At 42.6% G+C, this 72,089-nt stretch overlaps 1 protein-coding gene, 1 long non-coding RNA gene and 1 pseudogene across 10 annotated transcripts; 2 read left to right on the forward strand and 1 right to left on the reverse strand.

Moving 5' to 3' along the window:
- Positions 1 to 3,359: 3,359 nt before the first annotated feature.
- On the reverse strand, positions 3,360 to 33,477 carry CYSLTR2 (cysteinyl leukotriene receptor 2). Of its 9 annotated transcripts, none has more exons than XR_572462.2 (5): positions 32,254 to 33,477; positions 21,140 to 21,203; positions 20,455 to 20,582; positions 20,097 to 20,242; positions 17,535 to 18,376 (listed from the first exon to the last, which is right to left on the reverse strand). XR_572462.2 is itself a non-coding variant. In XM_008706861.2 (2 exons), exon 2 carries the CDS (start codon positions 7,124 to 7,126, stop codon positions 6,089 to 6,091), a length of 1,038 nt encoding a protein of 345 aa, XP_008705083.1. In that variant the 5' UTR covers position 7,127; positions 32,254 to 33,477; the 3' UTR covers positions 3,360 to 6,088. The 9 variants fall into 9 exon arrangements, 2 of the variants coding, with proteins under 2 accessions (XP_008705083.1, XP_008705084.1); XR_572465.2 differs by having other exon boundaries at positions 20,455 to 20,542; positions 21,140 to 21,211; XR_572464.2 differs by having other exon boundaries at positions 20,455 to 20,563; positions 21,140 to 21,211.
- Positions 21,198 to 25,320, forward strand: LOC121100908. Its single transcript, XR_005832687.1, has 2 exons — positions 21,198 to 21,360; positions 24,972 to 25,320. It is a non-coding gene; the product is annotated as an uncharacterized LOC121100908 (long non-coding RNA).
- A 2,644-nt stretch (positions 33,478 to 36,121) lies between the features above and the next one.
- On the forward strand, positions 36,122 to 36,603 carry LOC103677607 (annotated as a pseudogene).
- The last annotated feature ends 35,486 nt before the right edge of the window (positions 36,604 to 72,089 follow it).

Genomic DNA, 72,089 nt, shown 5'->3' on the forward strand with positions numbered 1-72,089 from the left:
AAGAGTTGAGTATTACATAGAATTGTTGATCACGAACACATTCCTAAGTATATCATCCAGTCAAGTTTTTACATGTGTGCACTGAAAACATCTATGAGAGTATTCGTAGAAGCATTGCTTCTAATAGACAAAATCTGACAATAATCTCTCTCCATTAACAGAAGTATGGATAATTAAATGTTATGCTCGTACCAGCAGCAGTATCATGATTGAACCTCAAAAAGATAAAGCTGAATGGAAAAAAAAATAGATACCATATGATTCCATTTCTAGAAAGTGCAAAAACATGCAAAACTAAATTCAGTTGACCCTTGAACAATATGAGTATCAGGAGTGCTGACCTCTTGCACAGCTGAAAATCCACGTATAATTTTGACTACCTCAAAACTTACCTAATAGCCTACTCTTGACCAGAAGTCTTACTGATGAAATATAAACAGTGTGTAATATATATGTTGTATGTTATATATGTATTACATATAGTATTCTCACAATAAAGTAAGTGAGAAAATCTTATTAAGAAAATCATAAGGAACAGAAAATACATTTACAGTATTGTACTGTATTTATAGAAAAAAATCCACATATAAGTGGACCCACAGGGTTCAAACCTGTGTTATGGAAGGGTTGCTTGGAGATACATTTATATGGTAAAGGAATTATTAACACAAAATTCCGGATAATGGTCACCTCCAGGATCAGGGGTGTAGTGGTACTAATAAGATTTTATTTCTGGGGCGCCTGGCTGGCTCAGTTGGCAGAGCACGTGACTCTTGATCTCGGGGTTGTGAGTTCGAGCCCCACATTGGGTATAGAGATTACTTTAAAAAAAAATCTTAAAAAAAAAAAGATTCTAATTCTTAGGCTAAGACTAAGAACAGAGGCAACGTTTTTTTTTTTTTTTAAAAGATTTTATTTATTTATTTGACAGAGATAGAGACAGCCAGCGAGAGAGAGAACACAAGCAGGGGGAGTGGGAGACGAAGAAGCAGGCTCATAGCAGAAGAGCCCGATGTGGAGCCCGATGTGGGGCTCGATCCCACAACACCAGGATCACGCCCTGAGTCGAAGGCAGAGGCTTAACCGCTGTGCCACCCAGGCGCCCCAGAGGCAACGGTTTTATTCTTCCTTAGTTCAAACATTTTTGTTTGTATGAAAGATCTTGTGAATAAAGAAAGGGTCATGCTTTGTTTTAAGAAAATTAATTTACATCAGACTTGAAGCACCCATCCCACAAGGTTAATAGGAAATTCCTTCTTGGCCGTTTGAAGGGTTCTCCAGTCTGAGAGTTCCACACCAGTTTGTTTTTCCCTAACCTGAGGGTTATGCAAAGGTCCTGATGCTCTACATGCGCCAACACATCAGGGAGGCCCCTCGGGCCCAGGCTCTAGTAGCTTCCTTCCATGTCCCATAGGCCCTGCTCTGTCTGCCCCATGCTTGGCATGCAAGATCTTTGGGAACAAGGGAGCAGGAGAAGGGCCAGGGGTCCCCGGGCTTAGAATTTAGCTTCCTCAGCATATCATGCAGCTAACCCTTCTGAGACCTTTCCAACTCCTCACATAGATTAGCCTCCATTCCCAGCTGCGTGTCTTTGAACGCTCTGTGGATTCTTATGTCAGTGCCATACTCTTTGCTTATTAGAGTTGTCAAATCACACCAACTTTTTAACAAGTTCTCTATTGTTAAAATTCTCCTTGTGGCTTTTATTAGCCTTGAGCAGCTGCCCCTATCTACTTGGGGACAAAATGTCTCAGAGGAAGGATCTCCCATCACCATATCCTCTGGATTATCCCCTCCCCACCTCACCCCCATTCTCCCCTGAGGGGGTCTCTATTTTCAAGCCCTTTTCCAGGAAGAAAAATGAATGATCTTTAGAAAACCTTCTCCCTTGTCAATCTCCCCTCCTAAACCTGTTTTTGGCCAGTTTGACATCATTTTGCAGAATAGATTGTAAGTCATCTTAATTAAATCCAACACAGAGAATCGGTCATTCAAAATAGTTACAAAACTTAATGGCATTTGCTTCTTAGGTCTGCACTGAAAAAGCAGGGTTGCAGTATCATAATTCCTCTAAAGCTGACACAACAGACATCCTTTCTCCCGGCTGAACAATTTGCGTACTTGCCGGACGGGCTAGCTAATCTCTCCAAAAGGAACTGTATCTAAAACTTCGGGACACTCTTGGCTTTCAGTTTGGTAAATAAAGAGTTCCATTTTGTTTTCTTCCTCAAGGACAACATTCTTTACCAGATGAGATGCTTCACCCTGACTGGAGAAAGGGAAAATCTTGGGAAAAGAAAAAGTAAGTCATTAAGTGTGCGTTCTCTCTCTCTCTCTCTCTCTCTCTCTCTCTCTCACATACACACACACTGAGCACCATAGATCTAAAGACACAGTAACTCACAACCCCTCCATTACTGCTGACCCCAAGGACGTTGGTTGCTCTCAGGTATCCCAACTTTATTGGGGCTACTTTACCTTTGGAGAGTTGCTGAGATTTCTAATCACCCTTTGAAAATCCTTATGACTTTACAATATGAACTCGTATTTTAGCTTTCATGCTTCTTCTAACACATCACGCCGTCACCCTCCTGAGCCGCTGGGGCTGCTGCGCGGGTACCAGCCACACTGGGCTTGGATGCCTGGCTGGCTGGTAGTTCTTTTCCACCTCACCTGCAGTGCAGGATACGTGGCCTCTGCAAGTTCCATTTCACCCTTCTCGCAGCTGAGATTTCAGTGGGTTTAACCCTCCTGCGGGTGTAGACTCTGACCATCCTTGCTCCATCAGAGAGATCCCTTCCTTAGTCTAGTTTAGGAGCCAGGGTGTCATCTGAGTAGTTCTGATCAAAAGGAAGCCTGAGGACTTTGGTTAAATGCTTGGAGCAGGAGATGCCCTGTTTCTTCTCCCGGATATAGTAAGGAAGTAGGTAGCCTCAGGCTGCTCGCAGTCAGCTTGTCCCCCTGAGAGGATTTAGCCAGCAGACTAAGCCAATACCTGGGGAAGAAGGCTCCCAGAAGCCTCTGCTAAATAGTGCCTGAAGTCTAACTTCTCTCTGGATGTTAAGTTATGTGAGATAGTGATTGTTTAAGCCACTTGAAGTTGGGTTTTCTGCTGCTTGTGATTAAAAAATATCCTGATATACTAAATCATCTCTGATCCCAGCAAGTGACTCCGATCATCCCAAGAGGGGTCTCCCCTCCCATGACAGGGCCAGGTGGGCCTCCCTCAGAGGTCCAAATCCAAGTCTAGGCATTCCCTGCTTTCCTTTCTCCTGTCAATGTTCAGTGCCCATTTCTGGTGACCTTTCTTTTCTGTCTCATTTCTTAAACAAACAAACAAACAAAACCCACAGAATTAATTTGACTTTTAAAGTTTAATTTCAACTTAATTTTTATTTCCACAATACATATTTACAAGTTAGATGGCTAAAAATTCTTAAAAGGAAAAGAGAAATCTCCACCCTATTGTCCCACCCCAAACTCTCCCGAGGCCATCCCTGTCCATCCTTCCCACTCTTTCTTCTGGACTGTAGTTCCTATTGCTAAATAACATTTTTCTACAGCTTTGATCGTTCTCTAGCTTTAGTTGTTATGCATTTTCTGTGATGGAAGATGGAGACCTGGACTTCTTACACCCCTCCCCCACATACATTTCCTCTCATTTCTTAAAAAAGTTCTATCACAATATTTTGTTATTTACATTATTCTCTGTGTAAACATTATTCACAGCCAAGCCATGTAGTGTACTGAGATTATATTTCTGTTTTGTTTTTTTTTTAAAGATTTTATTTATTTATTCGACAGAGATAGAGATAGCCAGCGAGAGAGGGAACACAAGCAGGGGGAGTGGGAGAGGAAGAAGCAGGCTCATAGCGGAAGAGCCTGATGTGGGGCTCGATCCCATGACGCCGGGATCACGCCCTGAGCCGAAGGCAGACGCTTAACCGCTGTGCCACCCAGGCGCCCCTATATTTCTGTTCTTAAGCAACTGTTTCTTTCTGCTAGCATTCAATGATCACAGTGTCTTTTCCCTTGCTTATTTTGCTATGTATTTTCTCTGGTTCATCCCAAGTTCTTCAAGAAAAATATAAATCCCTCCAATGTGTGCAAATCAATTAGTTTCTTGTTTTTCTGCTACCACCACCATCTCATGTTGTTCACCTTTCTCCTGTGTTGGATTCCTTGTTTCCTAGATGCCATGTTTTCCTCTATCTTGGCTTAATCATGTATTTTGGAAGAGCACATCCTCAGTGGGTTTCTGATAAAAAGTGCAAGGGTGATAAAAGTGTTGAGACCTTTCATACCGAAAATGTCTCTATCTACCCTCTCATTTATTTGTAGGTGTTTTTCATGTTTGGGCCTTGACCCGTGCCCCCCCTCCCTGCCCCCAACGTGTAGTGGTCATTGACTGTTCATAATTGAGAGTGAGGATCTAACAGGTTGACTAGATGCTCTCTGAATGGAAGGGATTAGTTGCAGTGTGGGCTTCCCTGTCAGGTAGGTAATAGGGTAGGTGCTGGCTTCTGTGTTGGGAAATCCTCAACAGTCTGTATCTATTAGTCTTTTTCTTGGGTTGGATAGTTTCCCCACAGGGGAATCCTGCAGGTTCCTGTTTTGACAGGATATGAGTCTGTCAGCTTTCTGACGGTGAGTAAGGGAAGAGCCCTACGGTTCTTGTTTACTATGAAGACATTCCCTTTCTCGCTAGCTTGAGATCACCACCTCCCTCCCACACTCCACTCTGCCTGAGGTCAGTAACTCCCAAAGAGAAAATCTTGTGAGAATGAGGAGGACTAGGTGCCTGGTGGGGAAAGGGAAATTTTATTCAGACTTTCAACCAATCTTCCTGGAGGTTTGTAGGGAGAGTGGTGGCTACCCTACTCCACGGCTATTTTTTAAACTTTGACAAGCTTTGTGAACTTGAATAAGCTTCTTAATTTCTCTGAGCTTCAGTTTCTTCATTTGTAAAGTAGAAACACAGGCTTTGGTGAGAGAGTTAAATGGGGTTACTGAATGTGAAGTGTCTGGCACAGTCTGCCCCGCACAGAGAGGGCATCCCATCGTTGATGGTACAGTGGTCTGGGAGGTAGCAGTTGGTAGTCTCCCTAGCTTTGTTTCAGTGGACAGAAAGAACCCCTTTCCACTATCCAGTTTTCTATACTCCCTCAAAAGGAAAACGACCTTATTCATGTTTTGCCAAAATACTAATAGAATTTCAGGGGTACAACAACCTTTGCAACTTATCCTCTACCCCACCCTCTCTCTCAGTGCCCAAACAAACACTTACAGCAACCACCTCTCTTCTGGCTTCCATCTTGATGGATTAATGTGCAAGACTGAGGACTGCAGTGAAGTCAGTCCAAATCCAAATCCCAAGAGTAAAATCGACCTCCTCTTCTCAGCTCTTTCACACATAATCCCTCCACCCCTAGGCAATGGCCCAGTTCCTCCTCCTCCTCTTCCTATCCTTTCTGGCCCCCTGGCAAGAGAGAGGCAAAGAGAACCTTCTTGCCTTCAGTGTGCTAGAGCCTCTCTCCCCACGCAAAATGAAATTTCTCCTTTTCCCTACTTTTCACCAGCTCTTTCTTGCCCCAGTCCTTCTCTCCCTTTCTCTCTCACTGCTCCTGTTTGGGACCTTGACTCTGCTTCATTAAAGGGCAGCCTTCTTCACAGTCTTTTCAGTGAATTCTTAGGATGCTTTTCTTATCTGCTCTGGAACCTCCTTTAGCTTTGTTAACCGGCTATATCTTAGGGGATTGAAGATGGAAGAGGAGCTGGAGAAGCTGGGGAGCTTGAGGTTATTTTAAAGTTAATTTAGAATGTCTGGTGGGACCAAGATCTGCTGCAGAGTCTGATGAAAAGAAGCACACAATGTGCTAAGCTGACATCTTAGGTTGCAAGACCAGTAGCGATTTGGCCTGCTACATTTCTCATCTAGACTCAACCACTGCAAACACACCTAATAAAATGTTTGAAGTAGAACGTGATCGACCTTTGATGGAAATGGTGTAAATACACAGTCATCTGAGACTATGTGTGAATGAAGGTCAGCACAACCATACAAGACCAGGCCTCACCTACTGACCCCTTAAACCTGTGTTTCCTTTTTCAACCACGTGCAGACAGGAATGCTGCACTTTGTCTCCTGTAGGTGATCTTTTCTGAGTGTAGACCTTAGTTTTTCCTTAAAATTTTCCCCAGCAAAGTAGTAGAGCAAAGGATTGAGGCAGCTATTGGCTCCTGCCAAGGCCAGCGTGATGACCACAGCTTTATGCAGCTTCTCTTCGCATATCTCCACTTTCCACACAAGCAGGTGGAGGGTCCTCAGTATGTGATAGGGCAGGAAACACAGGAGGAAGATGATCAAGGCAATGATGATGGTGATAAGTGCCTTCTTGTGAGAAACCCGCAGACCCAATTCTGGGACCTCCACCTTTAACAGAGCTCGAATGATCAGCAGGTAACAAATGCTGAGCATGCAGAACGGCAGCAGGAAGCCTATCACCAAGGCGACGTAGTTCATGGTCTGCAGTTTAACAATTTTGTTGATATTCAGCTCCAAGCACAATACGGCACTGCCCTTCCGCTCAGAGCCATTGTTCAGAAGCACTACTGCGGCAGCCATGATAAGGATCCATATGATCCCACACAGAGTCCAGGCACTCCGGATGCTGGCGACGTGGAGGAGCCGGAAGGGGTGAACAGTTGCCAGGAAACGCACGATGCTCAGCACAGTCAGGAAATAAATGCTGCTGTACATGTTGACATACAGAGAATAAGACATAATCCTGCAGGCCAGGTCCCCAAATATCCAATTGGAGCCTCTGAGGTAATAGTCAGCTCTGAAGGGTAGTGTACTTGTGAATAAGAAATCTGAAATGGCCAGGTTTAGCATGAAAACATTCACAGATGTGGACTTCTTATAAGACTGCAGGAAAACATATATGGAAAAGCCATTTCCCAAGGTTCCCCAGACAAATATTATCAGGTACACAGTGGGGTAAAAGTCCTTTTTGAAGTTTTCAATTGTACAGTTCCCGTTGCTGTTGTTACTGCTGAAGGTGCCATTGGGTTCCATTTCTGGCATGGAGGTGGATGGAGGCAAGGACATAAGTTTTCTCTCCATGCTGGATTAAAAAGGAACAGACACAAAACATTACTTCTTGCTCATTACTTACATCTCTCCAGATTTTAACAAAATGGAGAAATACTTGCTTTCCTTTGCTACCTGAGTAAAAAAAAATCAGAAAAGTCTTTACTGTATGTTCCATTACAGTTCATGATAAATTTCTAGAATGCAAAATGAACGTTAATTTATTTGGTTGAAGCTGAAGCCTCAAACTTGGGAGACCTTTGGCCCAGTGCTTATGTTAATACTGCAGTTTATATCTACCAGAGAGCAGATGTCTCATCTCAGAATGCATGGAAGACAAAAGGAATTGACACAACATTTTCAAGTGCTGAAACAGAAGTCTAACAACCCAGAGTTCTATATCCAGCAAAAATACCCTTCGAATATGAAGGAGAAGTCAAGACATTCTCAGATGATGGAAAACTAAGAGAATTTGTTGCCAGCAGACCTACCCTAAATGAATGGCTAAAAGAAGTCCTCCGCACAGAAAAGAATCAATAAAAGAAGGAACCTAGGAACATCAAAAAAGAACATGAAAAGCAAAAATATAGGTAAGTACCATAGGATTTTCTTCTCTTTTTGAGTCTAAGTTATGTTTGATGATTGAAACAAAAACTCTAACATTGCCTGATGTGATATAGGGGAATTTTTAAAAATAGTTATATTGTAAATGGAGGAGGTTAAAGGGACACAAAGGAGGTAAAGTTTCCACGCTTCCCTTGAGTTGGTAAAACACTGATGCCAATAGACTGTGGTAAGTGATGTATGTGTAATGTAACACCTGGAGCAGCCATTAAAAAGCTATACAAATAGATATGCTCAAAAACACCAGAGATAAATCAAAATGGAATTCTGAAAAGTGTTCAAATAACCAACAGGAAGATAGGAAAAAGAAAATAGATAATGCAAACAGAAAAATATAATAAAATGGCAGACTTATCCTTAGCAAATCAATAATTACATTAAATATAACTAGTTTAAATATACTAATTAAAATACAGATTGGCAGACCGGAATATATAGATATAGATATATAGATAAAATATGCTGTATATAATATATGCTGTATATATTATATATATTATATGCTGTATATAAGAAATTCATTTCAAATAACAGTATTGGCAGGTTGAAAGTAAGAGGATGAAAAACATATACGTCATGCAAACCTTAATGAAAGGAAATCAGGGATGGCTCTTAATATCAGATGAAGTAAACTTCAGAACAGAGAAAATCTGAGAGAGGGACATTATATAATGAATAAATAGTTAATCTGCCAAAAAAACCACACCAGTTCTGAATGTGTATGCACCAAACAACAGCGTTGCAAACCATGTGAAGGAAAAACTGATAGATTTGAAAGGAGAAATACATAAGTCCACAGTTATAGTTGGTAATTTCAAAACCCTGTCTCAATAACTGAGAGAGCAAATAGACAAAAACTCAGCAAGAATATGGAAAACCTCAAATACAACGTCAACCAACAGGAACCAATCGAAATTTATAAACTACTCTATTCAACAAAAGCAGAAGACACACTCTTTTCAAGTGCCCACAGAACATATACTCAAATAAACCACATCCTGGGCCATAAGACAAACCTCAACAGATTTAAAAGAACTGAAATCATACAGAGTGTGCTCTCTAACTACTGTGGAATCAAACTAGAAATCAACAGCAGAAATACAGAAAATCCCCAAGTGCTTGGAAACTAAACAACATGCTTCTAAACATTCCATGGGTCAAAGAGGACGTCTCAAGGGAAACCAAATAATATATTGAACTGAATAAAAATGAAAATGCATCCTATCAAAATTTGTGGGGTATAGCAAAAACAGTGCTGAGAGGAAACCGTATAATACTAAATGCATATACACTACCAAAGAAAAAGTTTTAAGTCAGTCATCTAAGCTACCATCTCAAGAAGCTAAAAAAAAGCCCTTGAAAAGTGAAATAAACTCGGGGAACGTAGATGGCTCGGTTGGTTAGGTGTCTGAATCTTGATCTCAGCTCAGGTCTTGATCTCAGGGTCATGAGTTCAAGCCCTGCGCTGGGCTCCAAGCTGAGCATGGAGCCTACTTTAAGGGAAAAAAAAAAAAAATGAAATAAACCCAAAGCAAGCAAAAGAAGGGAAATAAAAAGGTAAAAGCAGAAATCAAGGAAATTAAAAACAGAAAAAAAATAGAGAAAAATAGTGAAAGAAAGAACTGGTTCTCTGAAAAGATCAATACAATTGACAAACCTACAGCAAGACAGACAAAAGTAAAAATAGAGCAGACACAAATTGCCATTATCAGGAATGAAACAGGAGTTATAATTATAGACACGCAGACATCAGTAGTATAAGGGAATACTATGAACACCTCTACGCACATAAATTTGATAACTTAAGTGAAATGGACTAATTCCTTAAAAAAAAAACCTACCCCAACTCACTAAATACAAAATGATAATTAGAACTACCGAGATAATTACAATTTAAAACTCTAAAAAGGAATCTCCAAGTCCAGGGGGTATCACTGGAGAATTCCACCAAATTCTGCCATATTTAAATAAGAATTAACACCAATTCCGTACAATCTCTTCCAGAAAATAGGAGAGGAGGATACACATCCCAATTTATTTTATGAAGCTAGTATTATCTTGATATTAAAACTAGACATAGTATAAAACAAAGGACTACAAACCAATATTCCTTATGAATATGGACACAAAATCTCTTAGCAAAATATTAGCAAATAAAATTTAGCAATATTACAAAAAGAATTATGCACCACAACTAAGTAGAGTTTATTTCATGCATTCAAGTCTGGTTCAATATTCAATATAGTTCATGTAAAAATTGTCTTTTTTTAGTGTTAATGTCATATTCATGTAAAGCAAGTTCCCCTTCCTTTTTTTTCTTCCTTCAATTCCTCTTTCTCTTTCTCCCTCTCTTAGGAAATGAATGATTACCTGATCAAAAGAGTCCTTCACTTTTTATGTGCATATTCTAGGAATGTTTGGTCTAAACAGGCAAAATGTCTGAAATAAAGGAAGACAAAGTTATTAAGATGTATTTCATTTTCTGGACAGTAAAAGTGTATTTGCATATAGCTTTTATTATTACAATTGCAAGAAAAAAAAAGAAAGGGCATTATTTTCAAGTTAAAAGAAGATATCCATTTTGGCATATTTCAGAGTCTTTTTAAAAAATTAATTTAGTATATGATAACTAGTGTCAGCACAATATTTTGATCTGAACAAGGCCAGGGTTAAATTTCCTTTGATTAAACGGAATTTCCTGCATGGGATTTATGAATTAAGCAATATTCCACTATTTCCATAACTTGTTTAAAATTTAAAATTATATGCATAAAATTGTATTTAACTAAAAAGAGTGATAACAATGAATCCTTTTTAAAGAATTAATTTTATGACATTCTTTGAGACAAATCATAAGAATTTAATGTTTCAGCCAAAACTATAATTTCCTGAAACTTAACTAACTTGAAGACCTTAGACAAATAGTTAATAAATAATCTTTGGATGCCTAAACAATTTCTAAATAAGAAATAGATACAAAACAGTGGTTATTCAATATAATGAATTGAACTAATATACATTTTAATTTATTTTTTACAAGGGTAATAGATGAACAAAATGTGTAAATGCCTTTGAATTATACTTTTTAATTATATTATACTTCAAAACTGTTTAAATTGTATGACAAATGCTAGTAGACAGAAAAATATCTAAATTAGTCTTTATTTTCTCTCCTCTAATTGTTCTTATGCTTGATGAAAAGGAAGGTTGATTACTTTGGTCAAGGTGATAATTAATATAAATAATTAATACGGAGAAATACAAATACGTATACAAGATAATGAATATGATTTTCTGTTTGTTTATTAAGAAAACTGAAATAGTTTATTCAGGGTAAATTTGATACACACATTGTTTTATTTAATAGATTTAATTTTAAAGCTATAGTTTAATATTTTAAATTCATTACTTATTAGTGTATTTATACATTTGTGAATACCTAAATGCATACATATGAGGGCATATTAATAAATCCTTTACTGTAGCTTGTTTAACATGAATAATGTACAAAAAGAGTAAAATTAGAATTAGAATCTTTTTAACATAAAATAATTAGGTTATTTTATACTCAGTAGTAAAGATTTCTTTTTGTCAATAAAATATTCTGTTAAATTTCAGTGCTTCTGACACACTTTCAAATCATTTTTTAAAAGATTCCTTACTTTCAAAATGCTGGGGATGGGTAGTAAGGAGGGCACGTATTGCACGGTGCACTGGGTGTTATACGCAAGTAATGACTCATGGAACTTAAAAAATAAATAAATTAAATAAAAAACAAAACAAAACAAAGTTTCTAGAAAGTGTTTTAACAATGTTTCCTATAATTATTTCTTAACTCTAGGTACTTATGAGTTATATCTTCTCTCTTTAAGCAACTACTCCTGATTCTTTCTTTCCCAAATTCAAGCCCCCAAATTTAGGATAAAACCATTAATTTGTCTTTTGCGCCCAAACCATCTTGGGGTTTTACTACAATGGTCAAGGGGTTTACAAGCTTTGTTCTTTCATCCTATGAAAGGAAGGAAAACTGGGAATAATTAGATTTCTAAAAATCCTTTGAATTTTAATTAATCTAAAACTATTACACTGTTTTGGTTTGTCAAACAAGTAATAAAAAAGCTGTAAGTTACCCCTAAAAAGTTGATTATACTTAGGTAAAATATGCTAATATAAATATCTTTCAGTGATTACATACTTTCTAAGTTAAAAGAAGCATGTTTGTGTTTAAATGCAAAGATTACTATAAGTGAGTGTAAAAAGACTTTTTCCCAGGGTTCTAGATTCACAAACCTTTTCTCCTTTTTGGTCATGACAAATCTGAACAAGCACTAGATTTTCTGACTGGGTTACATGGGAATCATCAGAGATCAACTTTTGATTTGTCTTTCATTAGACCTAGTAGCCACTGTGTAACCATCTTGTTTAAGGGCTAGAGCAGCTCCAACAAGGCTTCTAGAAGCTTTAAGTCAACTTTGTCAATTTAGTTCTGTGGTCTCCACTAAACTTAATAGTCTCCCTGTTGGAGGCACCTGGCTGGCTCAGTAGGCAGGGCGTGGGACTCTTGATCTCTGGGTCCTGAGTTCAAGCCCCATGTTGGGTGTAGGGATTACTTTAAAAAAGTAGTTTTCCAGGGGCACCTGGGTAGCGCAGTCGTTAAGCGTCTGCCTTTGGCTCAGGGCATGATCCTGGCGTTCCGGGATCGAGTCCCACATTGGGCTCCTCTGCTGGGAGCCTGCTTCTTCCTCTCCCACTCCCCCTGCTGTGTTCCCTCTCTCGCTGGCTGTCTCTCTGTCACATAAATAAATAAAATCTTAAAAAAAAAAAAGTAGTTTCCCTGTTGTACAGACTTTCCTTTGATAGAAATGACTTGGGACTTTTCAGCCAATCACATAACCTCCTACACAATTTTTACCCTTGAAATATAAGGTTTACCTTGAAATAAAATAAATTCAGATGACTAAGTTAATTGCCTTTACCCAAACTTGCTGACAAAAGGATAAAAGAACAAATATTTATACTGATATACAGAATATGATTTTGGATTCATCCTTGAATTCAAAATGCTTTAGAAATAGAGATTTCCTGACACTACAAGACTCCTATAAACAATGAATCAAAGAACCTTGAGATGCTTTGCTATTACCCAAAGAGACAGTCATAATAAAAGTAGAGTTTAGCAAGGCTGCTTCATGATATTACCTACAACAGCAGAGATAAACTGGCGATGGTATTAAACCAACACCGACAGGGTAACCTGAAGGCTATCGCTAAGGATGCTCCCATGCATGCCCAATCTGCCATCAACACAATTCTAGCAAGTCTGTAAAGGTAGAACATGGACAACCACAGTCCCAAGGCTCCTTTTGAACATCTCCAGAAGGTCTATGGATGTGCTCTGAGTATTGTTTATTCTCAGAATGTGTTGGGGCTTTTCTTTACTACAGAGCTCTGGCTGTATGGTAGGGAAAAAATTGCTTAATTTGGGAATCCCAACTTGTCTTTTCTGTAAGAGACACACATTTCACTGACAGAGTCATCAAAGAACAGTAAAGCTTTAACTTTTACTTAGAAACCTCACTGTCCTTATCCATAAACAACAGGGAGAGTAACAAGAACTAATGGAATTCTAACACCCTCCAACTTCTAATGATTGAAGTATTTCCATTGGCCTTGATTGCAGGCAATGAGATCAATCCCCCCAAAACCCACAAATTACCTCCTCCTGAGTACATAACAAACTGCCTTATGCATTTGGGAATTACTTCCAATCCTTCATCCTATTTTATTGTGATCTACTATGATGATTACAGGAAAGTTGCATTTCCAAAATATTCCCAAAGCAGTCTCTGTGTGATCTGAAACATAGATATTTGGTCTTCTGGAAAAGACATCAGAGAAAAACTTCTCTTGAACCTAGATGGAGAGGACCCTATTGCTATCTTTAACAACTGACACTGCATTAACACTCCAATATTTTAATTTTTAGACTCATGTCTCCCAACTAAAAAGACACACAGAACTTCCCCCCAAACACTGGAAGTCCATTCCTTTGAAAGACCTCAAACTGAAGATTTTTAGAAATCCTCCAGAAGCTGTTGATTTACAGGAGGACAGATCATTGACTACAGAAGCAGACAGCTTTCACACAAGACAGACAAAATTAATTTTCTGATTCTTTAGGACCCTTTTCTTTCCCTTTACTACTCATTTCATTGATCATTGTATTTTTACCCTATTAACTAATATGATTTCCTTTATCTTCATCCTGTGACCCATTTCAGTCTTTGCCACATAAGAGAAAACAAAATTCTCTGGTTTTTCTTTTCTTTTTTTCTATTCTTTTTTTTTTTTTTAAGTAGGTTTCACACCCAGCATGGAGCCCAATGTGGGGTTTGAACTCACAACCCTGAGACCAAGATCTGAGCTCATGGGTCAGACACTTAACTGAGCCACCCAGACACCCCTCTGGGATGTTTTTTCTTAGAACATAGCTACTGTTCTGAATTTAACGGATTACTGACAAAATTTAATAACTAAAACCAAGCAAACAAAAAACAAATAAAAAAACACTTCAAGATGTAAATTTTCTTCTCTATATCCCTTCTGAGAGTTAAGTTTCCCTCACATAATTAACCCCAATTTCAGTCTTATAAAAATTGTGTATTGACCCCATATCAACAAAATGCTTCTGCTGAGGTCTTTACAACCCTATCAGCAAAACCTAACCCTTTGGGAGTGCGAATGAAGATTGGATCTAACCCGGATAGAAATCACTACTTTATTTTCTTCAGCAACCTTCCAGCCTGCTTTGCAGGACCTGTTTGACTCCATTGAAGGAATCTGTCCACCTCAAATCCTCTCCACCACAGATGCTCAAATAAAGAAAAAGACTCATTCCTATTGTGATAAATGATTCTTAAATTCCCAGTTACTACTCGTCTACTTCTTATGTGGACGTCGGGCTGACACTCACCTGCCACACACTGACTTACCCTGTGTTTTCAAGATCATTGTTAGAGGATGTCAGATGTTTAAAATTACCACCCTTCCATGAATCATGTTTTCTTAAAAAGAATACACAGACATCTGACCGAGGCAGGCACAGGTTAATTGAGAGAAGTCTCTCTCAGGAGAGATAATAGACTGCCTGGTGTGTATACCATGCAAGCTACAACTACCAGAGTTGGAATAATGTGACTGGAAAGAATCACTCATAACTTATCTCTGACCCTGGCAAGAGTCTTATTTATTTAAAGTGTACAACTTCTGCTCTGGAAGCTGGCAGAGACTCGCTCCTTGATCAAACTCTAGCCAGGCTCCTCTGAGCCCTCTTCTTGATAGGCTTCCAACTTGGTCCATAAAGGCTTGAATAAAGGACTAACCGTTTTTTGCTTTTTTTTTTTTTTCCAGTGTCAACATTTTTTTAAATTACAAAAATGACGGTAGGTTGTAAATGCTGTTTTGTAATCTGTAAACTATTTTCCTATAAACAAAATGTCATGATCATTTTCCCATTCAATAGATTTTCTACTACAACATAAAAAAAATATTTGCTTATGTAAACGGGAAGGATATAACATGACTCTAAGCCAGAGAATTTGCCTCATGCCCAAACACATACAAATTAGTGGTAGGTGGAGGAGAAAACATTTGTGAAGGGAATTTTAGCCTATTTTAGCTAATAGGCTATTTTAGCACATAGTTATGTGGTTAGGTTTTAGCCTAACCATATAAATATGCAACAACTGTTCACACAGTTTATGAGGGCTTCTCAACCTGTGTTTGCCACACTTTCTTTTTTAAAAAAAACATTTTTTATTTAAATTCAGTTAATCAACATATAATGTATTGTTGGTTTCAGGGGTACAGGCCTGTGATTCATCAGTCTTAAACTCGGTGCTCATTACATCACATGCCTTCCTTAATGAAGGACTAACAGCTTTTTTTAACAGTTCAAGGCAACATCTCTAGGATGACCATAACGTCCCCCTCTTGTAGAGCCTGAAAACACTCAAGGCTATCAAAAGAACCTACTGTTTGTTCCAGCCAACACCTGAAGATAGGGCTCCTGTCTCCCAGCCTCTGTGGGAGGGTAGGATCCTAAGCTTCAAAAGTGTCGGTTAGCAAACCCAGATGCATTTCACATGGGCCAACCTCCCCTTCCCATTTTTTGTAATTGTTTACTTCCCTAACTCTGCTGAGCATCTGTTTATCCCTTCTCTATTCCTTCATTCTTCCTTAAAAACATCCACTCACCTCTGTAAAAAATGAAATTGAGTTCAGTTCATGTCGGATTCTTTTCTCCACTGCAACAGTATATTACCAATTAAAATCTGTCCTTCCTTTAACTAGCATCTGGCTTTGTTTATCTTTGACAAAGCCCAGGTTTAAATGTAAATTTGTTGGGCAGAGTTGTCATAGATAATAACATAGTCCTTAATTTCTCCTTAACTAGCCAAAGAGAATTTTCTGCTAGAGTAAACACTTACTACTGCACCTGTATAAATATTACATAACAGCCTGTGGCTTGAGGTATGGGTGGAGGGAAGCTTCCTGGGTGTCTAGAAAAGAACAGGAGGATTTCAGGGGACCTGTCTTCATTATCAGAATATGATAGTATGGATCTCTGTTTTTCAGAATCTGTTATACAAACTAATAACCCTTTTTGTTCCTGCAAAGTCCTGCTTCCTTGAATCTTACCCCAAATTATCTAATGCAAGCGTAAATCCTATTATAATTCCTAACATCCTCTTTCTGAGATGCTCCAGTTCCCCTTCATGTGCACTCCCCCTTCACACAAGTCAATAGTCCCAACTTCGTTCATCTACAGGTATGTTCCCAGTGGTCTTTGACTAAAAGACACTGACTCTGAGAATACACATAATGATCTAAAGAATAAAAAAGGTATGGTAAAATATTAGTTAAATTAACCTACCCAAAGAGATGGCTTGTAAATATATATATATATATTTTAAAAGATTTTATTTATTTATTTGACAGAGATAGACAGCCAGCGAGAGAGGGAACACAAGCAGGGGGAGTGGGAGAGGAAGAAGCAGGCTCATAGTGGAGGAGCCTGATGTGGGGCTCGATCCCAGAACGCCGGGATCACGCCCTGAGCTGAAGGCAGATGCTTAACCGTTGTGCCACCCAGGCGCCCCGTAAATATATTTCTGATGCAGCAAGGATGTTTTTCAATTCTCCTTCAGACACTTATGTGAACGTGTAACTCAGAAAACATGGTTGACATGTAAATGATGTCAAAAAAAGAAAAGCGTTTTTCTTTAATTCAGCACTTCCCAAAGTATCTTCCACAGAATATGAATTCCATAAGATGCTTTGTGAAAGACAAGCCTCCCACGATTAAATCAGCTTGAGAACTACTGTAAGCTCTAGTATTCCTCTCTTGGAGAGTCATAATGCACGTTAAAGTCTCTATGAGTGTCCTGCAGGAAGACAGAAAAAAAAAAAGCCTGATTTACACACAGTATCCCTCCCTTTTTTTGATCCTGAAAACTTTTGTGCATTAACACATTCTAATACCCCATAGAACTAATGTTCTACACAATCCTACTTGGGAAATGCTGATGTTATTATATAATTTTTCTGGAACAAGATTTTGGATAGATGAGAAAGAGAACCCCCGCCTAATGGACCAGTTCAACGAGCAAGTGTTCAAGTGTTTGGGAGTCAGGGAGTTCTAAGCACGTACTTTTGGGTAAATTAGCATTTCTGAGCATCCATTACTTCATTTGCAAAATGGTGATTGTATTCATTTCCTAGGGCTGCCTTAACAAAGTACCACAAACCCAGAGCCTTAAACAACAGAAATTTATTCCCTTGCAGTCTGAAATCCAGGCGTCAGTAGGGCCATGCTCCATTAGAAGCCTTTAGGGAAGAAGTCTCCCTTGCCTTTTCTAGCTTCTAGTGGTTACCAGCAACCTTTGGCATTCCTTGGCTTGTGGATGCATCACTCCAAGCTTTTAACTGTCCCATGGTATTTTCTTCTGTGTCTTCACATCATCTTCCAACTATGCATTCTGTGTTTCTGTCTTCTCCTCTTACAAGAACACAGGTCATTTGATTAAGGGTCCATCTTAATCCACTATGACCTTATCTTAACTAAATCTATCTACAAAGATCCTATTTCCAAATAAGGTCACATTCAGAGGTACCTGGGATTAGGACGTAGACATATCTTTTGGGGGGACATAATTCAAACCACTACAAGGATATATATAACATCGATTTCATGGGGTTGTTATAAGCATTAAATGAGATAGATAGATAGATAGATAGAGCACTTCACATAGTACTTGGTAGTGGGTAAATGCCCCCTAGCTTCTCCACCCTCAGGAATGTATGTAGGAATAACCTCTGAGCTCGCTTCAACATCTGTCATCCCATTGACCAGGAGGTTGATGACCTCAGTTCTCATGTTCATATGAAGTATAAAAAGTAGACTCTTCTTCTTCATGTTTGCTAGGAAGGCATACTGTACAGAAATACTGATAACTCTTGGATTATTCTGACATGTTTAATGAAAGTCTCTCAAAACCACTCCACTTCTTTGCTTTCAGTCTGTTTCTACCAGGCAACCTTCTAATAATCCATCCGCTTCATCGGGCCCCTCTGGAAGGGTGGACTTCGAATCGTGAACTGGAAGATTACAATAAAGGGAATGTAGAACCCCCCATTATAAATGTTCAAACCAGAATAACCAGAATTCTGGGTTAAAAATTATTTCCCTGTGACTTTGACTTGTGTAGATTGATTTCTTTAGGCCTAGGAGTAGACTGACAAGATGAGAGTTCTCATATGCAGAATTGTGGGCCACCTCTTAGGGCCTTTGTTGTGATGACATGAATAATGGCTCTCTGCTTTTGATCTCTCTCAACAGCAAGTCTGAGTTTCCTTGCTTGGGTTATAGGGAGAATGCATGGAATCCAGCAGGTACAACCACAGACAAGAGGTCATCAGAAAAGATGGTAAGAGGTGTTCCACCAGGAAGTTGAGGGCTGTGGGGGAACCAAAACCAGACTTCAGCAGCCGGGATTCCTTGAGCAACTGGGGACCAAGGCAGAACTCATTAGGAAGTTCGTCTGTAAGCTGCAAGACCATTTAGAGCCAGGCCACAGTGCAAGGAGAGGGTCAGTACAGGCAGGCCCTGAATCCTGGAGGCCCTGAGTTCTAGAGGTCCTGAGTCCTGACGTCCTTGATTCCTGGAGGCCCTGGGTTTTGGAGGCCCTGAATCTGGAGGCCTGAATCCTGGAGGCCCTGAATCCTGGAGTCCCTGAGTCCTAGAGGCCCTGAGTTCTAGAGGCCCTGGGTTTTGGGAGGCCCTGGGTCTTGGAGAGCCCAAGGGCTTGGGCACAGAGACTCAGGCCAGGGATGCCAAGATAGGGGTCCATTTTCCCTAATGAGGAGGAGACCAAAGCTCAGGAAAAAGAGAGATGCCCAACTTTAGAGTCAAGGCACAAAGTCAGGATCAGATCAGCCTCCAGGGTAACTGAGTTCCAGAGCTGCTTCTATACCTCTGCCTGAGATTGGGATTGGTTCTGGGCCCTGGAGGGGACTGGAGGAGGGTGGGAGTGGTCAGTGGCTAACAAACAGCCTCAGCTGCAGGGAGAGGATACCCTACAGAAGCTAGAGCTTTGATTCCAAGAGCATCTTAATCCCTGGAAAGCGTAAGAAAGAAAATACACTGATTCCCTTCCTAGAGCCTCGTCTAGCTAACAGCCGCAGGCTAAAAGCAAGACCAGCTCAGTTCCAAAATTTTATTTAGCTCAATACTTTCTCTTGAGAATCCTTTAAAACATTTTGATTGTTCTTTCCCGCCCATATAAAATATATCTGACCACATCACACTTCAACCTTTAGACTGTTTTAAAAAAGAAAAAGAAAAAGAAATCGCCTGCTATATGCGGCTGTAAAAATCAGCTGGACCAATGAAGTATGTGACAGGAAGCTGAGAAATACATGAAGAGGTAAGTTCAAGGAAAATCAGGAAATAAATGGACAACCTAATTTCTACTGCCTTGGTGGGAGAGGAGAAAGAGCACGTGAACAGCCTCCTGTACTGAAAGGGGGCTGGGAACAAAGAAAGAATTAAGGCTTTGTCTCCTGTGGCTTTACTGGTGATGAAACAACAAAGAAGAAACAGTGAAAAGATGGGGAGATGGGGGCGCCTGGGTGGCTCGGTCGGTTAAGCGTCTGCCTTCGGCTCAGGTCATGATCCCAGGGTCCTGGGATCGAGTCCCACATCGGGCTTCCTGCTCCACGGGGAGCCTGCTTCTCCCTCTCTCTCTGCCTGCCACTCTGCCTACTTGTGCTCTCTGTCAAATAAATAAATAAAATCTTAAAAAAAAAAAAGAAATACCTTTAAAAAAAAAGATGGGGAGATGGGGATTCCATATTTCAGTTACAAAGAAAACCAAATGTGTTGCATGGCCAGTTAAAATCTGCTGTGGATGAATAGCTTCCATTGATGCCTGGAATGTTCTCGTGGTCAGAGCAAAGCTGCAACTGTCCAAAATGTCGCAGAGATTAGTTTCACCTGTACTTAGAAAAATACCATTTTTTTTTAAAGAATAACACATTTTAAGGACCCCCTGTCACAGAGTACCTCCCCCAGCCCCCCACCTCCTGCCCCTCCTCCCCCCTCAGCACTGACTGGGGCTGTGCGCCCCCCACACGTGTGCTCACCTTCCGTGCTGAGATCTGGGCCTGTGACCTACCTCAGAACCTGAAGACTGAGGCACTCAGACACACCAACACAGACATCCCCCGAGGAGCAGCAAGCGATAAGCATTACACAACCGGATGCTGCGAGATGGCGATAAACCGCTGAAGAACAGAGAATCTTCTGGAGAATAAAGGTCAGGGCAGTCTGCATCATCTTTACAAGGAATTAATGATGGGACTTTTGTGCAGCACCTAAGCTGTCAGCACCAGGACAGGAGAGCTAGACCTGCCAGCCAGCAGCCTCCCATGTTACCACTAGGTGACGTTCTGGGTCCTCTGTGTGGCCACCGTCTCTGGGACTTCTAACTCCCACATGAAAATCCTTCCAGCAAGTTAACATCAGGCCCCTGGCTGGCTGACTTCATCAGCTACCCTCACTTCCTTCACTCAAGCTACCCGCCTTTGCCAGACCTGCCTGCGGGTTCTGGAAAAGCCCACGTCCTCCATCAGCCACAGATGTTCGTTCACTCAAAACGAGCAGCAGCCAACCTGCGTTGTGTTTACTGTGCAGTCGGCACTCTGCAAAGCTCCTTCTGTGTGCTAACTCAATTAGTCCCCAAACAGCCCTAGGTAGTCTGAATTGGCCATTTGATAGATGAGGAAAACTAACGTGCAAAGATAACGGAAGAGCTCGTGTGTCCACGTTCACTTGTCAGTTAGCGGTGGGACGGCACTTACACCCAGCTCCCAGCTCTCTGTCACAAAGCTCTTCTGCCTCTCTCTGCGCCACAAATACTGGCTCCTGTGGACCTGACAAGGAAGGAAACACAGCCTCAGACCTAGAGGAACCTCCAGAGTGGTGACTAAACCAGACAACATAATAGACAAAGCCCGGTGAGAAGGGCCATCAGAATGAAATGCCATTGGGAACAGCCTTAGGGAACAAGGGCGTCTTTAAGGTACTGAGGGGAAAGGTTGGCTAGCGAGAGGGGCCAGGGGTTTCAGACAGAGGACCAGGCTGTATGAAGACTGGTTGCTGAGGGCACAGGGCAAGTTTGGGGTGCTGCAAGTGACACAGTCTAGGTGAAGCATGAAAGGGAGGATGAGGTGGACAGAGGGTGGTTTGAGAGTGACCTACCTCCACACAAAGGAGTTTGGGTTTTATTCTGAGGGCAGGGAGAGTCCTTGAATTGCCGACAGCGGATGTGCATTTTTAGAAAGGGTGATTCTGGCAGCAGGTGGAGGACAGTTGGGGAGGAGACAAGCCTAGGTTCAGACAGACTGCAAGGAATGTTCCTGTGATTGTCCAGGGCAGAGGGGGTGGACATAGCTGGATGGGACTGAGAGATATAAAGAAAACTGAGAGGTTGCCAGAGCTGTGGATGGACCAGTTATGGAATGTCAAGGAAGGCGGGGGAGGGTATCGTCTCAGGTCTTTGGTGGGAGAATTAGTGCCTTCCACTAATAAAAAGAACATAAGAGGAAGATGCTGTTTTGGGGGGGGAATGAGTTCAATTTGGGACATTTTGAATTTGAGGCTTTTGTGACACATGTAAATGGAACTGTCCCCTGCAGTCCAGACCTGGGGTGGAGGGGTTCAGGAAGCCTGCTGAATTTATGGCTCATCAGCATCTGATGGTGACTGAAGCCAGAAAAATTGGATGAACTCACACAGGGGCGTGAGAACAGAGAAGGAAAGAGGGCCTGAGATAAGACCTTGGGGGGACATCACCAACTAAGACACAGGCAGAGAACAGGAGCCTGGAGAGATGGTTGACTAAGGCTGGCCAAACCAGAAGAAACGAATCAAGAATGTATTGTCAAGGAGGCCAGGAGAAAGACTGGTTGAAGGAGCAGGTGGTCCAGGTGGTCAGCGAGGATCAAATGCCCAAGGGACTCTGCAATAAAAAGGTTATCAGTGACCGGAGGGGTGGGGTGGGAGCCTGAGGACAGGTGCAGCAGTTGAGAGCGTGACTGCTGTGCTGGGAGAGGACACGTTCAAGTTTGGCAGCTGAGAAGGGCGTGTTGTTGGAGGAAGGTTTTTGAGTCCGGGAGGGAAGCTGCATGTCTTCTTTTCTCTAGAGACACCTTGATTGTGACTCTTAGCCAAACTCCCTCCAGTGACTTGGGTCTCTTCCTCTCTTCATTTTTCCTTCTCTCTTCAACTTCATCCACCTGAACCTCTAGACTAGAATGTACTCTGTACCTGACGTCTAGCTGACGTGGTCTGACTCTCAACCCTCCCACTTTCTAGCTGCAAGACTCTTCCTCTCTGACCTTCGGCTTCCTCACCCTCCAAGCGAGGCTAAAAAAGAGAGCATGTAGGATTGTTCTGAGTTGTAAATGAAAGAATGGGCTCGCTCCATATAGCCGGTGGTCGACCAAATGCCAGCATTCTCTTCTACCGAATTCTGTGACCTATTAAAAATTTTTGTTTTTGCTTGTCCTCTCACACTTCAACTCCTTGAAGTCCTGGGCTCACTGTTGTCATTTTGTTCTCAATTTCCTCTTTTTAATTTACAGCAATAGCTGCCCTGCCCCATCCCCACCACCTCATGAGAGCCGCCTGTGAATCATACGGGACTAGGATGAGGTCATCTGTTCCTGTTCAACAGTTGCGTCCACTGCTCTTTCTCAAACTTCCTTCTCGGTTACTCTAGAATTTGATCCTCAGGTCTTATCAGTGAAACCTCTACTCCTTCTCTGTCTTCTGTGCTCCTGAGTACTTGTGGTTTTCCATTTCCTGATTGTTCAGCCCTTCTGAATCCGCTGTTAGTTCTTTACCCAATTGTGGACCACCACTGGAGCGCCACCGGGGTCCTCAGCTCACCTCTCTCGATAATCCCCCAAGAACTCAGCCACCACTGAAACTTTACCCCATCTCTCTGCCTCTGACTCCCAGATGTCTTTTACATATGAAAATATATTTTCATCTTGTAATTTACAAAGAATTTTTTCTTCTCGGTTAATCTCATTTGCTCCACTTGGCTATCTTTTAAGATAGGCTGAGTTGGCATTTTATCTCAATTTTACAAATAAAGAAAAAACCTCTGAAACCTAGAAGATTTAAGTGGTTTTTCCTGAATTCTAACCTAAGCTATACTCCTACATTTCTAGTCGTCTACAGGATAGCCTTATTTGGGAGATTCTGTCTCTAGTTCAAATCTTACTTGGGTCTATCCTTCCTCTCAAATCAATCCCGCTCAGCTGGTGTCAGGGACTGAATGTTTGTGTGCCCCAGAATTTATATGTTGAAGCCCCAGCCTTCAATGTGACTGTATTGGGAGACAGGACTTTTATGGAGGTAATTAAGGTTAAATGAAGTGATACGGTAGAGTTCTGATCCGAAAGGACTAGTGTCCTAGGAGAAGAAACACTCTGTGCCATGTGAGGACACAGCCAGATGGTGGCCACCTACAAGCCAAGAGGAAAGGTCTCAGAATAAAACCTATCTTGTCAGCATCTTGATCCTAGACTTCCAGCCTCTAAAACTGTGAGAAATAAATTTCTGTTATTTAAACCACCCAGTCTGTGGTATTTTGTTAGGGCAGCTGAAGTGGACCGATTTAGCTGGTGACCATTTGGGGGATGTTTTCTTTCATTTTTCTCTTTCTTATATCTCACATCCAGTCAATGGGCAGAGCTATCGCCATTGTTTTTATATTATGTGGCTTGAATTCTATCCTTACTCTCCACGTACAAAGTCACCACTGTAACCTTGGGTTTTGTTAGCTGGTGCCTAGAAACCGTTAGTATCTCCTGCCTTGTATACCATTTCGAGATTAAACCAGCTAAAACATCACAGAACCATGGGATTCGACGGTCCCGGTGAATTCTTGGCCCCTGTCTGACCTCTCTTTCTCCCCTTCACTTATGTCTACATCCTCCCACCATGTCACTGTGGGTTTGAAGTTCTCCACAGTATGAGGCTTCCGCTTTAATAACCACCCTGCAGGTCACGACTCCCCGCCCCCCACAATAATGCTCTTCGTTTTCTCTGATGACTTCAGAGTAGAACTTAGATTTTAGCCCCCAGAGCTACTGTATACTGTGGAATGGCAAATAGGGCACTCTTTTTGTAGCTTACAGAAATATTCAAAGGAGGGACTTGGGGTATGTTCATGGGGCCAGATCTCCCACTTACGAGCTTGGGGATCTTTCTGCAAGTGATTTATCTTCTCTGCACCTCGCTTTCCTTGTCTGTAAACGGCACGATGAGTGTGAAGTATTTCACACCGTTTGAGCACTCAACAATGTTAACTAGTATGATTAACCTTCAAATTTGGGGCCTAGGGAAACAATTTAGAAGGCGAAAAGGCTCTCAGGGCATTAATAAAAATACAAAAGCAAGGCTGAGAGGTGATTTGATTTAAAAAATAAATAAACATGGCGTCTCTGGCATGGGGAAGCAGCGGCAGAGCAGCAGGTGTGGCCGAGACTCCAGGTGTGAGCGCTGGTTCTTCTACTCACTAGCGTTGCGACCCTGGGCAAGTAACTTCATCCCCCCCCCGCGCCTCCAGGCCTCCTCGGTAACTTGGGGGCAGTGATAATAGCAGTCATTCCTTCACAGGGCTGCTGCGAGGATGAAGGCCGATGATGCATGAATGGCACCCAGGCCAGGGCTGGGAGGAGAGACAGCACCGTGTGGGAGTCGGTGTTGCTGCAAAGGATCACAGACTGAGCCCCTGCAGAAATCGTGCAGAGAGGATGCAACCCTTTGGGTCAGAAGATTCTACAACGTGTGTGTCCCTTGAAATCCCAGAGGCCCCAGAACGCTGATCTGATACATTCCCCCAAACAGGGAAGTATCATCAGGTGCCTGATCCTTGAAATGCAAGACTGTTAGCTTAGTCCTTACTTGAAACTGCCCCCAAATGTCATGGCAGACACATAAAGCTTCATATACTTTCTTGCCTCCTCAGAATACTCTTGTACTTTCAGATTTTTTTCCAAAGGGAGAAAGTAAACTAAATTTTGGAGACCAAAACAGAAATACAGACAAAAAGAAGTGAGATTACAACATCTTTTGAATGAGGAACTGAGCTGGTTCCCAGGGTTCCAGAATAAATGGGGGCGGGGAGGGGTGGTGAACCACAGAGGGTCCTGTTTCTAGGGAGTCAGAACTTTGGAGCATTCTGCTGCCCCCCTCCCTCCTCTGCCCTGTCTCTCCCAAAGTGCCTCAAAGTGCCCCAAAGTCCAAGTCACTTCATGAACCTCCAGGCTAATGCCCCTTTACCCTCCAAATGCCCTTTACTTGCCCATGCCTCTTAGCCGAGGAGTCAACACCTTGGCCCAGATCTGCTGTAAACCAGTAAACGCTGAATAGTATTTATGGCTGTGCCAATTCCCTGAGGAGGAAATTCTCTAATTCATTTTCTCTGTACTGCAGAGATTCTCCTTAACAGCTCTGGAGCCAGAGGGACTTTTCAGCCAGAGTCCTAGGGCCTGATAATTCACCCTGGAGAACAATTGGAGTTTTTGCTCTGTGGCCAATGCAGAGTTTTACTGTCTAGTTTTTGTCCTCTGGTTAAGACTCCACATTTGGAAGCTGCAAAGCTCACAGAGCCCTGTCCCCCCGGATGCCACCAACCTGTGCCTGACTCACCCTGGAGCTCGGCAGGCAGAAAATTCAACGTGTGGCTGTTTATAGGATTGCTGCGGGTTTCTGGAGTAGCTTGAAACCCCTGAGCAAGAGTTTTTGGATCTGGCCCATTTCCCATCTGGAGAAGACCTGAGTGAACCCTTACCGCAAGGGTGGGAAGGCTTTCACAAACAGTTGTCACAATAGGCTGAGCAGCTCTGTGGGCTCTTCAGTGCGCTGAGCACTTTCTCCCTTGTTATTGTCTGACCTAAGTGGTTTCTTTTGTAACCAGACTTTCCAGCCCCCATCCCCATCTCTGCTCAGATTCTTCAGCAACCTGCCAGGATCAGCAAGAAGGATACTGCTGATTGGTCTGTCTCCCTGACCTGCCTGCTGACTACATTCCAGAATGTTCCGAGAAAGTTCAGAAACCCCCAAAATAAATTCTGCATTTCATTAATTTGGTTTCTTCTTTTAGCTCTAAAGACCAGACACCTTATCATATTAAGTTTCCTAATTAGCACATTTTCTTAAAATCACAGCAGTTGGGTTGTCAGCTTTTCGGTGATTTCGCCCAGCTGCCGATCCTCATGTGCCCTTCAGTTTGCATCTGCCTTCCTCTCCTTCTAGCACTTTCCCCGACTCCTGAGAGCTCAGGGAAGACACTAGAGCCTTCCTGGCCTGGGCTCTGCCTAAAGCTGCTGGGCCTTCTTGAAATGTTGACTGTTAGGTCCAGTTTGGGGGTGGGGCTGGACAGGCAGCACCCACTGGCTGCGGTCTTCTTCCGCTGAAAGGAGAACTTTGCTCAGACCACAGAATGTTCGGTAAAATGACATCCACCACCACAAATGTACATGGACAGACAGAAGAAGAGGCACCTTAAGAAATTGTGTATTGTCAGAGCCACCATTAGGGCAAAGGTCTGCATGGATGAAAAGTGACCGTTTCAAAAGTGTCAGATGACAGATATCAGCATCAGACTTATGAGTTAGCAATATTTGCCTTTTTTCTACCCTTTGCTGACAAGCTTTTCTTCACTGTTTGCTTGCTTGCTTTTCTCCTCTTGTTTGTACATTCTCCCTGTGAAGTTCCTTTCTGGATAATTTTCCTGAGCAAAAAGTTGCTTAAGGATTTTGGACACATTTGGAGATAACTGCCCCTTAAAACTGGACTCTTTTGACAATTTCATTCTTTCTTGTGTATTTTGAGGGTACAAATGCTTCCAGCGAACTATTTATCCCCAGGGGCATAGCAGGAGCTGAACCCTAGGAGAAGGTTGGCATCTGAGCATGTGAGGGGGCCTCTCTCTGCCCCCAAGGGTGAGATGCATGGCATTTTCTCTGGCATCCTTCTTCCCATCTCTGTCTTCTTAATCTCCTTGTTTCATTCTCAAACGTTCTCCCAAAGCTAGCTTTTCTTCCGTGTTCTTCCTAACCAGTAACGCTCAGCCACTACAACAAAGACAGACTGAATGTGAAGAACTGAGTAAGGACGGCTCTGAGCTCCTTGAAGATATGACTTCATTTTCTTTAAGCATTATTCTAAGTGCTGTCTTTTCTCTGGCTCTTGTAACTTCTCAGCTCTTACTTGTTAATAGAAATTATGAACCTCTGACACTGACTATGGATTTCATTTTATAAAAATATCTCAACAATTTTTTGTCCCATAGTGCACTTCACCAGTGTATCTGGGAAGATTGACGGTATCGGTGACTAACCCAGTCTCTGACCACAGGAAGGCCGCAGGGCCACTCTACATCTGCCTCTGATCCTCCAGTCTTCTCATTGCAAAGACAGAAGGTCAGCAAGTGTTATCTCAGAAGCCATCACCCAACACAGTCCAATAATTTCCTAGGAACTGTGTCAGCATTAGGATTATCCTTGCCCACAATCAAAGTGACTACATGACGACTCAGGGGCTCCCCCAAAGCCCATTCATTCAAATTAAAACTGCCTGTCTTTCTCTTCCCTCCTACTGAGGCATTTCATATTCTGCCATTAAATTCACTTTTTAGAGCAAAGAAATTATTTACAAAGGTAGCTTGTTAAACATCCTTTGCTTCCTGGAATGATACAGAGGCATTGTGATATCATAGAAAAGCTTTAAATCACAACAGGAGCCAAACCCTAGCTCTACGCCTTGCTAACTGTGTGAGCATTACGAAGTACTCAACCCCTTGGAGTTATCCAGAAAACCAAAGGAGGTGACACAGGCGAAAGCCTCCAACACAGCTGCCCCGAGCCTGGTACTCATACACAGTCGATGCATTATCATGCTTGATACAACCCTGTCTGTTGCCAAGGGAAGAAGAGCCTGAGAACTTTTTAGTATGCCAGGTGTAGGATACCTGTATAGGAGAGTAAGAAACAAGCAGATAAGGAGAGAATGTTTCAATATGTCTGGAAAAAATGGAAAACCACAGGAATTGCTCAGGAAAGTGCCCTAGGAAACTGCCAGTAGCATGGGGACAGTAGGCATCTGTAATCTAAAGAGGAGAGAGGATGGAATGGAAGCAAAACACAGGCTTCCCTCCTTCCCCGGCCTGCCCTGCTGCCCAGTGTCTCCTCCGAGGCAGACCCGGCCTCATTATCCAGCCGTCTCCACCAGCTCCTCTTTTCCATCACAGTGATCAGCTGATGGTGGTCCCAGTATAGGTTGTCATCTTTCACCTGCACAAAGGACACAGTCTCCTGCCTCCACTCTTGCTATTCTCAGGCCATGCTCTACACAGTGGCTAGAGTGACCTTTCCAAAATGCATATCTGACCATATGACTTCTGCTTAAAACCTACTATCACATCAGAATGAAGTTCAACTCCAGACATATCACAGTGTGGATCTCATCAACCAGCATATTCTCTCCCCACAACTTCCTTCACTAAAATCCATTCTAGCCTCATGGAACTCCTTTCAACGCCCTAAACACTCCCGGCTCTCTCTTGCCTATTCACTCTGAGCTCCAGCTCATCTGGCCATCTCTTACCCAACTTCGGGTTTCTTTCTAGACATCACTTCTTTCAGGAAAAGCCTTCTCTGACCCCTCCAGGTCTTGGTTGCCCGCTGCCCCACCTTGCCCTGCAGTGCCATGGGATTCCTGTCCCAGCACTTACCCCTTTGGGCAGCCATAGTTCCCACCAGACTGTTCACAACTAATGGCAGGAATGGGGTCTCACCAGTCTACTGCCGCATCCTTAGGCCCTAGCACAGCTTGTGGCACAGACATGTGCTCCCACAAATGACCGATGAATGAGCCGGGGAAGGTATTATTCACCTCCCTCATTTTATGTCTCACAACAAATATCTTCTAAGCAAAAAAATCCCCAATGGTCTTTGGCAGCAAAATGATGTTTGTGTATTTTTCCTCACAAACTGACTGTTTCTTAACATTCAAATATAGATTCTAGGGACAAGAATACAGAATCAAAGGCATGAGAGTAGCGGGGTGTTGACAGAAAAGACCCAAATGGTGCTCTGCGCTAAACACTGTAGAAAGGGACACTATTTATATATCTGAGGGTTGACAGTTGTTTTTCTCACCCTGCGCCAAACGAGTTTCTGGTAAGGATTTGTGTCTGCTACAGCTAACAAGGAAAACTGCCTTCAATTCTCTCAGAAAATTTATAAAAGGACAAAACTATTGTCAACGTAAAATGCAAAATAAAAAGAAACCAACGTCCTTTAAAGAATGTGCGATGCCCCCAAGTACTCTGTAGACAATCACGTCTTCTGTACCAGAGGTGCAAATGGGGCAAAATGCTATCTCCACAGCCTCATAGGAGGGCCCTTATATGGGACATAGATTTTCTTTAGTGATAAAAAATTCTTGTTTCTATAATGTACAATAATATGGATCCTTTTAAATTTTTCCAGCTTAATCTTTAAACTTCTAGAACAAATAGGCTCTGCTCCCGTCCCTTGCCCTCCACTCGCTTCTTTTCTCTGTCCCTCCCCTGGCCTGTCTTCCCTCCCCTCCCCTCTTTTCTTCCTTCTTGTTCTTCTTCAAATCTGCTTCCCTCTTTCCTTGAAACCTCTCTTCAAAACACTAGAGATGCAAAAAGCTTTCTTTCCTGAACCTGACTCTTCCTAAGGACCCTTCCAACTTAGCGATTCTTTGGTTCCAACTCACTGCTCCAGCTTCCATTACTTTCTTTGTCAAAGGCTTCATTCAGCCCATACCACCACCAAGTCATCAATCCAATAGGAGAAGTTTTCCTTTAAATATTGCCACACATTGTACCATTTTCTCTACAGATGAGTTAATAAAAAGAAGTTAATAGGTTCAACAGAGATAAACATAAGCTGTTAACTCCACATTTATTGATGAATTAATTTATTTATACCTTTCCATCTATTCTTAATGGAACCCATGTGCTAGGTTTTCTGTGAGGACTCCATCCTCAGGCGTTCTTGGTCAGCAGAGGGATTGAGACCCTGCACATAAGTAACTCCGGTACAAAGAAGGCAGTGGTCAGTGCTCCGAGAAAATCACAGATGCAGTGCTGGAGGTTCGGACATACATTTGACAAGGTGTCATAGCAAAGCTGAGCAACCCAGACAAATGCTTGCCTTTCTCTGCATTATCCAGCTTCGCTGCTGCATTAAGGAGAGCCCACTGGGTAACAAGCCCTTGTTAGGCTCTTATCTTCCAGGCTGAGCCTTGGAGGACTATTGTGCCTCAGATGTCTGGTGTGTAAGACAAACTTGAAAAATGGGAGTCCTTGAGTCTGGAATACACATGAGATATAAAAATGCCCAAAGTGATCCTGACGCATGGCAATGAGCACATTGCAAAAAGATGTTATTTTTCTTCCAGAACAGGTGTTGTTTATGTTGTGTTGTACCCCTGATGACCCCAGGCCCATAGGAAGGCAGAATACTAACAGATGCTGGGCATAATTTTGATTCCTTTGGAACAGTCTGGAGCCTCAACCTCTCTAACTTTTAACCAATGCACTGGAAACAAATCCATCTCTTTACAGCCTCAGTAAATTGAAATTCGTAAGTAGATTCTTATCTCAAGAGTTTATGTGGTTAAGGTGGATGATAGAAATTTCTAGAGGTTTGGGGGTGCCTGGGTGGCTCAGTTGGTTAAGCGTCTGCCTTTGGCTCAGGTCATGGCCCTGGGGTCCTGGGATTGAGCCCTGAGTTGGGCTCCCTGCTCGGGGGGCGGGGGGAGTCTGCTTCCTCTGCCTGCCTCTCCCCCTGCTTGTGTTCTCTCTCTCACTCACTTTCTCTCTCTCAAATAAATAAATAAAATCTTTTTAAAAAATTTCTAGAGGTTTTGTTTATTTTATGTTTCCACAAATTACTTCTATATTATTAATACAGTATTCAAAGGGAGATTTGGGTCGCTTGCCCGAAATTCTACCTCTCCTTCCCTTAATACGTATTGATCTCAGATATGTGTCAGAGATAGGAAAATATTTCAAATGACCTAGGTATAAATGACAGCTATTATCATGCTGGCCATCCATTAGAACAACCTGGGAAATTTTTTGAAAAAAACAAAACAGAACAAAAACTACTACAGATGACTGGCTTATCTCCAAAAGCAAAGTTTCGGTTATTCTAGGGATACTTTTAAAATTTCCTCAGAATCAGGTGATTCTGGCTGAATGTGCAGCTAAACCAGACGCAGGCCCAAAGGGGCAATAAACAGATACACACATACGTTCTCACACATGCTCTCCCTCTCATTTAACCTCCAGGTAAAACCACTGACACCTACATTCTCAAATTTAACCTCCTGTCCCCCAAAAAACCTTCTCTCCCCTGAACAGGAAAAAATACATTTTACACAATAAAATGATGCAGTCTATGAAAAATAGGAAAGATGCTATCTGGTCAAAACCAGGGGAATGCTTGACTAAGGTATGGTAAATCTCCTCAATGCAACAGTATCCAGCAACTTAAAATTACGATTATGAAGAATTTATAGCAATGTAGAAACAGTTTATGCTCTATGGAAAAAATGAACATCAAGTAATCCACGCCGTATGGACACAACTGTGGAAATCAAACTAAAGTTATATGCAGACATGCAAAAAAAGAATGGAAAGAAATACCCCCCAAGATATCAATGGAGACTAGCTCAGTGGTGGTTTTACTTTCTTCTCCTTTTTTGTACTTTCCCAACATCTTTTAAATGGCCACGTATATGGTAGAAAAAAATTTACAGGAGAACAAAATTAACAGAAAGCATGCTTCCGACTATGAAGTGATCAGCAAGGTCTAATTCTCAATAACGAATTAACAAAGATAAAAATGCTCACCCGAGGGTTTCTGTGCTCCAGCTGGCTTTGCTCTGTCTCCTCTATTCCTCCCGCTTTCCTCCTCCAAGTAATTCAGCTTGCTTATTTAAAAGAAAAGCGAAACAGCAAATTTATTTTATAAAAAGTTTCATCTAACAGCAAGAGAATAAGGAACTTTGGCCAGCTGGTCTGTCTGGTGTGGGTGTTGGTCTGGCTTCCTTCTCAAAAAGAAGGGGGAATTATTTCAGTTAGGGACTATATCTAAAAGGAAGAAGCCTGGATTAGCCCTGTCCCCCTAAGGACTGTTTCCATTAGCATCTTTCACAGCAGATCATGGGAATGTGATGCGCTAGACTCAGGGGTATGAAGTGGCTGTTAGTTCTCCTAAGTGGTTTTTGTTTCCATGACAACAGTAACAGCAATGCTGCATTATACGCCTTATAGGTATAGCACTTTAGAGCTGTTTAGAGCACTTCCCATCACCCACTTGCTTTTACAACTTCTTGCACATGGGCAGAGGCCTTCCCCAATCTGCTGCAAATGCTCTGCTGGAGGTCACCAATGACCTCCTCGCTGCTCACATAAAGGGTCCTTGCTCAGTCCTCATCTTCCTTCCCCAAGTCATTGTGCAATTTAGGCCACTTCCTTGAAACTTTCTCCTTTTTGTTTCTCTGACTCTCCTCATTCTTTTCTACCCCTTAGGCTGCTTCTTTTTGCTTTCCTTTCCGATGCCTCTTCTTCTCCTCCTTTTCTAAATGTGAATTTGCCTCAGAAGTCCGTCTTCTGACCTCTTCCTACCATATTCTCTTGCTTTTATTTATTTTGTCCACATCCTCGGATACATGTAATATGGCCCCTCCCAAGCATCTACTCCCCCATCTACCCCAGCTAATCAAATGGCACCACAATGATTCAGCCAGTTATTCCATCTATAAGCCTAGAAGTCATTCTTAACTCCTCTCTTTCTCCCACAACCAATATCCAAGCCAACCAATTCTGTTTGTTCTACCCGCAAAATGTGTCCTAAATCCAACCACTTCTTACTTCCCCTGCCCCCATTAAAATCGTCATCATTTCTTGGATAGAATGCTGCAGTAACATTAAGCAAGAACTAAAAGACATCCAAATTGGAAAGAAAGAAGTAAAACTATGTCTGTTTGCAGATGATGTAATCTTATTATGTAAAAAACTCTAAAGATTCCACACACAAAAACTGTTGGAACTAATAAACAAATTCATCAGTTGCAGAATAAAAATTAACACACACACAAAAAATCAGTTGCATTCTATACACTAACAATGGACAATTCAAAAAGAATTGTTAAAAAATTCTAATTACAATAACATCAAGAAGAATAAACAAATACAATACTTAGGAATTAACTAAGGAGATGAAAGACTTGTACACTGAAAACTACAAAACATTGCTGAAAGAAATTAAAGAAGACATAAATAAATGGAAAGTCATCCCATGTTCATGGTTTGGAAGACTTAATATTATTAAGACATCAATACTACCCAAATCAATCTACAAATGCAATACAATCTCTATCAAAATCCTAATGATGTTTTTCTCAGACACAGAAAAATCTATTCTAAAATTCATATGGCCAAAGATACAGAAGTAGTGAAGAGAAGGGCCATATGCACCCCAATGTTCATAGCAGCATTGTCCACAATAGCTAAATCATGGAAGGAGCTGAGATGCCCTTCAACAGATGACTGGATTAAGAAGTTGTGGTCCATATATACAATGGAATATTACTCAGCTATCAGAAAGAACGAGTTCTCAACATTTGCTGCAACATGGACAGCACTGGAGGAGATAATGCTAAGTGAAAGAAAGACAATTATCATATGATTTCTCTCATCTATGGAACATAAGAACCAGGAAGATCGGTAGGGGAAGAAAGGGATAAAGAAAGAGGGGGTAATGAGAAGGGGGAATGAAGCATGAGAGACTATGGACTCTGAGAAACAAACTGAGGGCCTCCAAGGGGAGGGGGGCGGGGGAATGTTATAGGCTGGTGATGGGTAGTAAGGAGGGCACGTATTGCATGGTGCACTGGGTGTTATACTCAACTAATGAATCATCGACCTTTACATCTGAAACCGGGGATGTACTGTATGGTGACTAACATAATATAATAAAAAAAAAATTAAAAAAAAAGAAAAAATTAAAAAAAAAAAAAAGAAGATGTGGTCCATATATACAATGGAATATTACTCAGCCATCAGAAAGAACGATTACTCAACATTTGCAGCAACATGGACGGGACTGGAGGAGATAATGCTAAGTGAAATAAGTCAAGCAGAGAAAGACAATTATCATATGGTTTCACTCATTTATGGAACATAAGAAATAGCAGGAAGTTCGGTAGGAAAAGGAAAGGAAGAATGAAGGGGGGGTAAACAGATGGGGAAATGAACCACGAGAGACTACGGACTCTGGGAAACAAACTGAGGGCTTCAGAGGGGAGGGGGGGTGGGGGATTGGGAAACGCCAGTGATGGGTATTAAGGAGGGCACATATTGCATGGTGCACTGGGTGTTATACGCAAGTAATGAATCATGGAACTTTACATCAAAAACTAGGGATGTACTGTATGGTGACTAACATAACATAATGAAAAATTATTATAAAAAAATAAAATAAAATTCATATGGAATCTACAAGGACTCCCAAATAGCCAAAACAATCTTGAAAAAAAAGTTGGAGTACTGATACTTCCTGATTTCAAAACTTACTACAACACACAGTAATCAACACATATATGTTCTAATAACTTTTGATGAGGGTGCCAAGACCATTTATGGGAAAAGACAATGTTTTCAACAAATAGTTCTGGGAAAACTGGATATCCACATGCAAAGGAATGAAGCTGGACCCTTACCTGTTACCATACAAAAAAATTCAAAATGGATCAAAGACCTAAATATAAAAGCTAAAATTATAAAACTCTAGAAGAAAATATAGGGGAAAGCTTCATGGATTTTGCAATGATTTCTTGAATATGACACAGGCTATAAAAGAAAAAATAGACAAATTTGACTTTAACAAAACTATAAACTTTTGTACATCAAAGGACACCTATACAGAGTAAAAAGATAATCCACAAAATGGTAGAGAATATTTGCAAAACACATATCTGATAAGGGATAATATCCAGAATAAAAATAGAACTCCCAAAACTCAACAACAACAAAAACTAACAACCCAATTTAAAAATGGGCAAAGAACTTGAATAGATATTTCTCCAAAGAAAATATACAAATGGCTAATAAGCACATGAGAAGATACACATCACTAATCATTACAGAAATGCAAGTCAAAACCACAGTAAGATACCACTTCCTACCCATTAAGATGACCATCACCAAAAAAAGAAAAAGAAAAAAAAATAACAAGTGTTGACAAGGATGTGAAGAAATTGGACTCTTGTGCATTGCTGGTAGGATGTGTGTGGTTTCTCAAAAATTTTAAAATAGAATTACATTCCACATGATCCAGCAATTCCACTTCTGAGTATATACCCCAAAGAACTGAAAGCACCTATGGCATACCCAGGTACATTTGAAGAGCTATTTGTGCACTCATGCTCATAGTAGCATTATTCACAATAACCAAAAGGTGGAAGTAACCCAAGGGTCCATTGATGGGTGAATGGATAAACAGAATATACTATATACATACAATGGAATATTATTCAGCAGTAAAAAGGAAGGAAATTCGGCTCCCTGATCAGCAGGGAGTCTGCTTCTCCCTCTGCCCCTCCCTTGGCTCGTGCACACACTCTCTCTGTCTCTCATTCTTGCAAAAATAAATAAATAAATAATCTTAAAAAGAAAAGGAGGGAAATTCTAGTACATGCTACAACATGGATGAACCTTGAAGGCATATGCTAAGTGAAATAAGACAGTCACAAAAAGACAAAAACTGTATGATTGCACTTACAGGACCTATCTAAAGTAGTCAAATTTGGGGGCCCAGCCCAGCAAGATGGCAGCACCCGCATTGTCGCACCCCTTCTGCAAGCTGCTGGCTCTGGCCAGGCTCCTAAGAGGCTCTTCAGCGTGATCAAAGTTCTACACGTGGAAGCCACCACATGATAGACCTGACCGGCTGAGAGTTGGACCGACCTTGGCCACCTCCATCTTCTTGTGGCTCTATCTCATCAAACAACATAATGAAGATGTTTTAGAGAATCAAAGAAGAAATGGGTTGGAATAAACTATTGAAATACTAATGCAGTAGGCTCCATATAATGAGTATACCAGCTCCTTCGGGTCCACCAATCTGCTGAGTCATAAACGTGACAGAAAGAATGATATGTGAATGGATGTCAAATCACATTTGTGTTTTGTGTCATTAAATGAAAAAATAAAAATACTTTTGTATTCTTAAAATAAATAAATAAAATTTTTAAAAAATAGTCAAATTCATAGGGACAGAAAGTAGAAGGGTGGTTGCCAGCAGCTAAAGGAAGGGGAAATGAGGGGTTATTTAATGGGTATGGAGTTTCAGTCTTATAACATGAAGACAGTTTTGGAGATGGATAGTGACTGAACAACAATGTGATTGGACTTGACGCCACTGAACTGTACACTTAAAAATGGTACATTTTATGTTATATATATTTTACTACATTTTTAAAAATAAGCAATTTTTAAAATAAATTGGAAAAGTCTTTAAAAAAAAAAAGAATGCCAACATCCTACCTAATTGTCTTTCCATTTCCACTTTTGTTACTCTACCATCAAGCTTTTGAAGAGTAAATCAGATCATGGGAGTCTCCTGCTCAGGACTCCTCAATGATTTCTTGAAATTCTCAGAATAAAAATCCTTAGAATCAAAAAAAAAAAAAAAATCCTTCCAGTCTACAAAGGCCGGACCTATCAGTCCGTCCTACATACCTGTCCAACTTCCTCTCTCTCCCTGAGTCTCCTGCTGCTATTCCAAGCACCTGTGCCCAAATGTCCCTGCCCCCAACTCCCTCACTTCATTTGGGTCTCTACTTAAATGCCACCACCCCAGAGATGACTTTCCCGATCTCCCTTTCTTTTTTTTTTTTAAAGACTTTATTTGAGAGAGAGAGAGAGAATGAGCAGGGAGTAGGGGCAGAGGGAGAGAGAGAGGAAGAAGCAGGCTTCCCAGCTGAGCAGGGCACCTCAGGCAGGGCTCGATCCCAGGACCTGGAGATCATGACCTGAGCCGAAGGCAGTCGATGAACTGACTGAGCCACCCAGGCGCCCCTCCTGATCTCCCTTTCTAAAAGAGCTCCCCTCCATACACACACTCTCCCTACCTTAACCTGCTATATTTTGCATTATACTATTCATCACCATCACTATTTCTTTAATATCATGTATTTGTTCCTAAATTGTTGAACTCCTATGTTTGTGTAGACTCGTCCTACTCCTTGGGGTTCTGGCCGCCTCTGATGTCTGCAACTGCCCACGTTCTGGTCCTACCCTTGGCCCCCCTCACACATTATTAGGAGTCCCACATTTAGGCCTGTGGACAGTCCACCTTTTTTTGTCCATATCCCTGCCCCCGCCCCTGCAAACAGCTGCCCTTGGCCACCACTAGGACAAGACAGCTCCACAAACTGTATGTTCTGACACATCTGGGGAGGCAGTTACACAGCCCTTGGGGACATTTGGCCGGTGAATTCTCAAGTATCCTGAGAAAATTCTAGACAGCAAAGTTGGGGGAGATTAGCTCCGCAGACTCCAGGCGCCCTTGGGACAGAAAGGGCTGGAGGAGGACCAGAGAGGGGTCCTCCAAAGCATGACGCCCAGGGCACTGGTTGCTCTTGCCCATGTACGAGCAGTCTGCCTCCATGGACCCACTCCAGCCTCCCTTTCAAGTCACATTTCCTTCAAAGTTCATGGCTCTCTTGCTCCCTTCCCATGTACCAAACTGAACTGTTTGTTTATCTCCCAAAATAGAAAACACTATTTTAGGGCCCAGGAGTAGCACAAAATGGTAAGTTTAGTTGTGTTGGATAGAAAACAGCAAATGCTTCCTTGAAAGTAAACAAGGAAGGCTTTGTTTGTTTCTCCTGTTTATAGTTTGTTTGCTGGACCTGTAACAGACCTTACACATCATCTCGATTCTTTGAAGCAGTGGAGGCTCGGACCTCCTAAGGAGCTCAGGGCTAGCAGCTGGTGCCACAGCAGCCAGAACCCGACGCGGGGGCCTGAGAAGCTGCGGACAGTTCCCAGGGCCCATCCATCTGACCCCACTCTACCAGTGTCCTCTGCCAGTCCAAAGGTCACACGAAAGACAAGCTGGCTCTGACTACACCCTCACCCTAGGTCTCCTAGAACCCTGGAAACCACTGATTCTAGCACCTTGCCCCATCCTCTCCCAGCCTGGACCCTGGCCTGGTGATAGGTGCTGGAATGGCAAATCCTTCCTCACCCCATCTGTGGGTCCCACAGGTGACAAAAATCTTGAAACTTGGAGGGGAAAAGAAAAAGGTCTTCCTCAAAAGCTCTAGGCCGCTGCTGCTGTGAACATGAAGAGGAAAGAGGCTTCTAGAACCACTGTATGAATGTCCCACAGCTCTCCAGCAATGGCTGTGGATGGGAGAGTGTGGTGATGTGACCTTGACACCGCAGAACCTGGGGGTGAGGACGGGGGTTTATCTGTGCTGCTTCTCCGTGGAGCTCTGATGGGGCTGGTGCCAAGGCTGCTGCTTGGAGAACAAGGTTATTCCCAGGCCTGGGACTCTGTTTCCAGCATTTGATTGACCCAAGTGGAAATTAACAGTGTATAAATATTACATTACTATTCTCACCTTTGGGAAAAAAAAGAGGTTGAGAAACAAAGTCTATAAGCAATCACTATAGGTTTTCATTCTCCTCCCCCCAAAACCTAGCAAATTGATTAATGTCCAACTCATTAAAATAAAAACAGTGAAAAAAATTTAACCCTACACACCCAGAACTAACTCTTGCATATCAGGTTTTCAAGGAGGAAAATAAGACTTTCTTCAATGGTTAGAAAGATAAGAAAGGAAAACCTTTTTTCCCCTCTACCTCTGATTCTGTAAACCTCTGGTAGAGGAGAAATCTCATCAAGACTTTCTTTTATTTTTAGACCATCTGGAATTTCTAAACATTCCAAAGGCAGGCTGTCACTTCACTGGAAAGGACCCATTAGAAAGTCTTTCTTAGTACCACTTTGCCTGATAACATGGAGATGAAATCTCATTGTAATACGAGATTTCCAGGATGGTGAATGAAGAAACGGAAAGGATTCATCACTTTAAATAGAAAAATAAAATCCTGAGACGGCAGAGAAATAAATCGACATATTTTTCTAATTTGTTGTTCCTGACAACCTTGAGGAAAAAAAAGAAGTCAGACTATTTCATGTGAAGCATGTTTCAGCGCCCAGAGAACTTGTCTGGAACTCTTAAGGGCCTGCAGAACTCCTGCAGGAAAGATGGGACTCAGCTCTGATTTCGAAGGAGATCTCAGTGGGTCCTGGATAACAAAGTGAATTAGGGAAATTCAGGGTCAATTTCTTGCTGATTACACTGATGCACCAGTCACAGAACGTTTTACTCAAGAGTTTTAGAGACATAAGCTTGACCCTAGCAGGTATGTTCTTGTAAACACAATCCTGGGATTCCTAAAAAGTCAGAACTACCGTTAAACACGCTAGGGCATCAGAGAAAGTAGCTTATTTTCATAATCCAAGATTAAACACCAAGGAAGAAATCCGTGGGAGTCATGTTTCTATTTAGGTCATTAACAAAGGGAAAGGATAGAAGCCAAGCTCAGGGGATTTAGAAAGCACCAAAGTTTATGCACAGGAGGTCTCATAAGACAAACATAAAAAAAATTACCTAGTGTAGTGGGCTGAATGGTGGCACCAAGGATATGACCCCATCCTAATCCCAGGGTATTCTGAATCAGAGTAGATTGTGTTTTCAGTGGCTCAATTGCTTACAAATCATAATCCTTGGATAGATGTTAACACTAAACAGTTGTAATGTTTATTCTGTACTTATACTGGATATACAGAAGTTTGTATACAAAGCCAGCATGGTTTACTAGGACGGGAAGTGCGGCCCCGCAGCTTTCCAGGGATGAATCCTCCTACATCCTACCCTCTAGGACCTCCTTCCCTCTGAGCCATCACTTGAGCAATCACTCCTCAGGCACTGCTTGATGTTGAGTGAAACAAAGCCTACCCCAGACTTTACTAGTTTACTATAGTGATGACTAATGACTGGGCTGCTCCCAAGCCTTCATGTTTCAGTTTAAAGACCAAAACCAAACCAAAACAAGAAAACCACCTACAAAGCATATGTGACTGTTGAAGTACTTCTCCTCCCCAGTGTGGATTCTCTGGTGCTTGGAAAGATTACCAAATATTGCCTTATGGGGCAAAAGCTGGGACTAACTGAAGAATCCCGAGAAGAGTCTCTCCTTTATTATCCAAGTGGGCCCAAAATGCAGTCGCAGTTGTGCCTGTAACAGAGAGGCTGAAGGACTTTTGACAGAGCCACCCAGAGGAGAAGGCCAGGTGGAGTGGTTACAGAGGTGCAACCACGAACCAAGGAATTCCTGAAGCCACCTGAAACTAGAAAAGGCAAGGGAGGATTTCCCCGGAGCTTCCAGACGGAGCACCTTGATTTCAGACTTCTGGCCTCCAAAAGTGTGAGAGAATGAATTTCTGTTGTTTTAAACCATCAACTGATGGTAATTTGTTCTGGCAGCCCTGGGGAACTCATATACCTAACCTTCCTCCACCATGAAGACCTGAAATTCAGGGAGAAAGTGATCAGTTGGCCAATAAGTTTAACTAATCTGTAGTGGATTTTTAAAATTTATTTTTACTAAAATAAAAATCCTTCTATTTTAATGTTTTGATTTTTAACCTCTTGTATTTGATTCTCCCTTCAAAGGAACAACTTAGCTTCCCCAGCGGGATCAACTCTCTGGAGAGGCAGTGACGCTGGAGTGAGCATTAATGGCCGCTCCAGTCCAGTTTTGATGAGGGGCAGGGAGGAGATGGGGAGAAATGTGCTATATGTTGGTCACGTGATACACCCTCCAACCCTCACACTTCTCCTTTGCAAAGTGCCTCTGAACACTTTGGTGATGAGTTGCCAAGTTAGACATTCTAAGAGGAGGCGAGTTTCCCTCCCAGAATTTGCATAAGAATGAGAGTCAACAGACTCCAGGTCTAGACTTTGAGAGACCCGGTCAACAGCCTTGGGGAAAGAGCAGGTCCATTTCCCACCGTACAGCTCTTAAAACTGGGTTGAAGCTGAGCTTTCTGTGTGGAGGGAACAAAAGTTATCTTTACCCCCTTCATTCCATCAGACCCCTTCTTCTTCCTTTCTGCCACCCCTCAGGGAGACCGTAAAATCTCCTGCTGCTTATCCTAGGCCTTTCAGAGGAAGCAAATAGTCAAGTCACTTGGGATAAATTAGTGCCTAACAACGCAGCATCCTTAAAAACAACAACAACAACAACAACACAGAATTAGAGCCTCAACAAAATGCATGGTACAGAAGAAAATTCAATGAAACTTGCTAGTTTAGTTTCAAATCTGTAATTGCTCATCAGTCCCTTCTGGTTTATTCCAAATCTCAACAGTGTAGTCATGAGCCCTGCTTAAACGGGATCTCAACACTCTCTCCCTGCCCTCCGTGGCTTTGGTCCAGGCAGGGAGTGCCTTCTTAATTCCCACCTTGGCCTGAGGCGGCAGGTGGCCAGGTGAGAATCCTGAAGAGAGTCAAGAGATAGTCTGGTCCAATCTTGGTAGGTTAGTTGTTCGGTCTTAGAAACACACTGGGACCCTCTCCGTGGTGGAGGGGGAAGAAGGACACAAAGATAAGGAATACAAGGAATTTCTGGGCTATACTTAGTTTCTTTGCACAAAAATCAATCACAATGCCATCCCCTAAAAGGCAACATTGTAGTACAATCCCTTCTAGGCATTTTTCTGTGCTGTTATTTGCGCAGTTGGTGTTTCCTTTGTTTGACGTAAATTTGCATCCTGCTTTTTTCCACTAACACCTTTAAGCATTTTCCCACTTCAAATTAAATATTTTAATGATTGAATTCTATTCCGTCAACAGGATGCACTGTAGTTGGGAGAATAAACTGCTTTCAGGGTTATTTTTGTTCACCTGATGCATAAAGCTTTTCCCAAATTCAGGGTGATGGACCACTGTGGATGCTCTGGGTTAGTTTCAATAATAGAATGTAAGGGAGATTTTGTAACCTGAAGTTTAACAGGGTGGATTTTGGAAGAAAGACTCTTGAGAAAAATAGCAAATGTGCTACCAGAAAATCCTGAGGAATGTTCTGTTCTCTGCCTTCCCTGGGTCGAGTCTAAGTATGAAGCCAGAGCTTTAAGAATTAATGTAGGTGGCTAAGGGGTGGGGGACTCTCCTGATCTCCCACCTTATGCCCAGGCTCTGTGCCAGAGCCCCCTGCGTTCCCTGAGAGACCCTATGGGCAATTTCTGCCCAGTTCTGGGCAGAGTGGCAGAAGTGGTGGCGAGACCCCGATTCCCCTCTACGCTTGGCCAGCCCAGGCCCTGCCTGTGCTCAGGCATTTCAACAGCAGGCACAATGGCAGCATGATGATGGTCCTTTCCCCCAGACACAGAAGGATGGCCCAGCTTGAGCAGAACACCTCAGGGACATTTGGGACATAGAGAGGCATGGGAAGTTTGGGGACAAGAATAAGAGGGGAAGAGCAAGTTGGAAATAGGTGCCACCCCACCTTCTGCTCTGCTCTGTGGTGGGGCGGCAGATTCACCCGTGGAGGCTGCATGCTTCTGACCCTCAGGGAAGCCCAGCTTCTGGCTGGATTTGGCTCTTGTGGAAGGTGGGGTGTGGAGGAAGGGGGCAAGGAGCCAGGGTATCTCTTCCCATTTGCCCTTCCGGGGTTTTTCTGATGGCAGTTGTGTTTCTTCTGCAGCTCCACCTCCCACCTGCCTGGCTCACCATGGCCCCAGCTTCTGCAAGTCGACCTCTGAGCTTGGGGAAGGCCATGTCCTCCTTCTGTCCCTGCAGCCACCATGGTAATAGCCTCCCACTGTGCTAATCTCTGTGTTACTGTATCTCCCTCGGGTCTCAGCTCCTCCACCACAGAATAAACCTTCCCTGTTTTAAATACTCAGAGTGGATTCTGTGTTCCTGGTTGGTCTCTGGCAACTCTACCACCCCAGCCCATGTGAGGTGATGGATGGGCTTCTCTGATGAGCTCCTTGCTCGATGAGGGGCATGTGTTCACCACACTCAGGTGGCCCCACACTCAGCAACTGGGCACCCTCCGTGCGCCTGGCCCATGCAGGCACTGCCCCACAGATAGCCACATAGTTGTTGCGATGACCCCTTGAGATATTGTTAGATGAGACATCACCTAAATAATGAGGTACCCACATTTCAGAGACACTGAGTAATTATGCATCGTCCTACCATTAGCAAATGCCTGCGATACCCACCATAGATCCTTTTGATATTATAAACCATCTGTCGATATTAAGGGATTTCTACTTATTCACAGAAATCATGGGCTCCTCTTAGCATTGCTAGGCTTTTCCATGGCACTCATTCATTTGGCACTACAGCTTTCTGAATTTATCAGGCTTCTCTCTGTTTCAACAGCCCTGAAAATGGGGCCAGCGTGTTCCTCTTCAATTGGACATGCTCAGTAGAATTAGCACAAGTGGATGGCTCACGAAAACAGTAACACAAAATGCCTCATGCATTCAAGTATTTAAAGAGTACTTTGCAGTTGATTTAATAGCTGGAGACCTCAGAATTCCACAGAGCCCAGAGAATTGCATTATTTCATCTGAGTCATTAGGGAGGTCCAAAGAACCAAGACGCTTAGGAACTGCCCAGATGAGCCAATTCACTTTGCTTTTTGCAGATGAGCCATGAGGCTCCTAATGATGACTTCTCAGGGCCCAATTAGCACTACCCTGTGCTCCAGTAGGGAGGGAGAGATGCCCCAGAAGGAAGGGAGCTCTGCCTGGCAGTCCAGCCTGGGCTCTGTCCTGGTGGAGTGGAGAGAGGTGGGTTTGGCAGGGGAGTAGATGCTGTGGAAACACAAACAGATGGGAAACATGCAGTGAAGAAGGCATTCTGAAATCCAAATTTTCCTCACTCCAGGAATGTCAGTGTTTATAAATTCTTTCTCCTGGTGTATATAAAAAGGCTCTTCTGTTTTGAACATGTTAGGTAATTAGGAGCCTGGAAAGATGAAACCCCAGGAAACATAGTAGGATATATTAAGGAACCAGCTTGCTGCAAGGCTGTTGTTTTTCCTCTCTGTATAAAATAGTAGGAAAGAATAAAGGAGTTTCTCCAATAGGCCAGAATGAGAACTTCTCACATGTCTTTGTAGCCCCATTGTCTATACTGTGACTGGCCCATAGTAGATGCTCAATAATATATGTGTATGGGTGAAGAAAGAAACGAAATAATTTTGCAAACTTAAAAAAAATACATCTAGGTTCCTCCCTTTCTTCACTCTTTTTTCTTATCCATTTGTTCAGCAGACATTAAGCAGAGTTGTATCAGTCCTCATGCTGGTTGGAGGTATACAACGAAACCTAAGACATGGGTCCTGTCCTCAAGAGAGTCAGTGCCTAGTAGAGAGAGGCAGAAAGTAAACATTCCTGAGTGCTTGTGCTGGTGGGGCCCTGGAGGAAGGAATGGCTAATTTGAGGGCCCAGCTAACATTACAGGTGCCTCTGTATGAGTGACAACCCTTCTGGATCTGAGAATTATAATAAAGTGTAGCTTCATCAGCTACCCACAACCCAGGGCTCTCTAGTGGCCAGGGAGCAAGGGTTGAATTTCCATCCAGCTCCCTCTTGGTCCAGGGCACAGCTGGTGCTGCTGCCCTAACTGGCTCTGACAGGCTCTTCTTCCTACAGGAGAGCACTGCAGAAAAAGGCTTCTTGCAGGTTGTGGGGCAGGAGCTGGCTCTGGGACAGAAGCAGCGGCCCCAGGAGGAAGGAGGGCCTTCATGGCAGAAGGAAACTTGGGAGAAATGCTGGGTATCTGCCAGGAACAACAGATCAGCATGGGCTCCACCCTGCCTCACCCTTTCCAGCTCTGTGTGTGTGCATGTGACTCACCCTCTCTGAGCCTCTTTGCTCCCCATGAAATGATAACAATAGTGTAGCAGCCGAATGGGGCTGTTCCGCAGGATAATCAAGTTAATGTGTGTGAAGTGCTCAGCGCAGGAGCTGGTAATACACAGTATTGTGTTAGGTTTGGGGAGAGGGTGGAAAGATGAATTGAAACTAGAGCCTACTATTAACAATCTGAAAGAATCCTAGTTCAGAGAAGACACTTTCACAAAAATTATACATTCAATAGAGTAGAAACATTCCACAGAGAAAACAGATGACTCAAACTCCTTTAGTGTTACCTTCTAGGCAGGTATGATAGTCAATTTTATGCCAGTGTCAACTTGGCTAGGCTATGGCGGTCAGTTATGTGGTCAAACACCAGTCTAGAAGTTGCTGGAAGGTATTTTTTAAATGAGATTAACACTTAAATCAGTAGACTTTCAGTAAAGCAGAGCGTCGTCTGTCATGCAGGTCGGCCTCATCTAGTCAGATGAAAGCCTTGAGAGAAAGACTACGTAAGATTCCCCCAAATAGAAGAAATTCTCAAGACTGCAATATAGAAACTCTGTCTGAGTTTCTGGCCTGCTGCCTTATGAAATTTGGACTCAAGACATCATTAATTCTTACCAGAATTTCCAGCCTACCAATCTGTCCCATGGGTTTTGAATTTGGCCCCCACATTTGCACGAGGCAATTCCTTAAAATAAACTTGTGTACGTGTATCTGCATGTGTCTGTGTGCATATTCTCTTTGTTCTGTTTCTCTGGAAAACCCTAATATAGAGGGTATTGGGAAAGTGCAACATGACATAATTTTATGAGGAATGAGTAGGATTATACACAAGGAGAAAGACTGGGTTAGAAACTGTTCTTTTTGGGGAATACAGATTCGCGGCACTTGGGGGGAAAGGGATAATTACCAAGCAAACCACCCAACTCTCTCTATTTGTAAGTTTCTGTTTTGTGGCCCCCTCGGTCTCAGTTCCATATTGTATTAAAGCAGGCCTTCTTGAGACTCTACAATTTCAAACAAACCTCTTAAAGCACTTGCTTACCTGAAAAGAGTAGACAAAGCAATTTATTCTCACTGTTTGGCACTTAGCAGGAGCTCCCTAGCATTTTTATGCATGGTTTATACCCTCTCTCCAACTCAATTATAAGCTTTTCTAGGTACTCTCAGCATGTAGCCTGCCATTCTAAACACACACGTTCTCAATAAACATTGCTTGGACTGAACTGAGTCGAATATGTCCTCCGATGGACCTCACATTACTCCATTAGAGGATATTACACTCCCACAAATGGCAGCATTCTCGGCAGACCCAAGGAGATAGTGACCATTTAGAAACTACTCTTACCTTTCTTCCTTCTCCTCCCTCCATCCTACCTATGCAATTCCTGCTCCTTGTTCACCTGCACCTGGCCTCATGCTCAACACGTAATCAACGATTACCAAGGACCAATAGGCTGTAGAGCCTCGTGCTTGATGCCTGGTGGAAAAAGAAAGGAGAACTCTAGCCTCTTGGTTTCTTTCTTTTTTTTCTTTTTTTAAAAAAGATTTTATTTATTTATTTAACAGAGAGACAGCCAGCGAGAGAGGGAACACAAGCGGGGGGGGAGTGGGAGAGGAAGAAACAGGCTCCCAGAGGAGGAACCTGATGCGGGGCTTGATCCCAGGACTCTGGGATCATGCCCTGAGCCAAAGGCAGACGCTTAACAACTGAGCCACCCAGGTGCCCCTAGCCTCTTGGTTTCTTGGCCTCTAACTCCAGTGGTCCCTTTCTCCACCTACCTCCACCATCTGCCCCCCCGGCACAGCCTTGACTTTGTCTTCGCTGTTAAGCACACCATCTCCAAATTCTCTATTTCAATATCCTGTTCCTTCTTGCAGCCACCTTCTCACCTCCTCATTCACTCCTTCGAGCTACCCTTCAAAATCACACTGCCAGCCCTCTAACCCCCAGAATACATGTGCGTGCGCTCACACATGGGCATACACACACATCATACAATTCCAGGCTTAGAGCCCAAGGTCCAGCATTCCAGCCTCACTCCTACAAACACCCTTGGCCCCTACTTCTCCTGCCATTGAATTCACCTGGCAAAACCCCAACCCTAATTAAACCCAACTATCTGCCTACTACATGGCCGCATTGCAGCAGCAGAAACCGAGTGAAGCAAATCAAACAATCCTGCTGCTTGTTTTTTTTCTCTAAAACTTTAAATGACAGCTTTTAAATGATCACATTTTTCCCTGGTAAATCAAGTCCCCTCTCATCAGGGAGAATTTTTGGCCACTTCTCTTCGCTCCTCAAGCCTATAAGAAACTTCTTCCCTCACTTTCAGCTTGTGACCTCACCGAGACAATACAATTCACAGGGAAGACAATACAATTAGATGAGAACTACCTCATCTTCCCACTAACAAACTCAGAACCTATGTGGAGAGCCACACGGATTTTTTGCCTTCTCAACTGATACAAAGGAACAAAGATGGCTGCTCTTCTCCAAAGTCAGGCCCTCTCCTGTGCTCTCCAGCCAACCATCTCCCCTTATTCAAGCTCTTGTTACTACAGCATAAATTTCTTCCTTGCTGGATCATTCCAATCAACATATTAATATGTCTTATTATGACCCATTTAAATAGATTCCTTGACCATATGCCCCTCCAGCTAATTCTCCATTTCTTTGTTTTCCTTTAGAGCAAAGTCACTGTCTTTTTCATTCTACTCCCTCATTCTCCATTCTCTACACAACTCCCCCTCCCAACTAGGTTTTCATCCTCATCAACTCGGCCAATGACTCTTAATAAGACCACCAGTGACACCTATTTTGTCAACTCCAGTGGTCAGTTCTCTGTCCACATCTACTCTGTCCCCAGAAGCACTCACCATTAACCACTACCTCCATGAAACACATTCATCCCTAGGTTTCATGATGTCACAAGATCCTGGTTGTCATCCTACTTGAGGGGCTACTCCTTTTTTTCTTTTTTAATATAGAAGGTTTTAAATATGTACGAAAGTAAACAGGATAATATAATCAACTCCCATGTTCTTATCACTCAGCTTCAACTTATGACCAATCCTGTTTCATTTATCTCCTACCCACTTCCCCCTCCCAAATTATTTACAATTCCCAAATATATTACTTCCTCCATAAATATTTCTGTTTCTCTAAATAAGGACTCTTTTATTAAAAACAAACAAACAAACATAACCACACCATATTGTCACGCCTAAAAAAATTAACAATCCTTAATATCATCAAATATCAATGGCTACTCCCTCTTAGCTTCCTTTGCTGACTCCCCTCCTCTACCTGCCCTCTAAATGTTGGAGTCTTACACTGTGTCCTCTGTTCTTTTCTTTTTTTTATACTCCTTCCCTAGGTGATCTCATCCAATCATAGCGCTTTGAATGTCAGCTATATGTTTATGACTCTCCTGAGTTCCAGTTTTCTGTAGTTGATGGCTTAACTTAAATTTCTAATGAGAACATCAATTTCGATGTGACAGAACAGGATCTTTGATTCTTTCTTCACCCACCCCTGCCCCAAAACCTTCTCAACTTCCACCTTTACCCATCCTACTAAATGACACTACCATCTATATTTGTTGCTCAGTGAAGAATCTGGCAGTTATCCTTGATTTCTTGATTTGACTTCTAACTGATGTAGGGACTATTTTTGGCTCCAGTGTTTTCTCTTCTTCCATTGTATAGAACTTTTACTGGGCACATGTGCACCCAGAATAAAGATGGCACTTCTCCACTTCCCTTGCACCTAACTGTGGCCCTAGGACTTGGTTCTGACCAACTGGATGTAAATGAAAGTGTCAAGGGACCGCTTTTTGTTTCTCTTTTATCTTTTTCTTTACCTTGATGTCGTGAAGGCAGAGGCTGTTTTGGACCATGAGAATGAGGGTCACACCCTAAGATGCCCCAATAGTGAGCTGTTAGTATGTGTATCATTCAGGGTCTTGTCTGGAGATAGAATTTATTTTTTTAAAGATTTTATTTATTTATTTGAGAGAGAGAGCATGAGCAAGAGAGCAGAAGCAGAAGGAGCAGCAGAGGGAGAGGGAGAAGCAGGCTCCTTGCTGAGTAGAGAGAGCCCGATGCAGGGCTCGATTCCAGGACCTGAGCTGAAGGCAGACACTTAACCAACTGAGCCACCCAAGTGCCCCTGGAAATAGAATTTAAACAGGCAAAGTTTAATATAAGGAATTAATAACTATTTATAGGGGATTGGGTACTAAAAGGGGATAAAAGAAAACTCTAAAGAATACCTGAGGGCTGAGCAAGAGTAGCCAAGGAAGGAACAAATTTGAAAGGGGGGAGGGGCTCAGAACTTGTTGGAAAAGGTATGCCAAAACCCACTAGAGCTGGAGAAGTTTGCTGGATTACCTTAGGCCAGTTACCTTGGAGGAGATTCACAGCCAGTGGATTAAAACTAGCGGGTGGGAAACTGTGGGCCAAAACTGGACAGTGATGGCCAAGGGGTGCCCCATATGCATGCCACTGGAAGTTATCTTGTACACACAAGAGGAAGAGAAAGAGAACCATAGCCAAGAAGAGAAGCTCCTTTTTCCTGTCATATCCCTATAGTACCATCTATTGACAAAGCTAACATCAGGCCAACCAGCAAAGGAAAAATGTTTACAGAATTCAGCTCCAATGCCACAAACAAGGCAATGAAAAATGGAATTGGAGTGAAGAAGCAAGATTTGTATTGGTTTGCTAGGATGCCACAACACAGACCAGGAGGCTTAAACAACAGACATTTATTTTCTCACAGTACCGGAAGCTAGAATTTCAAGATCAAGAAGTTCCCAGATTTGCTTTCTCCTGAGGCCTCTCATTGGCTTGCAGATGGTCCCTTTCTTGCTGTGGCCTCATGTGGCCTTTTCTCTCTGCACGCATACATGTGTCCCCTGGTATCTTCTCGCTTCTAAAGACACCAGTCATCTTGCATTAGAGCTCCACACTTATGATCTCACTTAACTTATCTCTTTAAAAGCCCTGTCTCCAAATATAGTCATATTGGGGGGTGGGGCTTCAACATATGAATCTGGGGAGAACACAATTCAGTCCAAAATTCTCCACCCTCTGGACGCCCAAATGTATGTCTTTCTCACACGCAAAATACATTGCTCCCATCCTAACAGCCCCCACAGTCTTAACCCATTTCAGCATCAACTCCAAGTTCAGAGTCTGCTCTAAACAGCATCTAAATCGGGCACAAGTGAGACCCAAGGTATGATTCGTTCTGAGGCAAAATTCCTCTCCACTGTGAGCCTGTGAAACCAAGCAAGGTATGTGCTTCCAAAACACAGTGGTGCTACAGGCACGGTACATTTCCATCCTACAAGGGAGAAACTGGAGAGGAGGCAGGTAGAATTGACAACTGGAACAGTGGGCTGCACCAGCCCTGGATCTCCTGCAAAGACTTGACTTCAGAGAAAAATAAATTTCTGTCCTATTCTTTTGGATACAGCAGAACCTAATCCTAACTAAACCAAAATAAACATACAATTCATCAGCAAATCTTGTTTAATATCTGAAATATCTGAAATACAGCTCACCATCCCCACTGCACTAACCCTGGTCTGAGATTCTACTGCCTCCCAGCCAGCGTGACGGTTAATTTTATATGTCAACTTGACTGGGCTGAAGGATGCCTCAATATCTGATTAAACATTATTTCTAGATGTGTCTTTGAGAGTACTTCTGGAAGAGGTTAGCATTTGAATTGGTGGTCTGAGTAAAAATGACCCACCTCAATGTGGGTGAACGGCATCCAACCTATTGAGGGTTTGAGCTGAATACCGATCTTCTCCCCCCTCAGTGCACCTGGTTCTTAGGCCTTCGGACTTGGGCTGGGATCCACATTTCCCAGTAGATCTATCAGTTCTATAGTTCTCAGCCTTTCAAACAACACCCCAGCTCACCTGAGGCTCCACTTGCAGACTACAGATCATGGGACTTCTCAGACTTTATAATGGTATGAACCAATTCCTTTTAGTAAATATCTTTATATTATGTATAATATCTCTCTGTAAATCTCTTTATATATCTCCATCCTATTGGTTCTGTTTCCCTGGAGAACCCCGACCAACACAGTTAGGTTATGGTAACTATTTTCCTCCTAGTTGTATGATGTGTGTTGGGAGTAGAGTTTATGGTAAGGGTATGTTTCAGTCTTTCTTACCCAGTTTAATGTGGGTATTTTCTCATTCTTTTGAAGTGTACAGCTAGTTCCTAGATCTCTCTCAGAGGGACACTCTGTTAGTAACAGTACATTCAGTGTATCCACAGGAGAGGGCGCTCAGAAGCCTTCTAGGTTGCCATCCTGGTTGCCTCCAATTCCCCTTAAAGCTTTCTCTGACTTTTCTGTAAAGTAGGAGGGTAAGCATCTCGTTTGCTGATGAAGATGGATGAAAAATCTTCACTTTTTAAAAAAAAGATTTTATTTATTAATTTTAGAGAGAGAGGGAGCATGAGCAGGGGGAGGGGGAGAGGGAGAAGCAGGCTCCCCGCTGAGCAGGGAGCCCCACACAGGGCTCGATTCCAGGCCCCCAGAATCATGACCTGAGCCAAAGGCAGACGCTTAACCGACTGAGCCACCTAGGCACCCCTTCACTTTTTTTTTTAAATTGAATTACATATTAAGAAACAAGACAAGAAAGAATATTGGGTGGGGGCAAGAATAAATGATCTCTGCCCAATTTCATCAAGCCCTGAGATTAATTGAAATATTACATCTTGCCAATAGACATTGAGGCTGTCCCTTCCAGCTCTGCCCTTTCCTACCTCCTTTTCCTTTCCAACCCTCCTTACTTCCAATATAGTTGTCAAATCCCCAGATTTATTCATTAGCAACACAGAGTGCACATAAGCGTATCTTACAGAATCCTTAACAACATCATAAACCACAGATCTGGCTAAGTTTGAGGACTGAAGCCTCGAGTATGTATGTACAGACGGGTTTATCTAAACAGTAAGGCAATACAAATTATCGTGATTACAGAAAGTCAGGTAGAAGGAAAATTATAGGTTACCTCCCCTTCCTCCACAGCACAATCTCCTTTAGTGCTCCCTCACGTTTGTTGACCCATCTAGTGCTAAATGTTTCAAGGGTCGCATTTCAATCTTTTCCAGGAGCCTGAAAATAGCACTTATAGTCCACAAATGTTTTCCCAACATTCAATCTTATTTTCTTTTCTCAATGTTATGTCCCTAACCCAGAAGTTTTTAGGCCTTTTTATTTATTCCAAGGTCTCCTAAGGTCTCACAGAATCTCTGGTTCCATCACCAAGCTAACGAAAAACCAGTAGCAAAGTTCATGTGACCAGACCAGTGACCCATCACACATGGGTCTGGTATTCTTAGGAATCACTTACTGGTCTGCAGCACCAAACATGGAGGACAGTGCCTTATCCCATTCACACCCTTCCTCTGTTCACATCCTTCATGGTCTCTGACCTGAAGACTTCCTCCCCAGGAGCCCATTAAGATAGAAACAAGAGTCCTGGAGCAATTTTTCATATTTCTAAAAAGCGAATGGAAACTATAACACTTGGGCCTCATAAGATAAAACATCCGTCACCTCACTAAACAAATAGGCACTGTGGATACTGTGTGGGCTAGTGGCCACCATAATTTGAGTACCAACTAAAGCTTTCTCTCTGTTGTTCCTAATCCTTATGTGATACAAGTTTCACTGAGCCCTGTTCGCACCTATTAATGCAAGGCCACAATCCTGAGTAAAGGGCCCCCCCAAGTATTTGATTCCCCAGGGGGTGTCTCACAGAGATTCAGGTCTCATCAGCTGCCATTTCCAGTCTCTTCATCTGCCCCCCGCTCCCTTTGCTGGTCACTGTCACATCCTCAGGGCCAGCTGTCCCCGTGGACGCTTCCGCCACTTCAAACTTCCCTTCAGAAACAGCTACCAGGCGCTGGAGGCTTGGAGGTGCCGAGCAGTGCGGTGGGCTTCGGCAAGGATGCAGAGAACATGTCTGTGTCCATCCTGTGTTAGAGGGATACCAGATGACACTGTTCGTACCCCAACATCTTCAAGTTTTTCAGTGAAATAGTGCCTCCTGTTGGTACTTTGTGTCCACTTCCCCTCCAGTCCTGGCTTCATCCCTATCATTCCATCAGACCCAGATATAGGAGGCAAAGTCACAGGACAACACAGCCCTGTAGTGGGAATTTTGTCTCGTTCCCTGGGACAGTCTTTGTGACTGGGGGCAGGCTTAACTTGCCTCGTTGTCAGGGCTGTTCTATCTGGGGAGGCTTGCTACCCCCCTTGCAAATCAAACCTGTAATGGGCCTGTCCTATCAGACCTTCAAACACACTCAACATATTCTGACCCTCGGTGACGGACGAGACCCTGCTCTTTTCTTTGGTCCGTCCTGTTGCTCTCTTCTCATAATAAAACTGAGGGTTGAGAGGACTAAGAGATGTTCCCAAGGCTCCACAGTGATGCTTTGATTAATTGTAAAAAAAAATTTTTAATTAGTGTCTTGTAGTAAAAGATTTGAAAAATGGTGACTTGGGACATTGAAGTACTGGGTGGGAATTAAAGAGATCTGGGGGTTGGTGTAACTGGGAAGAACTGTTCTAACACCAGTGTTGCCATAATCACACAGGCAGGCCTCTGTGTCTCCAAACCTCTGCCATGCTCGAAGATACTATGAAGATACTTGCATAAATTGCTGTTTTTTCTTCGTTTTCAGCACAAACCCATTGCTATAAGGGATAGCATGAGACATCTGGTTTAGGACTGAAGATTAGGATGTACACTTGGCATCTAAGCACACCTCCCCATATCCTGGCTGGAATGAAGGAAGTGATTGCTCTCAGGCAGCCTGTGAGGGCCAAAGTAGTCCACAGTTCCAGACTCTTCTTGGATATAATAGCATGGGAAACAGAGCAAACCTCACCAGTCTGCTTCTGATGGGAAAGCAATGAAACATAGATGAGTAAAGAAAAAAATTCCAGATGAAGAATGTTAAGCCACAAAGCAAGGACAATTATTCAAAATCTTTGTGACTAGTCAACCATCTTGATTGCGAAGAATGAAAACCAGCTTTACAAGCTTAAGCAGAAGGGGCATCCATCAGAAAGCTGCTGCGGAGCTGGGGGAACGGGTAGGAAAGCTGGAGGACCAGGTTTGGAAGAAGGCAAAGAAAGAAGGGAACCAGGTCACAGACCCTGCCGGGGTCATGCCTCAGGACAGCCTGGACGAGGCGCTGTTGCTGCTTCCCCTGCACATTCAACACTGCCCCGGGGACCCTAGCAGTGACCTCCTCCACTGCCACCGTGGCCATGGGGCCCCTGGACAAAAGGAGCCACTACTGCCACTAGAGAAGATTCTGAGCTGTCCTCGCTTGTTTTCACACCTCACTCCAAACTCGAAGTCCTTGGAAGAGCCCACTATGTGCCTCATGCCCCTTCTGAGGCTGCTGAGGGCCTGGAAAAACGATCACCTTTTTTCACCAGGCAAGCTGGTGAAAGGTGGCGTTCTGATGCCCAGCAAACTCACCCAATGGTGGGAGGTTTCATATAATAGGAATCTTCTGTACTAGCCCGCTTGGGCTGTCACAGCAAAATACCACAGACTGGGAGGCTGAAGCTACAGAAATTTATTTCTCACAGTTCTGGAAGCTGGAAGTCCAAGATCAAAGTGTGGGCAGGCTTGGTATCTCCTGAGGCCTCTCACCTTCCAGCCGCTGTGTCCTCACATGACCTTTCTTTTGTGAGGTGCCTCCCTGGCTGTCTCTGTGCCTCCAAATTTCCTCTTTTCAAAAGGACACCAGTCAAATTGGATTAGGACATACCCTTAAGGCCTCATTGTAACTTAATCACCTCTTTAAAGGCCCTTTCTCCAAATACATCACATTCTGAGGTCCTGAGGGTTAGAGCTTCCACACCTGGGGAGGGGGGCACAATTTAGCCCAGAACACTCTCCCCAATGGAAAATGTCTACCCCAGTGAATACAAACAGAGATAGCGAGAGTGTGTTCAAATACAGAAGGACTACCTTAGTAGAAAAGCTCCAGTTGAAACCCACGGTTAACAAGTGTAGTCAAGAGGCAGGTAGGTGTTCTAGGCCCCTGCTTCTTAGTCCCGTGGGCCCGCAGCAGGAGCGTCCATGGGCAGCTCCCCCTGCCCCTTGGAGTCAGTCCCTGCACTGTCGCTGCATCCCAGCTGATCTTCTGCCATCATCCTTGGAGACACTCTGCTCGAGGCACTACTTGAAGACAATTTGCTCGCTGCAGCTGCGAAGGGCGGGGTCCACCGGCCTCACCCGCCTCAGTGGCTCTGCCTGCATTCTGATGCGGGAAAGGGCCGGAGCGGCAACAGGCCTCCTGCCTTAGGGCCTCCACCCTAGGAGCAGGCCGGGGAAGCCCTCATGCAGATCTACCATCACAAAGGGGGCAGCGACCTTCTCAAGTCTCTTTCCTGACTTGGGAGGGCAAACTTGTTAATATTTAACACTTAGGTTTAAAATCTGTGTCATGGGGGCGCCTGGGTGGCACAGCGGTTAAGCGTTTGCCTTCGGCTCAGGGCGTGATCCCGGCGTTCTGGGATCGAGCCCCACACCAGGCTCCTCCGCTATGAGCCTGCTTCTTCCTCTCCCACTCCCCCTGCTTGTGTTCCCTCTCTCGCTGGCTGTCTCTATCTCTGTCGAATAAATAAATAAAATCTTAAAATAAAATAAAATAAAATAAAATAAAATAAAATAAAATCTGTGTCATGGACTCTGAGAGATTTTCCACCACTTCCGTGTGGGGAGTGGGGGAGGTGTCAAGCTCTTTCTGGCTCCAATTTCTCATGGGAGGGTAGGGACGACAGTATGTCTCCTGAGGCTGCGTGAAGATTGGATGGGTCAGTCTTCACAGAGTGTGAGAACGATGTCTGGCACGTAGTAAGTTGACTTTGACTATTATTATTACTATTATTATTTTTTCAGGAGAGGTAAAAGAGGTCCTATGACCTCCTTTTTGGCTTTATCTTATCCATAGGAGTTAACATTCAACCAGAGAATTTATTCTTTTTGATCCATTTGCGGACCTAAAATTTTTGCCAGAATTTAAATTATTCACATGAGTATTTTCAAACCGTACACACTCCTCTGGCTTTAGGGCCAGTTTCTGAAGCTGTTACACTCTGGCTGCTGAATACATTTGCATGTAAAAGTTGAGTTACTGGAATCAAATAGTCAACCCGTAGCCGTAGCCGGAGGAAAAGGAGAGGAGGGAGCCTTACTCCTTCCAGAGAGGAGAGCACAAAAGGAGGCCACTCTGACTAGGGAAAACAATGCGGAACATTTTATACATCCCTTGCAGAGCGATGGTTTGTGTCTTCACTGACAGGAAGAGAAAGAGAGTAAGAGACCTTAGAGAAGGAAGCCAAAAGAAAAAGACACACATTCTTGCTACATAAGTATACCAGAAAGGCAAATAATGAGCCCACATTGTTTCGCATGGAAGCTGCCAGTCAGCTCCTCCCCCTGAGAGAGAAGGAAACCTGAAGACTACAAAATACAAAGTTGGTCCAGGAGAGACCGTCACATCCTGCCTGAAGCCTAGAGAGTCAACTGAGGAAAAGCCCACAAGCCCCGGCCCCCTGGTCTCCACCACACGACGGAAAGAACTGTCCACATCTAAATCCAAATCTCATGGCCTAAAGTTTGGTAGGGTTTTTGTTTCGTGTTGTGTGTCCTTATACTCTGAAACCTCAATAAAATGGAAGAAGGCAAATCCATGGCCAGAGGCGCTGGGAGTTGTGGAAGATGGCACCAAAGGCTAGGGTCCTTTCAGCAAGGATGGGTCTGGATCTGGGGACTCCTCACTGTGAAAATAGTCTCTGCCTTTTCAAAAATAGGTTGGGGTGGCGCCTGGGTGGCTCAGTCAGTTAAATGTCTGACTCTTGATTTCAGCTCAGGTCATGATCTCAGGGTCCTGAGATCGAGCCCTGCATTGGGGTCTGTGCTGGGCATGGAGTCTGCTTAACATTTTCTTTCTCCCTCTCCCTCTGCCCCCCTCTCTCTCTCTAAAAAAAAAAAAAAAAAAAAAAAAAAAAAAGTGAGATTCCTACTTATCTAGTATAATTTGTCATTGCAGACTTCTAAGGAAATGACTAGTCCTCAAGGTCTCAATAATCTTCTCTGGAACTTTTGAGATTTGTCTCTTTTTTTCCATTGCTTTCCTCAGAAACCAGCCTTGGTGTCCAGTCTGGGAAGTGAACAAACTTCTCTATTTTGGAGCTGAGCAGACTAGCTTTGGAATAGAAAAAATAGCTTTGGCACTTGATGCCACATCCTCGATTCCAGCCATTATTCCTTTTTTGTTATTTACTGACTTTGATGGCAGGTGATAGAAGAAAGAAAAATTGAACTTTAGAGAAGGTGACACAGAGGCCAGCATCGTCTACCTGGAATGTTCTTCTCACTGCATACTTGATTTTTTTCTCATCCTTTAGACCTCAGTTTAAATATCACCTGCCCAGAGAGCCTTCCCAATCACCTGTCTCCTGTGGATACCCCCTGTGACGGGTAATGGCTGGGCCATGGTTCCTAGGTGTGCCCACACGCTATTCCGGATGCTCTTGTGAAGGTGTTTTTGAATGAGATTGACATTTAAATCAATAGGCTTTGAGTAAAGCACATTGCCCACACTGTGGGTGGGCCTCATCCAATCAGTTAAAGGCCTGAATAGAACAAAAGGCTGACCTCTCCTGAGCAGGAGGGAATTCTGCCAGCAAACAGCCTTTGGACTTCACCTGCAACATCAGCTCTTTCTGGTTCTACAACCGACTGCCTTTGAACTCAGACTTCAAACAAAAACCCTACCAAACTTTAGTTCTTATTTGAGTGTCCAGCCTGCTGGCCTCCCCATCAGATGCTGAACTCACCAAGCCCTCACAGTTGTGAGCCAATTTCTTAAAATGAATCTCTGTCTCTCTATCTAAACATTTGTCTCTCTGGAGAACCCTGACTAATACACCATGCACGTACACATCATTATCCCTTTTATCAGTCTTTGTTCATGTCCTTCAGAGGCTTGTTCCAACGTACAGCCATTTTATTCACTGTTTCACCTATTTCTGTAGTGTCTTTACTGAACGTAAATTCCGTGAGAGCCGGGCAGATGTGCCTTGTTCTCCCTGTGTCTGAAAAGCTCTGGGTACATAGCAGATGCTAGTAAATCTTGGTTAAATGACAGAATGGCTAAGGTTCTGCACTAGACTATGGGTGAGGGGCCCTCCTGGATGCAAACCACAGTTCTAATGTGAGTGCGAACATTGTGTTAAAAATGCTCACCACCACAATAAGGCACCCACTAGGAGAGCTAGAAGCACACACACACAAACAGACAATAACAAGATTTGGCAAAGATGCGGAAAGATAAGAACTCTCGTACTTTGCTGGCAGGGATGGTGCAGCTACTGTGAAAAACAATTTCACAGTCCCTCGGCAAATTAAATGTAGAGTTGCCCTATGACCTGGGAATTTCACTTCTAGATGTGAAGAGAAATGAAAACCTGTCCCTAGTAAAACTTCTGCACCAATCTTCATAGTAACACTATTCTTAATAGTCAAAAGCTGGAAATCACCCAAATGTCCATTAGCTGATGAATGGATAAGAAAATAGTATGTCCATACAACAGGATGTTATCCGGCAAGGGATGAGGTACTAGTACACACTATGATGCCAATGAACCTTGAAAATATTATGTTAGTGAAGGAAGCCAAACACATGAGGCCACTTATTATATGTTCTGTTTCTAGGAAAGACCCATAATAGGCAAATGCATAGAGAGAGAAAGTAGATTACTGGTTGCCAAGAGCTGGGGTATGGGGAAATGGGGAGTGACTGCTAATGAGTATGGGTTTTCTTTTGGGGGTGATAAAAGTGTTCTGGAATTAGTGATGATAGTTGCACAACCTTGTATACATACTAAAGGCCACTGAATTGTACACTTCTAAGTGGTAAGCTTTATGGTAAAATTATATATATTTATTTTTTAATGCAAAAAAAAAAAATGCTCCCAAGAGGTGAGCTCTCATGGACTAGCAATGGTGCAGAACACAGCCTCAAGCTGAGAGGAGCATACAGCATTCCAACCGCTCCCTTGAGAACCTGCACTGTGTGAGCAAGGACATCACTAAATGAGGGTTATATTTATAATCATAAAGATAGTAATATTAATACTGTTCTATTTTTCTTTTTGGCATATAAATATGCTTGTAGGTGATTTATCACTCTTAAAACTCACTTAGCCATTATTTAAGAACCTGGAGACGTAGCCACTTTCAAAACCATGTGTCAAAAACCACTATTTAGTACATGCAGTGTCAAACATGGATAGTATGAAATGATACTTGACTGCCATAAAAAATAAAATAAAACTTCCCATATGTCAGCTTCCTGGAGGAGCGCTGTAGACAGTCATTCATCACGAGTCCAATCTCAACCACAAAAGCCAGATTCCGTTCTTGTCACCACCCTCTCAGCCATGTGCTCCAGCTACTTCTGGTTTCACTTACTGTTGCTGACACCTGCTCTGTGGTAGTGTGTCTGTTGTTGAGGATACACTGAGTGGAAGGCACTCTCCGGGGTGCTGTAGCAACCCACCAGAGAAGCCATCAGCACCTCACACCCCAGAGTCACCTGCCTACTCTTGGGGAGATCCTGGTGAAGGGAGAGAGGATTGCTCTGCAGAGAATGTGCTAGACCACACAGAAGGCCTCATACGCTTGGGGTGTCTGCTCCTTGCATTGTGAATTTCAGAAGAAAGTACACAGGAGCACATTGGAGCCCCTTCCTCCCCTGGGAAAACCAAGTGCAAGCAAGGTATTAGGAATATTCCTTCTGAAGAGGAGCAAGGGTTAGCCTGGTAAACTGCAGCCAATTTCCAAGTACACGCTCATCAAGTCTATTTTTGCCAGATCTAGGACAAACAGCACCTGGTCAGAAGACTATGCTCTTTAAAAATAAAAATCAACCAATCAACTCTGCAAGCTTTTCACTTCCTAAAAATGAAAAGTAGGCACTAAAATCCCATTTTGAATCTATTTGGCAGCAATCACTGGAAGCCCGAGGTTTATCAAGCAAACTAATCATGGGTCATCTTCTGAACTGTGAGCAAGGCTGTGGGTACCATGAATAGTACATGGGAGGACCAACCATATTTGCAGGAAGTTTCCCCCCAAATTAAATGAGTAGAAATAGATCTAGTTCACTAGATCGGTTCCTTCCATCAGTCCTCTGATGATGATTAACAGCTTGCTACAGAAAAAGAGCAGTACATGAATATGGGAAATTCTGTGTGGTAACAATTAACAGACATAAGGGGCCAGTGAGTCAGTAATATTCGTGTTAGAAATTGAATTCTCAGGGCACGTGGGTGACTCAGTGGGTTAAGCGTCTGACTCTTGATTTCAGCTCAGGTCATGATCTCAGGGTCATGGGATTGAACCCCCACATGGGGCTCCATGTTTGACATGGAGTTGGCTTGAGATTCTCTCTCTCCCTCTGTCCCTCCCCCCCACCATACTCTCTCTCTTTCAAATAAATAAATATGAAAGAAAAGAAAGAAAGAAAGAAAGAAAGAAAGAAAGAAAGAAAGAAAGAAAGAAAGAAAAGAAAAGAAATTGAATTCTAGGCCCAATGGGCTTAATCCACAGGTGCCTCTTGAAGTGAAATCCTGAATCTGATCACCAGGAAACATCAGCCAAACTCAAACTGGGGACTCATTGGCCTGAACTCCTGAAAAAGGTCAATGTCATGAAATACAAAGACAGACTCAGGAACAGTTGTAGATTAAAAGGAGACTAAAGAAATGTGACAAATGCCTTGGATTTTCTTTTGCTGTAAAGTATATTATTGGGTCAATTGACAAAATATGTATAAGGTTTATAGATTAGAGAATATTTTATCAATGTTAATTTCCTGGTTTTGATAAGTATCCTGTGCTTTTGTAAGAAAATTCCTTGAGTTGAGAAAATATACACCAAAATATTTAAGAATGAAGAGACACCATATCTGTGTCTTACTCTTAAACGATCCAGAAAAATAATGAGAGAGAGAAAAGAAAGAGGAGGCTTTCTTCATGAACAATATTGTGATTCTGCTAGCAAGGAGGATGGGAAGAATGGATGCTGGACCTCACAATAAGCACACAGATCTCAATAAGGTGGGATTTTATTGCTGAAAAATAACTTGGGTAAATTCTATGCTTAACTATTAAAACATGCAATTATATGTAACAGAACATGAAGTGAAACTTTTCCCATGTCCTGGAATTAACCAGAGGCATTAAACACCCCACATTCAGAGAGCTGCCATCAGTTGGGGTTATCTCTTCACCTCAGGGCCTATGAGAGGCACCAGTTCAGAGCCAATCCTACTTTCCCACCCCACCCCACACCCAGTGACCATAAGAGAAAGTTTAAGAGGTAAAGGAGTCCTCAGCTTTCTGACTAATACAGTGTTTATGAAAAGAAGCTATTTCCTTCCATTCTCTAAAACCAAGTCTAAGACCCCAAGAGAGTCAGCAATAAAGGTTTGGGAAGATTATAAAAGGGGGAGAGTTGTATTTTATTCCCTGGTTGAACATCTGCTTATCTAGTAGTGGTCTAATCTGTCTGTTAGTTGAGCAAGAGGAAGAGAAACTTCAGGATAATGGCAAGACAGAGAGAAGTTCTCCTCAGTGGAATAACTCGTATACCATTTGACAAGACAAAGATGTGTATGTTTCTAAAAGGTCAAGCAGACTCCAGTGAAAAGAACTAGGTTTGGGTCACATTGCTGATACCAGATCAAAGAGAGCTAACCTGAAGGGAATAATAATCCCAGGATCAAGAAGTATGGGATGGAGTATCTTTGGTATGGACAGGGGCAGTGAGACACGGGGAAGGAGAAGCCAGTACAACTTACAGAGCCATGTGGTCTGGGATGTTGCCTATTAAATCAAATCTGATCTTGTCAGATGAATCAAACCAGCTCTCAATCACACTTGTACAGACCACATTTAACCTCATAAATCCCAAGAACCAAGACAGGTCTAGTTAGTACTAGGAGGGTGAGGGGGGGGGGGAAGCTTAGAACAACTTTTGAGGTAGAAGTTTGGAAATGAACAGGAATGAGCCTTAAATATCAAAATGAGACTGTCCTAAAACAAGAATGCCTAAAGAATGATAAAATTTGACAAAGATATCAATAATGAATGAGCTACTACTCGTTGGTAAAGTTTGACACAGCTGGTTGGACAAAATTATTAGATAAAAATTTTAAACATTTTCTGTTTTAATCACATGAGTTTAGAAGGCTAAATAAACCAGTTATATATAGAAACTAAAATAGGATAAAACATTGGCCTTGAGCCATGATCTGTACAGATGGACCTCACACCCCTCCCTTCCATTAGGCCTGTCCTTGTGGTTGGCCAGCCAGCAGAGACCCTTCAGCTACTATGTTAACAGAAAGACAGCCAACTTTCCTAGGAAATTTCAAGGGAGTGAAGTCATAAAATCAACATCAAGTGGCCTCTGAGGATGTGTTCCCCTTGACTGCCACTGTCAAGTCACCCTGATCAGGAGTTGGCCAGTGAGCTGACACCAAAGCTGACCTTCTGTCCACTGTGCAACATGATCCCTGTCACTCTCATGGGCCACCATATTACTCCAAGTCTATTATTTGGAAAAAAGGAAGGAAGGAAAGAAAAAGTAAGCTAAACTAGCAACAGTCAGAATATGATTTCATTTGCCTTGGGCCTCCTTATCTGAATTTGAGTGGGGCGGTTGACAGCAAGGATTGACATATTTTCTGGTTGCAATTCTAATTACTATTATACCTATTATTTCCAAAGAAGACACCACATGGGACAGGGGATGGAAGGAGAGTGCCTGGGTTCAAATGCCAGCAATCCCATCCATTAGCGTTATGACTATGGGGAAATTATTTTATGTCTCTATGCTTCAATTTCCTTATCATAAAAAGGTCGTATGTAACCCACTAAATTGTTTTGAGGCTTAGAAAAGTTATCATATGTGAAACCCTGAGCACAGTGTCTGGCACATCATAAACACTTAATAAATTTTGGCTTTGGTTATCATAATAATTATCATTATTATCACCTTAAAAAGTATAGGGGCACAGAGTGGGAGTGGGAAGGAGAGTGGAGAGAAAGGAGGAGCTGGCTGCTATCAGCACTAAGTGAACAACCAACACTAAGAGTAGAATGAAGAAGAACCAGTGGCCAAAGTTAGCCTGAGAAATTAAACTGGGCCTCCCCACAAGAGGTCCTGGAGTTGATGGAGGGCAAAGACAATGTCTAGCCTCACCCAGGACTGGGGTGTCTGGAGTGGGTAGACCAGGAGGTGCTTAATGAACTCTTGCAGCTGCATTTTATTGGCTCCAGAGAATATAGAGACATGCCCCAGACCAAGAGACTCTGGGGTTGGCCTGCAGCTCGAACACTTGCTGTGGAAACACCTTGAGGACAGGCAGGCAGTGTGAACAGGCTGGAGGGTGCCACCCCTCTCTGGCTATGTGGGTCCTAGCAGCCATTGTTGTCTCCAGCTGGAAGGCGATGGGCCTTGACGCAACAGCTTAGTAAGCATTCCTTTCTGAACGAAAAGTTATTTAACCTCACCCATGGGAAATTCAGACATACTGTCAGAAGTAAGGGGTTCAGGGGCCCTTGACTGGCTCAGTCAGTAAAGCATGCGACTCTCAATCTCAGAGTCATGAGTTCAAGCCCCATGTTGAGGTCAAGCCCCTTACTTAAAAAAAAAAAAAGAAAAAAGTAGAAATGAGGGGTTGAGGGTAATCAAAAGTTAAGAATAGGATAGGAAATTGGAGGCAATTTGAGAAATGTATTCCAAAGAAGTGCTTTCCTTAGCTCTACAAAAGGCATACAGGCACCTGTCAGGTTAAATAACACAGTGCTCTACACCTCCAGCTCCACTCTCAGGCAAACGTGGTTTGACTCTCCACTGTGCCACCTGGAAGCTGGATATCTCTGAGTGAGTTACCTAACCACCTTAAAATTAAGTTTTCTCTTTTGTAATTGAGGCTGTTGACAGTACCAACCAATCTCAAAGGGTTATTATAAGTATTGAATGTCTTGAATTTACCAAAAAAAATCTGGCAAATAGTAGGAGCTCAATGTTACCTATTGTCTTAAGTGACCAAGTTTCTTTGTCATAGTCCTTTCCCAAGAATAAGTGACTTTGAGGGTTTTGCTAAGAGCCTGGCAAATACTTTACTCTTTCACAGCCTTTTTCAACATCAGAATAACTTCCAGATATCCAGCTATAGCTTTCATGTAAATATTTTCCCGATACTGTGTCTACAGAACAGCCAAGATAAGGAGTTTACCATCAATATGCCCATGATTTCCAATTATATCTCTAGGTTGAACCTCTCCCTGAACTACTATGGATTTGATTATTCGATTTCCTACTCAACATTTTTACTGGATGTCTAAAAGACATCTTAAATTAAACACGTTCAAAATCAAACACCTGATCTTCATACCCCAAGTCTGCTCTTCCCACAGCCTTTGCCACTGCAGTTAATGACGTCTCTAATCTTCTAAGTGCTCACTTGAAAAACCTTGAGACATCCTTGATGCCTCTCTTTTTGATTTCCAATATGTCAGAAACACTTTTCACTCAGATTTCAAAATATATCAGACCATGTCTGGTCTGACTCTTGTCTCACTACTCTTCTACTACAACTTAGATCCAAGCTTAAAATCTCTCTCTTACCTGGGTTGCTGCCATCGCTTCTTAGCTGGGCTTCTTGCTTCCACCCTTGATGCTTTCTGTGGGTTGAACTGTGTCCCCCAAAAAAGATATATTAAAGTCCTAACATCAGTATCTGTAAATGTGACCTTATTTGGATATAAGGTCTTTGCGAACATAATCTAGTTAAGATGAGGTCAGATTGGGGTGGGTCCTAATCTAACAACTAGTGTCCTTATGAGAGAAAGATTTAGAGACACAGAGATACAGGGAAGAAGGCCATATGGAGATGGAAGCAGGGGGTGGAGGTATGCTACCACAAGCCAAGGAACACCAAGGAATGCCCTCAACCAACAGAAATTAGAAGAAGCCAGGAAGGATTCCACCCCCCCTCCAGAACGTTTAGAGGGAGTGTGGCCTTGCTGACACCTTGATTTCAGACTTTTAGTCTCCAAAATGCTTAGAAAATAGATTTTTGTTGTTTTAAGCCACCAACTTGTGGCACTTGTTACAGCAGTCCTAGGAAACTGACACACCGCTCTGTAGTCTGTATCAACATAGACTCAAGAGTGATCCCTTTAAAGGGTGGTTCTAATCTGATCACTCCTTCAGTCAAAACCTGCAATAATTTCCACGTCAGTCCTTACAGTTGCTGATAAGGTCCTCTATGCTGTCTTCCTACCCTCACCTCGTCTACCTCCCCCCTGGTGATCTCCCCTTGTTTACTCTATCCTTGCTGCTGTTTCTGTTGCTCCTTATACAAACCAAGCACACTCCCACAGCAGGGCCTCTGCCTCTGCTTAGAAGGCTGTTCCCCAGGCACCTACATTTCCTCACCTGCTTCAAGTCTTTGCTCAGGTGTTACTTTCTCAGTGATACGTACCTTGACTACCCCGTGTACCCCTGCACTTCCAAACCTTATTACTCTTCTCTATTTTTTCCATCTTGCAAAATACCTTTTCACATAGCATATTATTTTACTAATCTATTGTCTTCTTCCCAAGCTAGAATATAAGCTTCACGGGGTGGAGATTTCTAACTAATACATAAAAGGCATTTAGTAAAAATTTGTTGAAATAATGAATGAAAATGAATGAATGATTGTGCTGGGACAAAACTGTGGCTCCTTAACAAAAGGTATCTTGTAAGGGCAGATAATCTTTCTCCCAATAGCTTGTGAAGACTGAAGTCTTTGTTCAGTTTATCTGCAGGCCACATTCCCCATATCTAATTTAAGCTAGAATCTTTCCAAATTAATCCAAAGAGGATTAAGTGACAAAAAAAAAAAAGTATGTAAATGCAGCTGACATTGTTCCTGGCACAGAATAAGTGCCTAATAAACTAAGTTTCTATCCACTCCCCCTACCACTAATGCCGATGAGTAGAGGATTTGATTATCTTAAAGGAGTGGGCCGGGGGCTTCTTTAACGTAAGTCCTTCTCATGACAGGGACAAATGATCTGGGTCTACAGTAGCACCTCCACCAAAGACTGCTCTTCCGGACTTGTGGGTAAGTAATGACAGGCCACCATGCCAAGATGATGAAGAAGCCAAACCACAGCAAGAAGTTATGGTGATTCTAGGCTCCTGGGGTGATAAGCCTTTTCAGTCCACTTGGGAATAATTTTTCCTGTTAAGGATGTAGTTCTTGCCCTTTCTTGCCCTCTGGTATTTTGTGTTAAAAGCACAGCATCAACACAGGGGACCCAGAGGAAAGCAGCAGTGGTTGTGTTCACCACCCTGCACGGACACAATGAATGTAGCTTGATGCATCCTCCCGGTCTAGGACACCCAGCCCTTAGGACTTACCTTTCCAAATGATGAAGTCACTCAGCAATGGCTGTAATTAGTGGAAGGAGATATGTATCTCTTAAAGGGGAGCCTAGGTAGCTGACACTTGTTCCAATCCCTCTTTCTCTTTTCTCACTCTTTTGCACTGAAATCATATGAGATCCTGTAGAATCTTTTTGAAGTTCATCTTCCATTGAGTTCACAGTTGTAAATGCCAAAAAAGTGTAAAACTATACACCAAAATGCCCAAAGCATCTTCATGAAGCTTTTGAGAATTACTAGGAAAACAGAAATTTCAAATTAGAAAGACTTCTCACTGTTATTTATACATTATCTGGTTTAATCCTCTCAAGAGGTGGGTATCACTGTCGTATAGCTGATACAGACTAGATAAGTTCAGAAAGTGGCACAAGGTCACTGTTTGAGCTTCCTGGCACTGCAATAAAACATTGCCACAAACTTGGTGATTTGGAAAAACAAAAAGGCATCCTCCCACAGTCTTTGAACCCAGAAGTCTGAAATCCAGTTGTCAGCAGACTTAGCTGCTTCTGGAGCGACTGGGGAAGAATCCTTTCTTGCTCCTTCCTAGCTCCTGGGGGCAGCCTCCATCCTGGCATTGTCTGGTTTGAAGCTGAAGGGCTCCAATCTCTGCCTCCATCTCCACACGGCCTCCTCCTCGCGTGTCTCTGTGCTGTTAAATTTCCCTCTCCTTTCTCTTATTTGCATGCCAGTCACTGGATTCGTGTCTCACCTCAAGTCCAGGCTGACGCCATCTCCAGATCTTTAACTTCATTACATCTGCAAAGACCCTATTTCCAAAGAAGGTCACATGCACAGGTACCAGGGTTTAGGACTTGGACATATCTTTTGGGGGATGACACAAGTCAACCCGCTATAGTCACCAAGAAGTGGCAGAGCCAGAACTCAATCTCAATTCTGATGAGAGCATTCCAATTCCATACTGCCTTCCCTAGTGATCCCAAAGGAGCTAGCATAAGCCACTGCAGACTCGTAACTGGCTTGGGAATAAGTGTCTCTTCAGTCATCTTCTTTTCCTAAGAGAAAAGTTTTATTTTAACTTTCCCACAATGTATCTGTATTCAGATGGAATGTAATCTCTGAGTCTTTATGAGAATTTCTTGGGAAGTATGTGGAAAGTTATTCCAATGCTAAGCATGTTTTACACCATCTGTCTTCTTACTAATGTTGAAGCTGTTCTGAGACAGGGTCCCAGTGCACACTACAACAGAACTTCTAGCAACAGCACCTAGGCAAACTGTGTTACATTTGTAAAGATGCTGCTGCATGAAGAGGGGTGATTTAGACCTGTCTGTAATGTCTGCATTTTTAACAATAAGAATGCATTTGGGTTCTGTGTAGTAAAGGATAATTTCAGCAAGTCTGGATTGTCCAAACATGTACATTTCCCAAAAAGGTTTGGCCCTTATTCGATTCCTAGGAGATAACCTCTAGGTCACTGGAATATCCTGCCTGATAAAAGTATCTTTGTTTACTTAAGTTTCTTAGGCTATACCAGATGGTTTATGCTGACAATGTGATTTATTGAGGGCCTCAGGCCATACGGTATTACCTTGATCTCTGGAGGGCCTGGAGTTAAGTCAACCACATGGGCAGTTAGCCATGCATGTGTAATAGAACCCCAATAAAAAGTCTGGACTCCAAGACTCAGTGAGCTTTCCTTGTTGGCACTAATCTGTGTGCATTGCCACACATTGCCACCCGAAGAAGTAAGCATGATCCCACTGGGAGAGGACAACCAGCAGCTCGTGCCAGATTTCTCCTAGACTCTATCCCATATGACTTTTTCTGTTGTTGATTTTGATCTGTATCCTTTCACTGCAATAAACTATAACCATTATTATAACCATTTTGCTGACTCTAATCCTATTGAATCATTGAAACTGAGGGTGGTTCAGGGAAACACCAAACAAAGGAACTATTGCCTAATAAAAACTCCATAATTTTTTAAACAGTGCCTGGTTCTTTCAACATTCAGTTCTGGCAAAGTCCTGATGAATTATAAACTCCATCACAGTGTGGATCGTGCCTTTCTATATTCATCTTTACCCCCAACTCCCCATAATACTCATATGGAGCTTTGCTTGTAGTAGGTGTTCAGTGGAACAGATGGAAATGATATTGAAATCTGAGGCCAGACTGAAGAATCTCCTATAATTGGAGATGACTTACAGGCCCTTGGTAGCTCTGCTGTAATTTTTCTGAATGGGATTCAACTCACACAATGAAGATCACCCAAAGTTGAGTGATGTGAGCCTCCATTTGATGGTTTTGAATGATAAACTCTCCTAAGATGGTTTTTCTCCGAAGCCTCTGTTCCCTGCCTCTGTGGCTTGGCAGACAGTGCTTGAACCAAGGGGAAGTCTGGCATGTTTGAACTGATCCCAAGTTGTTAGGGAACACACATTCCCTCTTCCCTTCCCTATCAACAAGAGATCTGTTTGCAATGGACAGTATTTGAATTTCAGCTCCTGCAATTTCTGACAGATTTAACATCACTATGCCATTATTATAAATGGGCAGTCGTCCTGAATCAGGAGTTTAATGGGACGGCAATCCTGGAACTGAGCTACTGCTTCAACTGCAGCCTTTAAAAGGATGCATAACTCCAAAAGAAAAGCAACAATGTCCTCAACAGGTTTATTTGACAACTAAAATTTTAGTGGACTCCCAGGTTGGCCAAAATCTTATTCTAAGCAGAAATAAAGCTGGTTGAATTGTAGCAAATGTTAACATCTACTAAATTGTCTAGAGCCAGTATCTTTTCAAAGGTCTCTGTTTTGTTTGCTTTGAGATAGAATACAACCTTTTCAATACATGATGTCAAGCAGCAAGTTAATGGACAAAGTGGCCAGTGTGCACTTAAACAGACATAGAAGGACTTAACGTAGGATGGAGGCCGTACTCCATGGCCATCCAGAAATAGTGGAATACTCTGCACAGCTTGCTTTTGTTCAATGCATCTGTTGGTTCGTCTGTTTGTGTTTTCCCATATCAATATCTGCACCAGCAAAGTTTGGGGGGTAAAAATTTAAAAAGAAATAAAATGGGTAAACCAACTGATTTTTTCACAAGAATGCCAAGACAATTAAATGGGGAAAGAAAAGTCTTTCCAACCAATGGTGCTGGGGCAACTGGATGCCCATATGAAGAAGACTGGCGTTAGACCCCTTATTTCATACCATCACTAACAAAAACTAACTCAAGTGATTAAAGGTCTAAATATAAGACTTAAACCTATGAAAGTCTTAGAGGAAAACATAAGATTAATCTTTGTGATCTTGGATTAGGCAATGGTTTGTTAAGTATGACACCAAAGTACATGTGACAAAATATAAATAGATTAAAAAATAATGTATCATCAAAATTAAGACTTTTGTGCTTCAAAGGACACCAAGTAAAAGTAAAAAGACAGCCTACAGAATGGGAGAAAATATTTGCAAATTGTGTATCTGATAAAGGACTTGTATGTGTAATACAAAAAGAACCCTTGCAACTCAATAAAAAAAATATAAGCCAATTTTAAAATAGGAAAAGGACCTGAATAGGCATATCTCCAAAGAAGATAGCAAATGGCCAATAAACACATGAAACATTTTTCAACGTCATTAGCCAGCAGGGAAATACAAATCAAAGCCACGATAAGACAGCGTCTCACATCCACCAGGACAGCTATATTCAACAAGTCAGATAATAAGTGCTGGTAAGTATGCGGAGAAATTGGAACCCTTGTACACTGCAGATGGGGATGTAAAGTGGTATGGCTGCTGTGGAAAATAGTCTGGCAACTCCTCAAATGTTTAAACATAGAGTTACCGGGTGCCTGGATGGCTCAGCCAGTTAAGCGTCTGCCTTCGGCTCAGGTCATGATCCCAGAGTCCTGGGATCAAGTCCCACATAGGGCTCCCTGCTCAGTGGGGAGCCTGCTTCCCCCTGCTCGCCTCCCACTTGTGCGCGTGTGCTCTCTATCTCTCTCTCACATAAATAAATAAAATCTTAAAAAAATAAACTTTAGAGTTACCAATATGATCTCACAATTCCATTTCTAGGTATATATCCAAGACATATGAAAACATACATCGTACAGTCAGTTTGGGCTGCTATAACAATACCATAGATCAGGTGGCTTAAACGACAAACATGTTTATTTCTTATGATTCTGGAGGCTGGAAGTCTGAGATCAGGGTGCCAGCACGTTTGGATTCTGGTGCGAGCCCTCCTCCTAGTTTACAACCGGCACCTTCTTGTTCTGTCTTCACGTAATGGAGAAAGAGAGACACAGAGAGAGAGCATGCACTGAAGATTCTTGGTTTCTTCCTCTTCTTATAAGAGCACTAATCCCATTCGTGAGGGCTCCACCCTCATGACCTAATCACCTCCCAAAGGCCTCACCTCCTAACACCATCACATTGGGAGTTAGGGCTTCAACATATGAATTTAGGGGAACACAAATATTCAGTCCATAGCAACATACATCCATATAAAAATTTGGACATAAATATTGATAGCAGCATCATTCATAATGGCCAAAAAGTTAAAAAAAAAAAAAACAACCAACACCCAAATTCATGTTGATAAATGAAATGTGATATATCCATACAATGAAATATTACGTGGCAGTAAAAATATGAAGTACTAATATATGCTATTCAACATGGATGGATTTCAAAAACATTATGCTAAGTGAAAGAAGCCAGTTACAAAGGACCACATTCTGTAGGATACCATTTACATGAAATGTCCAGAATAGGAAAATCTATAGGGATAGAAAATAGATTACTGGTTGCCTGGGGCTGGGGGCAGTAAGGAGATTGTGGAAAGTGTGATGGCTTAAGGATGTATCATTTCTTTGTTAGGGTAATAAAAAATTGCTAAAGTTGATTATGGTGATGGATGTACAATTTTGGGAACACACTAAAAGTCATTAAGTGGTGTGGTTTAAATGAATGAATTGCATGGTATGTGATATATCACAAAAATATTTTGCAGGCTGTTTCTTAAAATAGGATAAAGATCGAGTAAATTTTTCTGAGAGACAATGACGTGCAACAAAACACATCACACCTAGATCAGTCCCTCCCTCGTATGTCCCAGCACTTACTGAGCATGTCACTGGTGCTAGACAATTCTTGTTC

The sequence above is a fragment of the Ursus maritimus genome, unplaced genomic scaffold (genome assembly GCF_017311325.1).
Source record: "Ursus maritimus isolate PB19 unplaced genomic scaffold, ASM1731132v1 scaffold_10, whole genome shotgun sequence".
Lineage (NCBI taxonomy): Eukaryota > Metazoa > Chordata > Mammalia > Carnivora > Ursidae > Ursus > Ursus maritimus.

Coding starts and splice junctions, on each gene's coding strand:
- CYSLTR2 (XM_008706861.2), bottom strand. CDS start 7,126: ATGGAGAGAAAACTTATGTCCTTGCCTCCATCCACCTCCATGCCAGAA.